The sequence below is a fragment of the Emys orbicularis genome, chromosome 12 (genome assembly GCF_028017835.1).
Source record: "Emys orbicularis isolate rEmyOrb1 chromosome 12, rEmyOrb1.hap1, whole genome shotgun sequence".
Taxonomy (NCBI): domain Eukaryota; kingdom Metazoa; phylum Chordata; order Testudines; family Emydidae; genus Emys; species Emys orbicularis.
Genome location: NC_088694.1, coordinates 44,685,340 through 44,757,428, shown reverse-complemented (window position 1 = coordinate 44,757,428; position 72,089 = coordinate 44,685,340). Strand labels below are relative to the sequence as shown.

Below are 72,089 nucleotides of genomic sequence, written 5' to 3'. Positions count from 1 at the left end.
AGAAAATATAGCAGCACCCTGTTTTTCTGATCTAATTGGGACTGGGCCAGATTGGATAATAAAAAATGTGGATAATACTGAGAATAGGAAAGTATGAGTCTGCAGCATAGGTGCTGGAACTAGGGGTGATGGGGTGCTGCTGCACCTCCTGGCTTGAAGTGGTTTCCATCCTATACAGGGTTTACAGTTTAATGGCTCTCAGCACCCCCACTATAAAAATTGTTCCAGCACCCCTGGGCTGCAGCGCCATCCAGCAGACACAGGAGATATTGCCCACTTCTGGACCTGTGTGCACTGGTTGTTCAGTTAATATGGAGAGCTGGATAATGGAGGGTTGGAAAAATGGGGTTCTACTGTGGGTCCATCAATGGTTATTAGCCAAGATGTTCAAGGGATGTAAACCCATGCTTGTGACGACCTTAACCTCTCACTGCCAGAAGCCAGGAGGGAAAGACAGGGGTGGATCTCTCCACAGTAGTCCTGTTCTGTACACTTTTCCTGAAGCTCTGGAACTGGCCTCTGTTGGAGACAGAATCCTAGGTTACATGGACCATTGGTGTGATCCTTTATGGCAGTTTTTATGTTCTTATGTCCAGCCAGTTCTGCTGTCCATAATTCAAGAAGGATGTTTGATAAACTCGAGAGGTTACAGAGAAGAGGCACAAGAATGATTAAAGACAGTCCTATCTTACCATCCCCTCCATAAATTTATCAAGCTCATTCTTGAAACAAGTTGTTTTTTTGCCCCCACTGCTCCCTGTGGAAGGCTCTCCCAGAACTTCACTCCTCTGATGGTTAGAAAACTTTGTGTAATTTCAAGCCTAGGCTGTTGATGGACTGTTTATATCCATTTGTTCCTGTGTCCACATTGGTGCTTAATTTAAATAACTCCTCTCCCTCCCTGATATTTATCCCTGTGATGTATTTATACAGAGCAATGATATCTCCCATCAGCCTTCATTTGGTTCAGCTAAACAAACCAAACTCTTTGAGTGTTCTCTCATAAAGTAGGTTTTCCATTCCTTGGATCACCCTAGTAGCCCTCCTCTGCAACTTACCTACACTCTCATGAGCTGGCTGTGTGTCACCCTCCCATCTGCCTCTATTTCAAGGATTGCCTGCAACAACCACGGACTTTTGTCAACAATTCTGTTTGTTCCTCCTCCCCACAATCCAGGATCCCCAATTTTTACCCCCAAGCCAGAGGTCCTGTGTAACCTTCTTTCTCCCCATGAGCCCCTCATTCTCCCCTGTCCCCATACCATTGTCTCTTATTGTCCTCCCATGCCGGAGGATCTATATCCATCTGCCTTACCTTCTTATGCCTCAGACCAAGAGCACTGTATTCCCTCTTTCTTCCCCCTCTCCGAATACCATGGTTACACATTCTTCCCCCCCCCCCCCATTTCAGGGGCTCTCTGTGGCCCCATTTCCTCCTTCCCTCATTCCAGGGTTCCCGATCCCCCCCCCCCCACACACACACACACGTGATGATTCAGCAAGTTAAAGAAGTATGGGCTGGATGAATGGACTATAAGGTGAATAGAAAGCTGGCTAGATTGTTGGGCTCAACGGGTAGTGATCAACGGCTCCATGTCTAGTTGGCAGCCGGTTTCAAGTGGAGTGCCCCAAGGGTCGGTCCTGGGGCTGGTTTTGTTCAATATCTTCATTAATAATCTGGAGGATGTCGTGGACTGCACTCTCAGCAAGTTTGCAGATGACACTAAACTGGGAGGAGTGGTAGATACGCTGAAGGGTAGGGATAGGATACAGAGGGACCTAGACAAATTAGAGGATTGGGCCAAAAGAAACCTGATGAGGTTCACCAAGGACAAGCGCAGAGTCCTGCACTTAGGATGGAATAATCCCATTCACTGTTACAGACTAGGGACCGAGTGGCTAGGCAGCAGTTCTGCAGAAAAGGACCTAGGGGTTACAGTGGACGAGAAGCTGAATATGAGTCAACAGTGTGCCCTTGTTGCCAAGAAGGCTAACAGCATTTTGGGCTGTATAAGTAGGGGCATTGCAAGCAGATCAAGGGACGTGATCGTTCCCCTCTATTTGACATTGGTGAGGCCTCACCTGGAGTAGTGTGTCCAGTTTTGGGCCCCACACTACAAGAAGGATGTGGAAAAATTGGAAAGAGTCCAGTGGAGGGCAACAAAAATGATTAGGGGACTGGAGCACATGAGTTATGAGAGGCTGAGGGAACTGGGATTGTTTAGTCTCCAGAAGAGAAGAATGAGAGGGGATTTGAGAGCTGCTTTCAACTACCTGAAAGGGGGTTCCAAAGAGGATGGATCTAGACTGTTCTCAGTGGTAGCAGATGACAGAACAAGGAGTAATGCTCTCAAGTTGCAGTGGGGGAGGTTTAGGTTAGATATCAGGAAAAACTTTTTCACTAGGAGGGTGGTGAAGCACTGGAATGGGTTACCTAGGGAGGTGGTGGGATCTCCTCCCTTAGAGGTTTTTAAGGTCAGGCTTGACAAAGCCCTGGCTGGGATGATTTAGTTGGGATTAGGTCCTGCTTTGAGCAAGGGGTTGGACTACATGACCTCCTGAGGTCCCTTCCAACGCTGATATTCTATGATTCTTGGAATACACAGGACTGAGGGAGACTTGTCTCTGCTTCTCTGGATATCAGTTCCCTGCCACCCTCACCAGTCATCCACCCAAACATTCTCTTTTCTTGGCAATGCTAGGCCTCACTTTGCTTTACAAGTTAGCAGTAGGTGCACCTAGCCCCTGAGCCCCTCCGAAGCATTTCCCTGTAGTGTCCAGAGCCTTATCCACTGAACACTCACAGAAATACCTGGCCTACTGTCCCCAAGGCAACAGTATACACACCAGCTTGTATGATGCAACTCAGGATCAGCACCTAACTCAATATCACAGCACTGAGACATATTTATAGTGAATCATAGAATCATAGAAGATTAGGGTTGGAAGAGACCTCAGAAGGTTATCTAGTCCAACCCCCTGCTCAAAGCAGGACCAACACCAACTAAATCATCCCAGGCAGTGCTTTCTCAAGCCGGGCCTTAAAAGCCTCTCTGGACCACTACCCTCCTAATGAAATAGTTTTCCCTAATATCCAACCTAGACCTCCCACACTGCAACTTGAGACAATTGCTCCTTTTTCTGAAATCTACCACCACTGAGAACAGCCAAGCTCCATCCTCTTTGGAACCCCCCTTCAGGTAGTTGAAGGCTGGTATCAAATCCCCCCTCACTCTTCTCTTCTGTAGTTAAATAAGCCCAGTTCCCTCAGCCTCTCCTCGTAAGTCATGTGCCCCAGCCCCCTAATCATTTTGTTGCCCTCTGCTGGACTCTCTCCAATTTGTCCACATCCTTTCTGTAGTGGGGGGCGCAAAACTGGATGCAATACTCCAGATGTGGCCTCACCAGTGCTGAATACAGGGGAATAATCACGTCCCTTGATCTGGCAGTGCTCCTACAGTAACTCCTCACTTAAAGTCGTCCCGGTTAATGTTGTTTTGTTGTTACATTGTTGATCAATTAAGGAACATGCTTGTTTAAACTTGTGCAATGCTCCCTTCTAACATCATTTGGCAGCCGCCTGCTTTGTCCACTGCTTGCAGGAAGAGCAGCCCATTGCAGCTAGCTGGTGGTGGCTTGTAACCAGGGTGGACTGGCAGCGCCCCTATCAGCTCCCCCTATCAGCTCCCCGCTCTCCTAAGTTCCCTGTGCTGCAGCCGCCCAGCAGGCTATCAAGGCAGTTCAGCTGTCCCTCCCCCCACTGCCATGTGCTGCTCCTGCCCTCTGCTTTGGAGCTGCTCCCAGAGACTCCTGCTTTCTGTGCAGGGGGGAAAAGGAGGGGCTAATGTCAGGGTGTCCCCCTCCCCCTGCTCCTGCACCCCGCTTACCCCTTCTCCATATAGAGCAGGGAGGGGACACGGATGGAGAGAGACAGAGAGAGCTTGGGGCAGCAGCTGCTGTCTCAATTTTCTGATCCACTTAAAAAGACAATGCACTTAAGAGTGGGTCATCTTACTTAAAGGGGCAGTGTGCATCTCTCTCTCTCTCCCACACACAAGGTGTGTGTCTGTCTCTGTCTGCTATGCTGTCTCCCCTCCCTCGTGTTTGTGCTGCCTTGTGTGAGAGGCTTTATTAACAATGTGTTAACCCTTGAGGGCTCAGCAAGTGCTAGTTCATCATTTAGCAGCAAGGCATTCCCTGGGAAATATCCCTCCCTCTTCCACCCTCTAACTTCACCACCTCAACCAAGCTTTACAATCATCATAGCTGTGAACAGTATTAAATTGTTTGTTTAAAACTTATACTGTGTGTATTTCTATATAATATATAGTTTTTTGTCTGGTGAAAAAAAATTTCCCTGGAACCTAACCCCTGCATTTACATTAATATTTATGGAGAAATTGGATTCACTTAACATCGTTTCTCTTAAAATCGCATTTTTCAGGAACATAACTACAACGTTAAGCGAGGAGTTACTGTACTAATGCAGCCCAATATGCCATTAGCCATCTTGTCAACAAGGGCACACTGCTGACTCATATCCAGCTTCTTGTGCACTGTAATCTCCAGGCCCTTTTCTGCAGAACTGCCACTTATCCAGTCAATCCACAACCTGTAGCAGTGCATGGGAAACAAGGAAAACAATGTTTTCCCATTGAAAACAAGGATAACTTTATTACCAAAGATTCAAGAGATAATAGGTCACTATAATGGGGAAAAAACTTACATATGAAACAAAATCATAACATTCATTCTGGGGACTAAACTTAATGGGCTAACCTTGCATCTAAAAAAGTTTATCCCACTCAAAGCACCCTTTGCAATGGTTCAACTAAGCTTGGTTGTGATCCCATTTTCATGAAAGTAAACACATTGCCCGCTTGCTTCCTAGGTGCAAGAAAAAGGGGGTTTCCCCTCCATCTTCTCCTCATATCCCTAAAGATCATTGTTTGTACTCATAGGCAGTGTCACCCCCTTTACTTGTTTTCCCTGTGGCCTCTTCCCTGTTGGCTTCACATCTCTCCGTTGACTTTGTAGATGTGCAGTCATTGCATTCTCTTACAATGCTTAATTTACACGCTGAGAGAGACAGGTGAATAAACATCTTTTGTCTGACAGAAAACCTGTTTGTCAATGCAGCCTTGATACAGACCTCAAAAATGTATTTTCAGTGTCTATATACACCACTCCTTACATGGTATCTGTACATACATTCCACAATGATATTAATGACCTGTGTGACCCTGACTTTCATTTAAAACCTCACTTGACATTCCTTGGTGACCCAGAATATACATACCAGAGTCAGGAGATTCTTGTAACCTCCTTGCCAGGTGGCAATGATGGGTTCTTGGGTCACAGCCTCCTACGCTGGGGCCGCTGTGTGCCCCCCATTCATCCCTCACCCCCATGCTAGAGACTCTGCTGTGAAATCAATGGGTGCTAAGCATCTAGATGCTTTTGGATACACCACTAGGTGCTTTAGTTCCTTTACAGATCTGGACTTTGGCACTTAAGTCCCAGATGTCGGCACTAGTGCGACCCACACACCCCATGCTCTGCTGCAACCAAACTCTGTAGGTGCCTCAACTTGCTTGGTGCCACCATTTCCCTCAGTGCCTATGTTTTAGGCCTCAGGACCCCACAGGCTCAGTGTGATTCTCAAACAAGGTGAAGATAGGTGGGAGGGAGAGCTGATGTTACCCTTTAGCCCAGGGGACTCACCAGGGATGCAGAAGACCCCAGTTCATTTCCCCATCTGCCTGGCAAAGTATTTGAACAGGGGTTTCCCACCTCCGTGCCCAACCCTCTGGGCTGTAGAAAGTCATTCACAGGCTCTCTCTGGGCCCATGGAAATTTAATCATTTGTACACAGTGGAACAGCTTCAACAGGAGAGTGAAAGGAACCCACCACAGGATACCCCCAAGAGCAGTGACTGGGGCCCTCACCAGAGTTTTGAGACACCCCTGTGCAGAGCTGTTCCCATCAGGAAGAGGGGGGCTTGAACCAGGATCCCCCATATCCTGGGTGAGTACGCTAGCTACTGGGCTAAAGGTCAGAGGAGAAATGTCTGCCTGCTCTCCTAAGGGGTATTCTGTGTGGAGTCAGGCAGGCTCTGAGCACAGCTACTGCATTGGACCCACAGATGAAACAGGCAGGGCAATCACTATCTTCAGCTGGCTGGAGGACCACCCTGCAGTTTAGGTATAAGAAGGACACCAGGGTGCCTCCCTGAGGCAACAGGGCACATGTCCGGAGGCAAAAACACAGGCATCTAGGTAACCTGAACAGCAAACAATTAGGTGCTGAGTGAGTTTAGGTTGCCTACAGGATTACATGGCAGCTTAGCAGGATTTTGTGGATCACAGTGGTGCCTAAATCTGGGCTTTAAAGACCTAAGTCCCTTTGTGGATGTGGGCTCAGGTGTTACTCCATGTGAGGTAGTCTGGCAGAATCTGGCCTTAGTCTTATAAGCTGACTCCCCCTTAAACGGTGTAATTCACCCATACATGGCCCCCTACACCAGCTCTGTCCTTCTTAAGCCCTTAACACAGAACTTAGCTGGAGCTTAGTTTGTGCAAATAGTCTTCCCCAGAGTCTTGCTACTGTGGGGCAAGTTGTTCTTAGAGAGCCAAGGCCCACATTCTGGGCACACACCAGAACCCCCCTTAATGGAGCCTTAGCCAAACTCTACCGACTTTCACACAATCGCTTTCCTTCTGGCCTCAGCCAGTCAGGAGCAGCCTGGACTCAAATCTGAAAAGAAATTCTCACCACACTTCCAACCCATCAGTGAGTGACACAGGCTGGCTCCCAAACAGTGGACAGCAAGGAAGTTAGTGCCATGCTGGGTGCACCCTATGAGTCACTATCCTGTCTCCAGCAGGGGCCAGCAGCTGAGGAAGGTGTAAGAGCACCTGCAATGGGACATTATGTAATGATCAGTCCCCCACATCTGCGAGTTGGTTTAAGCCTTGACACATGGTGGTTTTAAGAACTCAGTCTCGATCTAGATGATTTTCGTTACAAGGTAACAAGAACATTATTCACAGTAGCAACTGGAATGTACTGGGGCAAGACCCCACAGAAGGGTGATCCACAGGTTCAGGTTCTGGTTTATGACTTAGGAGACTTGAGCTCAAATCCCTGCTCTGCTGCAGACTTCCTATGTGACTTAGAGCAAGTCATTTAGTCTCTGTGTTCCTCAGTTCTCCATCTGTAATTTGGGATGATAGCACTGCCCTGCCTCACAGTGGTGTGCTGTGGATAACTATATTAACAATAGTGAGGTGCTCTGATTCTATGATGAGAGGGAGGGGACAGATAGTGTCTATGCTAGACAGAAAGAAGCCAAATCTAACAATCACTGTCCACTCCCCAGAACAGATTCACTGTCATAATATATACTATTCAATTGAAATAACGGGTCAGTTATTCATCTGGTATAACCAGTGCAGTGTGATTGACTTCACTGGGGCTGCAGTTATTTACATTATCTGAGCATCTATAGATGAATCAATAAACAAAATAGGTCAAAGCATATAGATCTTTCTAAATCTGCAATATATTATGCATTGTAAATTATTCATTCATTGCTGATCCAGCACACTGTTAGCGTGTTAAACAGGTGATACATATCCCAGAGGTAACCAGAACATATTTAGACTCCTCAGAAATAATTAACTCTTGGTCTTAGTGTCAGAGAATAAAAGGTATTTCTTTGCAACAGGGGAGGGGCAGTGATGTAAACTATATATTATGATTTTATATTAATTAGATCCACTCCCATGTAGTAACTGACTTTCAGGGTAAGGAATACCTGATGTTTTTACTTACAGTATTGGTGAGACAGGGAGAAAGAGAGGGAGGGAGTAAGTGAAAGTAAGATATTACAGAGAGAGAGAGAGAGAGAGAGAGAGAGGTTTGTATAAGAATAGATAGATAGATAGATAGATAGATAGATAGATAGATAGATAGATAGATAGATAGATAGATAGATAGATAGATAGAACAAATTTGTATAACACAAGCCCTAATTTACACAAGGTCAAAGACTAGCAAGCCTGAAATATAAACAAGGTGTCTTGTACAATCACACAGCAATGTAAATATTATTACACATGGGTAGCACAGCCAAGAAAGAACAAACTATGCTGCCTTTCCACTTACTTCATCAACCTTCTGATCATGTCCTAAGTTAGGTAGCCAGGCTGCATGTCTATCTGATTCACCGTGGCATAGACAAGGTAATCAAAACACAAAAGACTGGTTGATTTTATCACACTCTAGCCTTTGTTTCGACTAACCTCCATGTTTTGCAGTATGGAACTGTGATACCAAGTCTAGCAAAAGTGAAGAGACATCACAAAGAGAAGATTGACTCTTTTGGTGAGTAGACATTTTCAGAACCAAGTAATTTGGTAAATAAATTGTATGGGTTCCTCTGATGGTGTGTATCTGTGCTGTTTCCTTGAACTGAGGATCTGTATAATTGGTTCTTCCTTGTCTTGAACCACATGTCATGTGTCAGAATATATACTTGGGCATAACTCAGTACAAAGTGGGTGGAAAATGTTAATGTTCCAATGTGGTTGTGTCTTACATACATTTTATATAGGCTCGGATCACAAGATGCAAGACAGTGTAGAATCAGGCCCATTTGTTTGTAGAGAAGAAGCTAGAATGAGGCTGGTTTGTCTGAACCATGGCAGATCCTTGTTCTGTTTCAGACAATGGGAGTTCTGCTGTTGATGTCAATAGCACCATATAGATCTTGCTCCTAGAAAATCTGTATTCTAGGACAACTGAAAAGCAAGACAGAGTTACCAAATTGCCACCATCAGCATGAGTGATAATAGTTAGATCTGGCCAAAAAATGTCACTTGTTTTTCATAGGAAATTTTGCAAAACATTTTTTCTAAAGATTTGTTTGTTTTGTTTTCTGTTTTATTTATTTTTATTATTTGTAATGAAAAAAACCCACCCCCTGAAAAATGTTTGTTTTTAGAAATCTGAAAACTAAATAGTAACAAAAAAAGCAACATTTTAATGTTTTTTTTTATTTTGTATTTTAAAAGCTGGAAAAAAATATCAGTTTAGGGTTTTTGAAACTATTTATTTATTTTGAGGACTGTTGGATTTCTATTGAACAAAAGCAAAATTTTGAATCCAAAAAATTTCCCCCCCATTATATCAATACACCATCACTCTAAATGAATAGCCTGCTTGTCAGAGATGAGCAGCATCATGAGCTCCCATTGACATCTGTTTGAATCTGGGAGGGCTTAGCATCTCTGAAGTTCAGGCCAATTACTGTGATATCTAGCTATGGCTTCCAGTGGCTAAGTGTAGCCACCTGAGTTGAAATGTTCTTGCCAACATTTTAAAATTGCTAACAATGTAGCATAATGGATAGAAAACTGCATGGGGCTGCAGGAAACGTATGTTTTAGCCCTGGTACTGCTGGGTGGCTTTGGGAAAGATTTTAAAAGCATTTAGGTGCCCAAATACCTTCAAAAAATCCAGCCCTACATCTCTCTGTGTCCTAGCTTCCTCATTTGTAAAATGGGGGTGAGGATACTGACATCCTTTTCAAAGTGCTTTGAGATCTATTGATGACAAATGCTATATAAGTCAACCTGTGGAACTCTTTGCCAGAGGATGTTGTGAAGGCCAAGACTATAACAGGGTTAAAAAAAGAACTAGATAAATTCTTGGCGGATAGATTCACTATTAGCCAGAATGGGCAGGGATGGTGTCCCAAGCCTGTTTGCCAGAAGTTGGGAAAGGGCGACAGGGGATGGATTACGTGATGATTATCGGTTTTGTTAATTATTTCTGGGACACCAAGCATTAGCCACTGTCAGAAGACAGGTTTCAGAGTAGCAGCCGTGTTAGTCTGTATCCGCAAAAAGAACAGGAGTACTTGTGGCACCTTAGAGACTAACAAATTTATTTGAGCATAAGCTTTCGTGGGCTACATCCCACTTCTTGGGATGCATAGAATGGAACATATATTGAGGAGATATATATACACACACATACAGAGAGCATGAACAGGTGGGAGTTGTCTTACTAACTCTGAGAGGCCAATTAAGTAAGAGAAAAAAAACGTTTGAAGTGATAATCAAGATAGCCCAGTACAGACAGGTTGATAAGAAGTGTGAGAGTACTTACATGGGGAGATAGATTCAATGTTTGTAATGGCTCAGCCATTCCCAGTCTTTATTCAAACCTAAATTGATTGTGTCTAATTTGCATATCAATTCGAGTTCAGCAGTTTCTCGTTGGAGTCTGTTTTAGAAGCTTTTCGGTTGTACAATAGCCACCCGCAGGTCTGTCAGAAGACAGGATACTGGGCTAGATGGACCTTTGGTCTGACCCAATATGGCTGTTCTTATGTTCTTATAAGAACTAGGTATTAATGTTCTATTTGTGCAGTGTCATCCGTAGTGAGTTAAAGACTATTCAAAAGGCAATAACACTGTTCTGAACAGCTTACTGTCCATTGTTTCAAGATGAAAGACAGAATTATCAGTTGGGAATCATGGGGAAAACAATGGGTGTAACAGGAAGAAGACATTTTTGCTTTTGTCCATAATGTTTGTGTGTGTGTTGAGGCTTTCATGAGCAATCAGTTAAACAGAAATAGAGTGTTGAGGGGCACTGGTCACAGAAGAAAAGATTTTAGCCCACATCCTGAATCAGGTCTGGGAATGGCACCTGTGCAGAACCCCACTTACTTCACTGGGGTTCAGCATGGGGTCCATGCATGCAGCTCCAGTACCATGATCTGGGCTTTGAAGTGCTGTTCTATTTTGAGGTATGTTGTAAGAATGACACTATTGTTTCAATCCCCTCCTTCAGTAGAATCCAGAGTAATAGCTGTTGAGGTTACAGCCAAAAAATGGGATTGAGAGCCAATAAAACTAAGAGAGTTTGAGGCAGATTCTGTTCTTTCTTGAGCATCATCAACCAACTTGCCTAGTAAATTGTTTTAAGATCTTCATAAAAATCAGTGGTTTTGTATAGATTTGACTGAGGGCAGGAGTGCAAACAATGGGGTCAAATAGGTGTCAGAATTTGGCCTGCTGAACCTATATTGCTGATGGGCAGATTTGGGTGCCTCAGGCTGAAGACACCTTAATGAGGTCTGTTTTTGTACAGCGAGTGCTCAGCAATTTCAGAAAATAAACCCCCTTTAAGGGTTGCCAAGTCAACAATCCAAAAAATGAGAAAATCAAATGCACCACCCACTTTGGCAAATCTTGGCCTGTAACATTATACTAGACGGAGAGAACACATCCTGATTTCCACATTCCATATTTAACATCGGAGCTGGAAACTAGTGAAAAACATCTTTGATTTGCAAACCTGTCACAAATGAGTCATAATTCACCACTGATGTGATCCATTTTTTTACTGAGATAATACTACTGAAGTCATTGTACTTATGCTGGCATAAAGATGGAGCAATGCATGGGTGAATCACACCTATCTATGGAAATCATTGACAGACAACAGACAGACATTTGTTATGCTATTCTTATGAAGTTATCTGACCAAATACAACCACCCTGATCAGAAGGTTATTTGCAAATTGTCTTTTAATATTTCCTTAATTTTATCAGTTTCAACACAGTTAGTTATGGTGTCAAGGCTGCTTCCCCACTCTGAACTTTAGGGTACAGATGTGGGGGCCTGCATGAAAACTTCTAAGCTTAACTACCAGCTTAGATCTGGTCCGCTGCCACCACTCTCAATGCTAATTCCCTTCCCTGGGTAGCCTTGAGAGACTCTTCACCAATTCCCTGGTGAATACCGATCCAAACCCCTTGGATCTTAAAACAAGGAGAAATTAACTATCCCCCCTCCTCCCTTCCACCAACTCCTAGTGGATCAAGATCCAACCCCCTTGGATCTAAAAACAAGGAAAATCAATCAGGTTCTTAAAAAGAAGGCTTTTAATTAAAGAAAAAGGTAAAAATAATCTCTGTAAAATCAGGATGGAAAATAACTTTACAGGGTAATCAAACTTAAAGAGCCCAGAGGACCCCCCTCTAGCCTTAGGTTCAAAGTTACAGCAAACAGAGGTAAACACCCTAGTAAAAGGTACATTTACAAGTTGAGAAAACAAAGGTAAACTAACACGCCTTGCCTGGCTGTTTACTTACAAGTTTGAAATATGAGAGACTTGTTCAGAAAGATGTGGAGAGCCTGGATTGATGTCTGGTCCCTCTCAGTCCCAAGAGCGAACAACCCCCAAAACAAAGAGCACAAACAAAAGCCTTCCCCCCCCCCCCAAGATTTGAAAGTATCTTGTCCCCTTATTGGTCCTTTGGGTCAGGTTTCAGCCAGGTTACCTGAGCTTCTTAACCCTTTACAGGTAAAAGGATTTTGGAGTCTCTGGCCAGGAGGGAGTTTATAGTACTGTACACAGGAGAGCTGTTACCCTTCCCTTTATAGTTATGTCATATGGAATGGATGATATAAGATCTGGTTTAGAAAATGGGTTGTGCAGGAGGTGTCCACAAGAGGATCTTGGTTTTATGGGTCACCGTATGATAAATACCTCGGAGAAGGTGTTGATGCCTTTGTAATTAAAGAAAATACTAATGTAAACCCTAATGTAATAGGACAAACCCTATTTTCAATTCACTTGGAGTGTGGAATTAGAATTTGGACATCTAAAGCCACTTGGTGCCTTTGAAAATCTCACTTGGATTTTCTTTCTCTCATGGAATTTTCAAATACTGTTATTAATTATATTATATTATATTATATTATATTATATTATATTATATTATATTATATTATATTATATTATATTAATTATATTATATTATATTTATTATATTATTTATTTTTTCTCTTTTTACAGGTCACTATATGTGAATGGAAATCCAAACCAATGTGACTGAGTTTATTCTCATGGGATTTTCTCATGACCCACACCTCCAAATTTTCCTCTTCTTGGTATTTTTAGTTATTTACCTAATCACTCTAGTGGGGAACATGGCGATTATGCTGGTAATAAGGGTAGATCCTCACCTCCACACTCCCATGTACTTCTTTCTGTCTCATTTGTCCTTTGTCGATATCTGCTATTCCTCAGTGGTTGTCCCTAAGATGTTGGTGAATTTCCTAACAAAGCACAAAACCATTTATATCAACGGTTGCCTTGCCCAGATGTTCTTCATTCTGCTCTTAGCTGTTACTGAAATTTTCATACTCTCAGCAATGGCTTATGACCGATACGCTGCCATATGTCACCCATTGCATTATGCAGTGACCATGAACAAACGAGTCTGCAGCCAGTTGGTGGGCTGTTCATGGACAATGGGGCTCTTGTATTCAATGGTCAACACTGTCCTTGTGTTAAAGTTACACTTTTGTGGGCCCAATGAAATCAGGCATTTCAGCTGTGAGCTCCCTCCGCTATTACAACTATCTTGTACTGGGACCTTCACCAACAAAATAGCTCTTCTTTCTTCTGCTGTGATATTTGGTTTCAGCTCCTTCCTCCTCACCCTCGTCTCCTACATGTTCATCATCTCCACCATCCTGAGGATACGCTCTGCGGAGGGCCGTCATAAAGCCTTCTCCACCTGCAGCTCCCACCTTATCGTGGTGGGTTTATTGTACATGACGGCTATTTTCCAGTACATGAAACCCAGCTCAGTCACTTCACTTGTTTTAGATGAGCTGTTCTCTATCCAGTACAGCATCTTGACCCCCATGTTAAACCCCATCATCTACAGCCTGAAAAACAAAGAAGTGAAAACAGCCCTGAGGAAAATAGTGGAAAAAAATACAGTTTGTCTTATTTAATGTTTGGCTCAAAATACCATCACCACCATCTTCCTTGTTTACCTCCTCAACCTATTTGATGGCATCTGCTGCTCCTTTCTTAGGTTTCCAGTTGTTTAGAACAGTGTCTGTATGATTGTACAGCACCCAACACAATGAGTTCCTGAACACTGGTAAGAAAACTCAGTAGGGTTGGTCAAAACATTTCACTCAATGTTTTTTTCAGTACATAATGGTCAATACTGGCTCTTTTTTCAAATAGACAACATTGATATCTATTGAATATTTTTCTTTTTTTACATCATCAGTAGTTTTAGCCTCTCCATTTAGTAACAGGCCTGTACCATTGTTATGATTTCTTTTTTCCAGATTGTCTTGAAAATGTCCTTCTTATTTTCCTTAGCCCTGCCATTGATGGATTTTTCCCTGATGTCTTTAGCTTCCATTATCAATGTTTTACACTTCATAACTTCTAATATGTATTCATCACTATCTACTTCACCTTTTTTCCATTCGTTAGACTTTTGTTTCTATTTTAACTGCTACTTTAACTTCCCCCCTTCACCAGGATGGGCTCTTAACCAACATTTTCTTTTCTCAAAAATGTGGAATGGTGGCTTTTGGGCCACCTAGTAAACCTTTTTTAAAACAAATTCTAGTTCTAAATAAGGTTTTTTCTGTCTGAATTTTTCATCCCAATAAATTTTGCTCTGTTTAATTAGCCCTTTTAAAGCAGCAGAGGTGTGTGTGTAAATATAAATATATTATTGGTTGGGACCATCCTCTGTTTGCCTATAAGAAATGTAGTCAGGTAATTTTCAGTGGTCTGTAGGTAAGCACCAACTTCAGGCCATTTATGCAGGAAGCATGCACATTTTTGTTTCTTTGGTCATTAAGTCTATGAAATCCCGAGATGAGATTTCAGGGATGGTAATGGGGAGGGGAAAGAGTTTTTGTGAGAATCAACAGCCTCCTTTTATTTTTATGTATGCAAGTTTTCTCTGAAGTAGCTAAGAGACAATAAGATTGGAACTCCACCGCATCACTTGCAGAAAGTCACTTTTCACAGGAGAACTAAACATTGAGGAATCATTATTAGAGGCTTCTTGAGTTACGTATGGTATGATGACTGGAACTGGAGAAAAGAACAGAATTATCTGTAGTTAAGCAACAAAGTAAAAGAATCAGTGAGAGGCAAAAATGCATCCTTTAAATGAGGAAAATAGAAAGCAGCATAAACTCTGGCAAATGAAGTGTAAAAATATAATTAGGAAGGCCAAAAAAGAATTTGAAGAAGTAGCCAAAGACTCAAAAAGTAATAGCAAGTTTTTTTAAAGTACATCAGAAGCAGGAAGCCTGCTAAATAACCAGTGGGCCCACTGGACGTTCGAGATTCTAAAGGAGCACTGAAGGATGATAAGGCCATTGCAGAAAAACCAAATTAATTCTTTGCATTGGTCTTCACAGCAGAGGATGTGAGGCATATTCCCAAACCAGAGCCATTCTTTTTAGGCGACATATCTGAGGAACTGTTCCAAATAGAGGTGTCATTAGAGGAGGTTTTGGAACAAATTGATAAACTAAAGAGTAATAATTTTCCAGGACCAGATGGTATTCAACAAAGAGTTCTAAAGGAACTCCAATGTGAAATTGAGAACTACGAACTGTCATCTGTAACCTATCATTTAAATAAGCTTCTGTACCAAATGACTGGAGGATAGCTAATGTGACACCAATTTTTAAAAACGTCTCCAGAGGTGATCCCGGCAATTACAGGCTGGTAAGCCTGACTTCAGTACTGGGCAAACTGGTTGAAACTATAGTAAAGAACAAAATTGTCAGACACATAGGTTGAACACTATTTGTTAGGGAAAAGTCAACATGGTTTTTGTAAAGGGAAATCATATCTTACCAAACTAGTAGAATTCTTTGAGGTGGTCATCAAGTATGTGGACCAAGGGGATCCAGTGGATATAGAGTACTTAGATTTTCAGAAAGCCTTTGACAAGGTCCCTCACTAAAGGCTCTTAAGGAAAGTAAGCTGTCACAGGATAAGAAGGAAGGTTCTCTCATCAGTTGGTAACTGGTTAAAAGATAGGAAACAAAAGATAAGAATAAATGGTCAGTTTTCAGGATGGAGAGAGGTAACTAGTGGTGTCCCCCAGGGGTCTGTAGTGGGACCAGTCCTATTCAACATATTCATAAATGATCTGGAAAAAGGGGTAAACAGTGGGGTGGAAAACATTTGCAGATGATACAAAACTGTTCAATATAGTTAAGTCCAAAGCAGACTGAGAAGAGTTACAAAGGGACCTCACAAAATGTAGTGACTGGGCAACAAAATGGCAGATGAAATTCAATATTGATAAATGCAAAGTAATGCACATTGGAAAAAAAATAATCGCTACTATATATACAAATTGATTAGATTTAAATTAGCTGTTACCACTCAAGAAAGAGATATTGGAGTCGTGGATAAGTTCTCTGAAAACATCCAATCAATGTGCAGAGGCAATCAAAAAAATCTAACAGAATGCTGGGAATTATTAGGAAAGGGAAAGGTAATACGACAAAATATATCATATTGCCTCTGTATAAATCCATGGTACGCCCACATCTTGAATAATGTGTGCAGATCTGGTTGCCCCATCTCAAAACAGATATATTGGAATTGGAAAAGGTTCAAAAAAGAACGACATAAGTTCATGGAGGATAGGTCCATCAATGACTATTAGCCTGGATGGGCAGAGATGGTGTCCCTAGTCTCTGTTTCCCAGAAGCTGGGAATGGGCAACAGGGGATGGATCACTTGATGATAGGTTTAAAACAAATAAAAGGAAATTCTTCTTCACACAGTGTACAGTCAACTTGTGGAACTCCTTAGCTGAGGAGGTTGTGAAGGCTAGGACTATAACAGTGTTTAAAAGAGAACTGGATAAATTCATGGAGGTTAAGTCCATTAATGGCTATTAGCCAGGATGGGTAAGGAATGGTGTCCCTAGCCTCTGTTTGTCAGAGGGTGGAGATGGATGGCAGGAGAGAGATCACTGGCAGGAGAGAGATCATTACCTGTTAGGTTCACTCCCTCTGGGGCACCTGGCATTGGCCACTGTCGGTAGACAGGATACTGGGCTAGATGGACCTTTGGTCTGACTCAGTACGGCCGTTCTTATGTTCTTATGATGATAACCTGTTCTGTTTATTCCCTCTGGGGCACCTAGCATTCACCACTGTTAGAAGACAGGATACTGGGCTAGATGGACCTTTTGTCTGACCCAGTATGGCTGTTCTTATGTCCTTATATTCTTATGAATAAATGGTCATTTTTCACAGTGAAGAGAGGTAAATTGTGGAGTCTTCCAAGAATCTGCACTGGGATCATTGCTTTTCAACATATTCATGAATGATCTGGAAAAAAGGGGTAAACAGTGAGGTGGCCAAGTTTGCAGATGATACAAAATTATTCAAGATAGGTAAGCCCAAAGCAAACTGAGAAGAGTTTCAAAGGGATCTCACAAAACTGGATGGCTGGGCAACAAAATGACAGATGATTCATAGATTCATAGATATTAGGACTGGAAGGGACCTCGAGAGGTCATCGAGTCCAGTCCCCTGCCCTCATGGCAGGACCAAATACTGTCTTCTAGACCATCCCTGATAGACATTTATCTAACCTACTCTTAAATATCTCCAGAGATGGAGATTCCACAACCTCCCTAGGCAATTTATTCCAGTGTTTAATCACCCTGACAGTTAGGAACTTTTTCCTAATGTCCAACCTAAACCTCCCTTGCTGCAGTTTAAGCCCATTGCTTCTTGTTCTATCCTTAGAAGCTAAGGTGAACAAGTTTTCTCCCTCCTCCTTATGACACCCTTTTAGATACCTGAAAACTGCTATCATGTCCCCTCTCAGTCTTCTCTTTTCCAAACTAAACAAACCCAATTCTTTCAGCCTTCCTTCATAGGTCATGTTCTCAAGACCTTTAATCATTCTTGTTGCTCTTCTCTGGACCCTCTCCAATTTCTCCACATCTTTCTTGAAAGGCGGTGCCCAGAACTGGACACAATACTCCAGTTGAGGCCAAACCAGCGCAGAGTAGAGCGGAAGAATGACTTCTCGTGTCTTGCTCACAACACACTTGTTAATGCATCCCAGAATCATGTTTGCTTTTTTTGCAACAGCATCACACTGTTGACTCATATTTAGCTTGTGGTCCACTATAACCCCTAGATCCCTTTCTGCCCTACTCCTTCCTAGACAGTCTCTTCCAATTCTGTATGTGTGAAACTGATTTTTTCTTCCTAAGTGGAGCACTTTGAATTTGTCTTTGTTAAACTTCATCCTGTTCATCTCAGATCATTTCTCCAATATGTCCAGATCATTTTGAATTATGACCCTGTCCTCCAAAGCTGTTGCAATCCCTCCCAGTTTGGTATCATCTGCAAACTTAATAAGCATACTTTCTATGCCAATATCTAAGTCGTTGATGAAGATATTGAACAGAGACGGTCCCAAAACAGACCCTTGTGGAACCCCACTTGTTATACCTTTCCAGCAGGATTGGGAACCATTAATGAAATTCAGTGTTGGTAAGTGTAAAGTAATGCACATTGGAAAACATAATCCCAACTATAAATACAAAATGATAGGGTCTAAATTACCTCTTACCACTCAAGAAAGAGATCTTGGAATCATTGTGGATAGTTCTCTGAGAACATCCACTCAGTGTGCAGTGGCAGTCAAAAAAGTTAACACAATGTTGGGACCATTGAGAAAGGGATAGAAATAAGACAGAAAATATCATAATTCTACTATATAAATGCATGGTATGCCCATACCTTGAATAGTGCATGCAGTTCTGGTCACCTTATCTCAGAAAATTTATATTAGAACTTGGAAAAGTACAGAGAAGGGCAACAAAAATTCTTAGGGTATGGAACACATTCCATATGAGGAGAGACTAAAAGACTAGGACTGTTCAGTTTAGGAAAGATACGACTAAGGAGGCATATGATAGAAGTCTATAAAATCATGATTGGTGTGGAGAAAGTGAATAAGGAAATGTTATTTACCCCTTCACATAACAGAAGAACCAGGGGTCAGCCAATGAATTTTAATAGGCAGCAGGTTCAAAATAAGCACAAGGAGTATATCATCACACAATGCACAGTGAACCTGTGGGACCCATTGCCAGGGGATGTCGTGAAGGCCAAAAGTAGGGAGGGAGAGCTCAGTGATTTGAGCATTGGACTGCTAAACCCAGAGTTGTGAATTCAATCCTTTAGGGGGCCATTTAGGGATCTGGAGCAAAAATCTGTCTGGGGATTGGTCCTGCTTTAAGCAGGGGGTTAGACTAGATGACCTCCTGAGGTCCCTTCCAACCCTGATATTCTATGATTCTATGATAAACTGGTTCAAAAAGAAATTAGATAAGTTCATGGAGTATAGGTCCATCGATGGCTATTAGTCAAGATGGTCAGGCATTCAACCCCATACTCTGGGTGCCTCTAAACCTCTGACTGCCAGAAGCTTGGACTGGATGACAGGGGATGGATCATTGAATAATTGTCGTACTCTGTTTATTCCCTCTGAAGCATTTGGCACCGGCCACTGTTGGAAGATAGGACACTGGACTGTATGGACAAATGGTCTGACCCACTATGGCCATTGCTATGTTCTGGGAATGTTTTAAAGCATTGCTTTGGATTTTATTCATCTGCCCATCATGCCATATATACAGCTATCAGATGCATTTGAAAGAATTGCTGATTGGTGTGGTAATTACACTGTTGCATTAAAGAGTTCTGTATTGTTGAAAGCAGTGAAGTGCAAAACATGTTTTGATAGTCCTGGTCAGGAAATCCTGCTAGGTCATGGAGCAATTTAAACACTCACACACACATGCAATTTAATAATAAATGGAGATATACCTGTCTCATAGAACTGAAAGTCACCAAGTCCAGCCCCCTGCCTTCACTAGCAGGACCAAGTACTGATTTTGCCCCAGATCCTTAAGTGGTCCCCCTCAAGGACTGAACTTACAACCCTGAGTTTAGGAGGCCAATGCTCAAACCACTGAGCTATCCCTCCCCCTGAACTTGCAGTCATATATGGCGCAGATCCATTAATTGCATAATCCAATAGCATCTTTTGTATTTCTCCAAGTCTAAACAAAGGATGTAATGTGTGACAAAACCCCAAAATGTGGGGGGATATCAATTATGCAGGAAACCTAAAATGATACATCATTCCTTCCTTCAATGTGGGAAAACTTAAAATGGTCTTGTGGTAATGCATTAGGTTTGCTTTCAGAAGAGATCAATTCCCTGCTCCATCACTGTGGGTTGCTTGGGGCAAGTAAATTCATATTTTATCCGCCTCCATTTCTTGTCTGTAACAAGGCTGCATACTGTCTTACCAGAATGACATAGACAAACTAGAGGGGGTTCCAAGAAGGGCCCTGAATCATCATCTGTGTTCAGGGAGGTCCTGCTGAAGCAGGAGACATTGAAATTCTGGCCAATTTTGTGGAGGGCACAACGGAGATGCATTGTATACGTAGGCAGGGGAGTATGAGATTGTCAGGTGCTCCTTTATTACCCTGCATGAGCTACCCATAGAATGGACTCCAGTGAAGATGGGATTACAGCGTCCATGGAGATAATGCAGCAGTCCAACAAGATGGATGGCAGAGTATGGGAATGGGTGGAACCTATATTACACTCCCCCCCCGACCCCCACACACACAGCCACCAAAATGCTGAACAGCAGAGATAATCTGGTTTGGGGAGTTAAGTAATCTGGGACAGCCACAGAGTTTGTGCTAATTAGTCCCTTCAGGAAGCATGAAGGGAACTAGATGCCAGAATGGGACACTCTAGGTCGCAGTAAGTCCCTGATCTGCTTCTGGAACAGCACAGGTCACATCTGGCTTTTGAAAGGAGACTAAGAGTATTAGAATGATAGAAATGTAGGGTTGGAAGGAATACACAGGCCATCCCTTTGTCCAGCCTGTTCTTAGAATCCTCCAGTGACAGGAATCCCACAACCTCTCTTGGAAGCCTCTTCCAGAGCTTAACTACCCTGAGAGTTAGAAAGTTTGTCCTAACTTCTAACCTAAATCTCCTTTGCTGCAGATTAAGCCTGCTTCTTCTTGCCCTGCCTTCAATGGATATGAAGAACACTTGTTCACCATCTTCTTCAATAACAGCCCTCAACATATTTAAAGACTGTTTTCACCTCTTCCCCCTCCCCGCCGTCTTTCTTTTCTCAAGACTAAACATGACCAGATTTTTAAACCTTTCCTCATGAGACACGTTTTCTAAAACTTTTATTTTTTTTCATATTTTGTTGCTTTCCTCTGAATTCTCCAATTTATCCACATCTTTTCTGAAATGTGGTGCCCAGAACTGGACACAGTACTCCAGCTGGGGTCTCACCAGTGCTGAGTGGAGTAGAACAATTACCTCCCATGTCTAACATATGCCTCTCATATTAATAAACCCCAGAATAATATTAGCCTTTTTTTGTAAATGCATCACATTGCTGACTCATATTCGATCTGTGATCCACTATAACCCCAAGGTTCTTTTCAGCAGTACCATCACCTGGCTAGTTTTCCCAATTTTGTGGTTGTGCATTTGAATTTTCCTTTCTAAGTGTTGTACTTTGCACTTGCTATTATTGAATTTCATCTTGTTGATTTCAGATCAATTGTCCAATTTGTCAAGGTCATTTTGAATTCTTATCCTGTCCTCCAAAGTGCTTGCAACTCCACCCAGGCTGGTTTCATCGGCAAATTTTATAAGCATACTCTCCACTCCATTATCCAAGTCATTAATGAAAAAATGAATATTACCAGACACAGGACAGACCTCCATGGGACTCCACTAGATACATCCCCCTAGTTTGACAGTGGATCACTGATAGTTACTCTTTGAGTAAGGTATTTCAAGTAGGTTGGCACCTAGCTTATAGTAATTTAACCTAGACCACATTTCCCTAGATTGCTTACCAGAATGTCACATGGGACTGTGTAGGAACTAAAATCAAGATCTATCACATCTACAGCTTCTCTCTCATCTACTGGGCCAGTAACCCTGTCCATGAAGGAAATTAGGCAGATTAGGAATGATTTGTTCTTGACAAATCTATATTGAAACTTTAAATTTTTGAATCTCAGCATCTACTGTCATTAAATAATTATTTTCTGGTCTCTGGTCCCCTCCTATTGTCTGACACCCCCATAATTTCCCAGAACTGTGAAAACTTAAATTGATAAAAATAAAAAAAATGCTTAAAAGTCATAACTTTGTGCAACTTTGAAAATTTAAATGGCTGCAAATATAAAAAATAAATTATCCATCAAAATTATAGAAGAAAATAAAAAAATGCATTATGCCAAATGTCCTTTTAACTCTGTTATCCTCTACATGCTTACAAATTGAGTGTTTAATAATTTCTTTCAGTACCTTTCCAAGTATCAAAGTTAGGATGACTGGTCTATAATTCCCCAGACCCTCTTTGTTCCCAGTTTTAAAGATAGGTACTCTGTTAGTCCTTCTCCAGTCCTCTGGGTTCTCATGTGTACTCAACGAGCTTCTCAAAGATAATCACTGACGTTTCTGAGATTGCTTCAGCAATATTTAGGTATCTTAGGGTGAATTTCATCAGGTCCTCCAACTTGAATACATCTAACTGATTCTAATACTCTTTAACCTGCTCTTTCCTCATTTTGTCTTGTCTTCCTTCCCCTTGTTGTTAATATTAATTGTGTTAAGTATCTGGTCACAGTTTATCTTCTTAGCGAAGGCTGAAGCAAAATAGGCATTAAATATCTTTGCCTTCTTGATGTCATCCATTATAAGCTCTCCTTCCCCACTAAAATAGAGGACCTATCCTTTCCTTCATCTTTCTCTTGCTCATAATGTATTTATAGAACCTCTTTGTTATGACATTTATATTCCTTGCTAAGGTGTAACACATTTTGTGCCATAACATTTCTGATTTTGTCCCTACCTTCTTATGCTATTCTTTTGTACTCATCCTTAGCAACTTGTCCATGTTTCCACTTTTTGTACAATTCCTTTTTGATTTTTTAGAGCTCCTGGTGGAACCATCTTGGCATCACACTACTCTTCCAATCTTTCCTTTGCAGTGGGATAGTTTGTTGCTGCACCTTTAATATTGTCTCTTTGAGAAACTAGAAGATCTCCTGAACTTCTTTTTCCATTAGATATTTTTCACTAAGGACCTTACCTATCAGTTATCTGAGTTTGCTAAAATTTGCTTTTTTTGAAGTCTATGGTCCTTGTTTTGCTTCTCTCACTCCTTCCTTTCCTTAGAATCATGAAATCTATCATTTCATGATCACTGTCACCTAAATTCCCTTCAGTGTTTGCTTCACACCCAATTCCTCCCTATTATTCAGAATTACGTCTAAAATGACTGTCTCCCTGGTTACTTCCTCCACCTTCTGAACCAAAAATGTGTCTGCTAAATATTCCAAGAATTTATTGAATGTTTTGTGTTTTGCTTTATTACACACTCATCTTGGAAATCACAACTGATTGCCACAACTGAACAGATTTGCAACAGCCTCAGATTTACTCAAATCAACTTTGGGTAAGGGACCCAATTCTGTGAGAACAGGGCTACCTTCTTGCAAAGCACTACTTGCCTCTACCAACTGAACTCAGCAGACTTCAGCTAGGTGACATTTATCTCTAATATGCTGGGTTGTTTCCATCTGTACTAAGAGAAAACTCTTCCACCATTCAAAGGACAGCACCTCCCTACTAAAAATTCCCTGTCTGAAAAATTGAATTTCAATCCCACAGGAAATGCCAAGATTTTGAAATTTCATTTAATCCTGAAAAGGCAAAATCTTGATTTTTTTTCACACAATGAACTGTTACAAACTGTTCTGTTTCAACCTTAGAAAATTGTTTCTTTTCAATGAATAGTCCGAGTAACAAAGTGAAAGTGAAACATTTTGATCCTATTTTCTTGTAGAAAATTTGAACAAAATTGATGTTCCCACAAAAAAAAAAGTTTTGATTTTGTTGAATTAGCACTTTTCAGGGGAAAAAACTATTCCATCTCTACATTTTCAACTAGCTCTATTCACAAAAGAAGTGCACTAAAACAGTAAAGAGAAAGCAGAGAGTTCAAACTGATCTAATTTTATATGAAATCAAATGAGCACCAGAGGGCAGCAAAGGATAAAGAATCACACAGAGGGCAAGGTTTTTAAAGTATTTTAGGTGTCTACTGGACTTTCAAAAGCACCTAACAGTCATTGATTTGAGTGTGTATTAGGTGCCCTAGATGCTTTTGAAAATCTCACTAGGTGACTGAATACCTTTCAGAATCTGTTCTGAAGTGTTCAAAATTCAGTCAGAAAAAGATCCTACTTCCTCTGACATATCGATAGCCATATAGATTCAGTTGATTTTGAAAAAGGACACTTTCCAAAAACTTGTCACTCAAATACATGATAGAAAGATTTATAAGGTGCTAATAATATAATAAGAATAAGTAGCTAATTGGAGAGAGAGAGAGATTATATGGGGAGGGGGGAGAGAGAGTGAGAGATATTTCCTCTTCTACCACAGATTTCCTGTTTGACCTTGGACAAGTTTCATAGACCAAATTTTTCACAGGATTTTAAAAAAGTTAGATGCTCCAATCCACTTTTGCACCTAACTCCCTTAGGCTCCTTTGAAAATCACGTCCTTATACTCTGTGTTTCAGTTCTCGATCTGTAAATTGGGAGTGATAATAATAAGTATTCTAGTAATAATGAGTACATGAGGAGTAAATACCAGATATTAAAATGGCTCTTTAATCTTTTAAATTGCAGCCATTGGTAGAAGACCATATTTTCAAAAATGCCCTGTGCGGAGAACAGCTGGAGTGCTGGGCAGCCTGTGGAGCTTAGGGGCATGGGAAGTCTGTGAGCCATGCAGTGGGTAGTGCTGAGAGAAGGGGCTCTCAGGGACAGTGGGAGCTGTGGAAGTCCACAAGCTGGAGAATGAGGAGCTCTGGGAGCCAGGCAGCCCTGGGAGTGAGATGTTTGGGAGCCCTGACTTCCCAGCAGCCCACAGGTGGAAAGGGCCCCAGGGACATTGGGAGGCTGGATGGCTGATCGAACAGGCAGAGTGAGTCCAAGACAAATTAGAGGATTGGGACAAAGAAATTTGATGAGGTTCAACAAGGACAAGTGCAGAGTCCTGCACTTAGGATGGAAGAATCCCATGTACCGCTACAGACTAGGGATTGAATGGCTAGCAGGGCCATCCTTACCCATACGCAAAGCACGCAGCTGCATAGGGCACCAGGAAATTTTGGGCACCAAATTTCCTCGTGCCCTGCGCAGCTGCGTGCTGCTCCAGCCCCTGATCCGGCTCTTCTCCAGGGCCCCCATCCCTTCCCTGCCCCAGTCCCGCCTCTCCCCGCCCAGCCCCACTCCCACTCTCCTGAGCTCTGCAGCAGGGCTGGGGCTTTGAACTCACTGGTGGCAGGAGTGCAGCAACCCGGCCCCAGCCGTGCATCTGGTGAGTGCTGGGGGGTGGTTCCACCCTGCCCCCCAAGCCAGCCCTGCCCCCCCCAGCGGAGGCCTGGGGCTCGCTCCTCCCCCACAGAGCCCTGGGGCCCTCCCCCCTCACAGGCCTGGGGCCAGCCCCCCCGCTCCCTCCCCCCAGCAGAATAGCTAGGGATGGCCATGATGGCTAGGCAGCAGTTCTGCAGAAAAGGACTTAGGGGTTACAGTGGATGAAAAGCTGGATATGAGTTAACAGTGTGCCCTTGTTGCCAAGAAGGCTAACGACATTTTGGGCCGTACAAGTAGGGTCATTGCCAGCAGGTCAAGGGATGTGATCATTCCCCTCTATTTGACATTGGTGAGGCCTCATCTGCACTACTGTGTCCAGTTTTGGGCCCCACACTACAAGAATGATGTGGAAAAATTGGAAAGAGTCCAACAGAGGGCAACAAAAATGATTATGGGGCTGGAGCACATGACTTATGAGGAGAGGCTGAGGGAACTGGGATTGTTTAGTGTCCAGAAGAGAAGAATGAGGGGCGATTTGAGAGCTGCTTTCAACTACCTGAAAGGGGGTTCCAAAGAGGATGGATCAAGACTGTTCTCAGTGGTACTAGATGACAGAACAAGGAGTAATGCTCTCAAGTTGCAGTGTGGAAGATTTAGGTTGGATATTAGGAAAAACTTTTTCACTAGGAGGGTGGTGAAGCACTGGAATTGGTTACCTAGGGAGGTGGTGGAATCTCCTTCCTTAGACATTTTTAAGGTCAGGCTTGACAAATCCTTGGCTGGGATGATTTAGTTGGGGATTGGTCCTGCTTTGAGCAGGGGGTTGGACTAGATGACCTCCTGAGGTCCCTTCCAACCCTGGTATTCTATGATTCTATGATTTTAAGATGAGTCCATGAAGCTGGGCATTCCAGGGAGCCTGATGGCCCAGACAGACTGCCAGCCAGGGAATGGGCACCCCTGAGATTTGGGGCTTCTTAGGAGCACGGAGATATGGGATTCCTGAGTGCATTGCACCTGGGAATCAGGGAGCCATCCAGTCAGGCTGCTAGGGAGCCTAGGAGACTGGTAAGCATCCCAGCCAGGGAATGAGGCGTACTGGGACCTGCAAAGCCTGGGGACCATCACAACCTCCTGACGGACTTTAATCAGCAAGGAAACAGTTAACTATGGCAACATCTACATCACTCTGTTATGTCAGGGTGCGGCTAAGCTGTGGATCACACTCCTCTTCCATAGTTAATGCCAAAAACCCAGAATCAACTCTCCTTACAGATCTGGGAGAATAATCCAGGAGCCCTGATTCCCTTTTATCCCTTGAACTAATCGCTAGACCCCACTTCTCGCTCTGAGTCAGGAATTGATTCCAAGAGTCTTGACCCCCCTCCTGCCTCCCAATATAACCACTAGACCTATTCCTCATTCCTATTCCAGAGAGAGAAATTGACCCTGATGCTCAGTTATCTGCTCTAAACATATGATCTCTTTAGGTGGTGAACATCAGTGCAAGCCAGAGGCCACCAGAAGAAGAGTCGATATATTGACAAATCAGAAAGATTTTATTATCCCTTAGCATTACGTCATGGAGAATTTTTTTTTTAACATACAACCCTCCAGCATACAAGATTGTTAAGCATAAAAGGGGGAAAGCTGCTTTGTAAAATTCCATGAGTCACCAATAAATCCTGGCCATGAACCAACTATTATTATTATTATTATTATTATTATTATTATTATTATTATTATTATACCAGAACTCCTGGAGAGAATCACAGGCAAAAAAACATTGGCTGTAAATGCTGAGACCATTCCCTTCAGGGTCCTAACTTGTCTATGGCCAATATTCGAAGTCTCAAAGGACAGTGAAGAAAGTCAGGATTAGAGAAGACAGTAGTGCAGTTCTGTGCATAGGGAGAGAATTCCTCCACTGATCCATCAAGAAGCTCTGGCTAATGAGGAAGTGCTGAGTGTTCCGGCACACTGTCCCACCAACCTTCCTCAACCCTGCCTCAGGGAGCCTGCATCTGGGTGTCCCAAGCTAGTTCAATCTCCATGATCCTTCAGGGTGAAACACACTCAAGGCCGAGGCACCACACAAGGCCTTTTCAAGTTTAGGCTGGGATTTTTAAAGCAGCCTAAGGGAGATGGGTGTTACACTAGTATGAATTTCAAATGTAGCCCTTGGCCTCTATGATGCATTTGCTGAAGGGCTGTAAATTCGCTCCAAGGCTGTTGGTGAATCTGCCTTAGATATGGACACTCAGGGGCGGCCCGTCCATACAGGCAAATTAGGAGGTCACCAAGGGTGCCAAGTTAAATGGGGAGCCAAATTCGAGGAAAAAATCAAATTAAAAAAAAAAAACAAGAAAAAATGAAAAGAAATACAAATAAAATAATGAAGATATCATTTCAATTCCCATGCGCGTACGGAGGGAATATGAAATATAATTCATTTCTCTACATTTCTGAGAATTTATTAATATGCCAAATATTTTATTTACTGCAAAAATAAATAATATTTTAGTGATTTTTTTTTCAATTTGCGACGTAGGGTCAAGATGACCCACTCCACAATTTTGATAAGCAATAACTCAGCCACAATGAAACACATCCGCCAGTGACAAAAACTGCAATATTAGTGACACCTAACTCAAATACACATCAAGGTCACATAACCAGAAATTCATGTAGAGCAGAGATATCGTGAGTTGATACATGTCAAACAGTCATTTTAACACGTCACAGGTAGATGGTTAAGAATCAAGTGAATACTGTGGAAAATTGTGTTTCTTGGTGCTAAAGAATAAATAATAACATCTTTCAGCATTATAAATCCAAAATGTGAGTATCTTTAAGCATTATTAAACCTTAGCGTTATTATCGGGCTATATAATTATGAACTTTTCTTTATTATAACTGGTTCACATGTAATAAATAAGGTCCATAAAAGAAAAGTAACAGCTTTAATGCTTAATAGACTATGAAAGTGATGATGTCACACTCCAAGCAGGTAACCGTGAGGAAGGGGATTACTTTCCAAGCAACCAATGTCAGGTTACAACATCGAAAAGGTCATTTTGTTTCCATGTAAACGTTGTAACTAACTGTTTTAATAGGTAAGTGAGTGAATGTTACTAATCATTGAACCTTTAACAGTGAAAAGATGTGTTGGGATGGCTGCAATGTGGTTTAAATTGCCACCCATGTGGTGTGTCAGCCATCCTTAATGCTATAATGCTTGCAATTGGTAGCACAGTACATAACAATATTCAAATGCCCCATGGCAGAAAGAGGAAAAATAAAACCCTCAGGAGGTGAGTATTGTAAACAAAAGGCTGAGAAGGAAAAGGACCAAGCAAAACAGCAGGGATCCTTCCTGAAATATCTTCTCTTTAATCCAAATAAAGATGGATGCAGTTCACAGCATCCAGATGAAGGAATTTTACTCAGAGAGGAGGTTAGCTCACATCCACATGGAAGCATGTTTGGAACATCAAGATGAAGGTATATTACTTTGAGATGAGGGTAGCTCACATCCACAAAAAAGCAGTTTGGAAACCCAAGATGATGGAAACTTACTTCTAGATGAAGGCAGCTTACAGCATCAGACTGATATGGAAGTGGAGAAAATTTATTCACCTTCAGAGACACATGCAGAAATTGAAGTAAATGAAATAGAAGGAAGAAAGATGAGGAAGTTACAAACAAGTTAGAGTATGGGGACCCAGCTTCATGGCCCAGATGTGATGATAGGGTGCTGTAAATTCGTATGAAAAATGGACCCGAACAAGTTCATGAATTTCCCTTCCCTAAAGATGGAAATAAAAGAAAATTCTCTGCTCAGCATTACAAAGGGAAACTCATTAATGGGGAAGAAATTCATCAAAACTGGTTACAATATTCAGTGTCGAAGGACTCAGTGTTTTGCTTTTGCTACAAGTTGTTTAGAAATCATGCAATTGGTACATCACTGACTGAAAATGGTTCGAAGGACTGGAAAAACATATCTTCAATTTTCTCTTCACATGAAAAGTACAGAACATTTGGAATGTTTTCAAAATTGGAAAGAACTTGAATTACAGTTGAAAAAAAGAAAAACTATCAATGAAGAAAATTTACATGTGATCAAGGGAAAAGAAGAATATTGGCAACAAATATTAGAGCCTCTGATTGCTTCAGTGAGAATTCTCGGTGGGCAAAATTTAGCATTCCACGGCTGTGGTAGAAATGAAAAATTATACACTCCAGGTAATGGAAACTTTTTAATATTTGTTGAATACCTAGCTTTGTTTGATCCAGTCATGAAGGAGCATCTATGTAAATGTTATCAACTGATCATGAAACACAGGTACATTACTTAGGAAAAAATATGCAGAATGAACTGATTCAAATCCTAGCAAATGCCATTAAAAAGAAATTTGTAGAAGCTGACCATTCTGTAAAATACTTTTCAATAATACTCAACGGTACACCAGATATGAGTCATGTTGAACAAATGACGATCATTCGTTTGGTGGATATGGAAAAGTCTGCAGATGAAGATAATGTTGAAGTGCTCATAAAGGCACATTTTTGGGGTTTCATACCACGGAAGGAAACAACTGGAGCATTTATGACTGAAACTATTTTACAAGAGCTTGAAACAATATCATTATCTGTTGAAAACGTACGTGGCCAAGGCTATGATAATGGGAGTAATATGAAGGGTAAAGACAATGGTGTGCAAAGGAGAATGATGGAAATCAATCCTAGGGCCTTTTTCGTTCCTTGCAGTTCCTCTGCTGCTGCTGCTAGATGCTGTTTGGAAGCACGCAGTTTCTTTGACATGGTGCAAGGTGTTTATGTGTTTTTCTCAGGCTCAACACGCCGTTGGGAGATTCTGACTCACCATGTGACTTCTCTAACTATAAAACCCACTTAGACAGACAAGATGGGAGAGTCACATTGATGCTTTGAAGCCTCTTCGCTATGAACTTGGAAACATTTATGATGCCATAATTGAAATTTCTGATGATACTACCTTTACTGGATCATCTGGCAATATGGCACATTCAGATGCAGAAGCTCTTGCAAATGGCCTTTCCAAGTTCAAATTTGTGACTTCACTCATTTAATGGTATAATATCCTTTTCAAGATTAACCTCACTAGTAAGCAGCTTCAGGAAAATGACTTGAACATACATTTTGCTATTCAAAAACTGCAGCAAACTAAAAATATTCTGGAGGAATTCAGAAGTGATGAAGGGTTTGAAAGAACACTGGTAGATTCTCTCGAGCTTGCTGAAGAAAGAGACTTTCTGACAGAATTTGAACCAGAGCCAGTTCGCATTCGGCAAAAGAAACAGCAGTTTTCGTATGAAGGACGAGACACACCCATTCAGAACCCAAAACAAAGGTTCAAAGTGAATTTCTGCTTCGCAGTTCTTGATACTGCTATTCACTCGGTTGACAAAAGATTTCAACAGATGCAGCAGCTAGAGTAAGTATTTGGTTTTCTATATGATATCCACAGCTTGCAAAAGAAAACAGCAAAACAGATAAGAAAATTTTGTATAAAACTGGAGTCAGCATTGACTCATGAAAATTCAAAAGACATTGATGTTACAGATTTGTGTAGTGAGCTTCAGGCTTTTTCAAGATGACTTAAGAAACATTCCACTCCTGAAGAAGTACGGAAGTTTGTTTGTGAAAATAAACTCACAGACAGTTTTCCAAACACTTTTATAGCTCTATGTATTCTTTCAACTTTGCCAGTTTCCTTAGCTAGTGGGGAAGGTAGCTTCTCAAAGTTAAAATTGATAAAAACATACCCGCATTCAACAATGGTGCAAGAGAGTTGTTGGACTTGCCACAATGTCAATAGAGCATGAAATAGCTGGAAAACTGGATCTAAAAGAACTAGTGACTGAATTTTCAAAACTTAAAGCAAGAAAAGTCATTTTTTAAGAGCACAGAGTGTTTTTTATTCAGAGTGTTTTGTAAATACAGGTTAAAGTTCATTGAAGAGTTTTCTTATTGCTTTCTATATTGGATGCGGCGGTAATGGCAGTTAAAGCAGGATAGCATAATGGATGGTTTGGGATTTGTAATAATAAAAATAATTAACATTTTTAATGCATTTTTATTTGAAATTGGACTGAAATATCATCTAGCTGTCATGTACAAATCTATTCTGAAAATTGTGTGTCTCTATTTTATCTGATCTCAAAAACATCGGTTGGACAGAGGGACAGACAAACCAAATAATTAAGCCTCTGGTTTAAAAAAAAATTAAAAACCATTAAAAGGAAAAAAAGGGGTAAAATGTTTCCCAGTTTACCAAAAACCTGAGCCTAGATCTGCCCTTGGGGTTTGGGGGGGGGGGGGGGGCTCTGATTGCATGGTTCGCTTAGGGTCTAGGACCGCCCCTGTGGACACTTGTCCACTGACAGCTGGACTGAGACCCACTAAACTCATTACATATAAGACACAGAAGCAGCCATGTAAGTGTAACGAACTGTAGTCACTCCTACCATGGGATAGATCTGAATTGGAGACCTAGAAATTCCTGGTGTGAAGAGCTGACATCCCTGAAGAATGCTGTCCTTGGCTTTCAAGAGGTCAGCTACAACCTGAAAATGTCTGTGAATTTTCCTTACACGCACACCTTGCCAGTGTGCCTGAACTCTGTCCTCTAGGGATGAGAGGGGTCCTGGGCATTCTAAGATTTATTCTGAGAGTGCCAGAATGGTGGGGCAATTAGTGCCCAGAGAGATGGTGCAATTGTGGTGAAGTGGGGACCATGTCCCATCACAGAGTAGCATGACATGACTCCCAGCTCCAGCATGATCTAATCTCTTGTCATCACTGGCAGCTATTTCTAAAACCTTCTTTGCCTAGAGACCAATTGTATTGGTTGTGGAAATTTCAAGATGCAATTATTACATCCTTATTCCATGTCCTACGGGATCTTATTATTGAGAAGCTGAGATAAATTGTCCAGTCTCCGAGGGATCAGGACTTTATTGAAACATACACATCTTAATAATGATGATGTCTTCTGTCAGTGTTTGCACAATGCACAGTAAACCCATATTCTTGATTTTAATCAACAAGTGCAAGTGAGACTGTAATCTGGGTCAGCCCATCTCTGAAGTTTAAAGACAGGTTCTGTATTGCTGAGTCAATTTTATTGTTCAGTGTGCTTAAAACAGAAATGTAATTGCTAATTGTCTGGGGTGCTCAGAGTCAGAGAGAACCCTGCAGATTTTATCCCAGTGGTCACTGAACAGTAAAAAAGGACCTGCCTCTGAGGGTCACTAGCAGACAAGCTTCTCTTCCAGAGGTAAGTGGCTTTCAGAAACAGTTTGGACTTGCCAGAGCTGGGAAGGTTTACGAGACAGATTGTGGTGTTTTCCTTCTTTATTGTTGCAACCACATGTGCATCATCCCGAGCTGTTCTCAGCTAAATGATCTCCAGAATTGAAAGGAAAAATGAGCAAAATTTATCTCTCTGTCTTTCTATCTCTCTTTCCTTCTCATCTAATCATACCCTCTAACTTACTCTTATCTATCTAATCTGCAGAATGGTCCCTCATCTCTCTTTCTCTCTGTCTTCTCAAAGGTACTGTGCATCATGTATCTCTAGCAAGCTAAGTAACCTTAAGGAATGACTCTCATCACTCTATTGACTCTGTCTATTAAGGCTGTCATTTTCAAAGACACCTATAGTGCTTGAATCTATAGGCTTATCTCTCATCTAACCCAGACTTCAGAAAAAGAACAGGAGTACTTGTGGCACCTTAGAGACTAACAAAGTTATTAGAGCATAAGCTTTCGTGGGCTACAGCCCACTTCTTCGGATGCATATATGCATATATGATGTTATATGCATCCGAAGAAGTGGGCTGTAGCCCACGAAAGCTTATACTCTAATAACTTTGTTAGTCTCTAAGGTGCCACAAGTACTCCTGTTCTTTTTGCGGATACAGACTAACACGGCTGCTACTCTGAAACCAGACTTCAGAGTTTAGGAGATAATAAATTGGCCCAGTTGTGTTCTGGTAATTTAAGAGGGAAGCCAATCTAAATTAGCTCGTAGTGAAATGTAATAGTAGACAAGACAAACTATGCCTCTAAACTGTTTGTTGTTTTAAAATCCGTTTCTCACCATTGTTTTGTACTTCAACAGTGTAATATCTCATTGTCATTAATGGAATAAAACTGAAGGAGGTAGGGAAGCTGTGACAAATATTTGGTTGCTCTGTAATAATTATTAATATTGTATCTGGATCAGCCAGTCTCAGACTACAAGAGCACAGCTACAGGGCTGCAGCTACACTGTTGTAGTGCCTGATATTGTCTACAGTAACAGAAGGGGGTTTTCTTTTGTTGCAATAAAACCACCCCCTTGAGAGATAGTAGCTAGGATGACAGAAGTATTCCTCCATTGGCCTAGCAGTGTCTATACTGGGGTTGAGGATGGCTTAACTAGTCTCCCAGGGGTGTGAATTGTTCACACCCCTTAGCAATATAGTTAAGTTTTATGTGTACCTAAATTGACCTACATTTTAGGTGTAGACAAGACCTTAGGGAACAACCTGGTAGCAGATCCAGCCTGTCCATCTAGGGACAGAGAGAGGAGACCCTGGCTAACAATTGCTTAGAAGCTTACACTTAAGTTTCATTAGGAGACAATGCCAGAGCGAAGTTATAGCTCACACTTGTGGGGAGCACCCAGTCCAGTTTGAACAGAGTGAGTCTGTCTGAGAACCAGTTTCAGAGTTGCACAGACACACAGGAGGATCTGGGCTAGCTAGGATAAGGTAAGGAAAAACCCTGCTCTATCTTTCCTTGTAGAGATGCAAAGGAATAGATGAGACTAAATCTGTGTGCAGGCTGTTTGCTGTTTTAAAATCATTTTTTTCCCTCTAACGCTTTGTTCCAATTGCTAAATAAATAAATAAAAAATAAAAATAAAAAAACCTTGTTTTAAGGAGGATGTAGATCACTGTCACTGGTCACAGCTTCCCAAAGAGAGGAGACACAGGTGGCCAAAACCAAACCCTGCAGGGTGATAAGGGGTTGGTACATGGAGCCGTGTGTCCGGGTTCTTGTCTAAGAATGGAAGGATGACAAGATTCCACCCAGAGCCGAGTATGGTGAAGATGCCAAACACTTGAATTGGGAGCACTCAGAGAGATGAGAGAGGGGAGAGGGATGTGACTGATCCTGTAACAGTGATTCTATCTACTTATGCCATCCTAGCACCTGAGGTGTTGGAATCCATCTCATCAGGACAGAGATATGGAGGGAAACTTAAGTACAGTGACTGAGTTTATCTTTTTGGGCTTCTCAGACCTCCAGCATCTGCAGCTCCTTCTCTTTATCCTGGTCTTACTCATCTACCTCATCATCCTGATAGGAAATAGCCTCATCATTGCTGTCACGGTGGCTGACCTGGCGCTCCAAAGCCCCATGTATTTCTTCCTCAGGAACTTGTCAGTCCTGGAGGTCTGCTACACCTCGGTCATCATCCCCAAGACCTTGTCCAACCTCCTGTCAGAGCATCAGACCATCTCCTTCCTTGGCTGTGCAGCCCAGATGTATTTCTTCCTCCTCTTCGGCAACTCAGAGTGCTGCCTGCTGGCTGTAATGTCCTACGACCGATATGTCGCCATATGCAACCCCATGCATTACTCGCTCGTCATGAGCAGAAAAGTCACCGTTAGCTTGGCATCTGTGGTGTGGATTGCAGGCAATGTGGTGGCATTTGAGCAAACGGTCACTATATTCATGTTATCCTTCCATGGGCCAAATAAAATCGAGCACTTTTTTTGTGATGTTATTCCAGTGCTTAAGCTGGCGAGTACAGACACGTCCCTGAATGATGTTATCAACGCCGTGCTCACTGTAGTGTTCATAATATTCCCCTTTGTCCTGATCATCACCTCCTACGTCTGCATCCTCTCCACCATCCTGAAGATGCGCTCAGCTGAGGGGAGACACAAAGCTTTCTCCACCTGCTCCTCGCACCTCATCACAGTAACCTTGTTCTTTGGCAGCTGCTTTATCACCTACATGAGGCCCAGTTCCAGTGGTTCTGTGGACACCAACCGAGCAATCTCCCTGCTCTACACGGTCATTACTCCAATGTTCAACCCAATCATATACAGTCTGAGGAACAAAGAAGTCAAGGAGGCTCTGAGGAAACTCTTGGGCAGGAGTAGGACTTCTTAGTTATCACAAAATAAAAAGTTATTTTTGTGATCCTTGGGCCATGTGACAGTGTTTCAACTTGGGCCTATAAAAATGGAGGTGTGATAAAGTGGGGAAATGTCTGTATTATTTTGTAGAAATATTATATATGGTTTAGTTTCCCTGTTCAATTCTACACTACTGCCTGACTGAATTGTAGAGTCAAATTAAAGGGGCTGTAAAGGGGAGTTTGAAGGATGCCAAGAAGGGTAAAGCAATGACACCTCTAAGTTAGCCTCTTAGGTACCTGTTAGGAGTGTTAGTGATGATTCAGGCCTGTTTGTTCTCCTGAGACAGAATTTTGGGGTTTGTTTGCCAGTCTAATTTTTGATATTTTTATATTCTTACTAATATGTGTGAACAAAATACTAAGACTCTCTGTGTTGCTTTTCCCACCCAGATGGGTTTGTTAGTATAATGAGAAAAGATAAGGGATAGAGTTAAATGTGTTACTGGGTATGGTGGGAGTGTAATATATGAACATACACTGGAAGGCTGTCTAACTCTTCTCTCAAGCTAAGGTCAAGCAACAGCTAGGAGGGGCAAAGGGGATGGGGGGGGGAGGCGTAAGCAACACTAAAAACCAAAGAAATGCCTGTCCCTGACTGAAGCACAACCTCACTCCTTTCCCCTCCCATGGGATACAAAAGAGGTGGTATGAAGGCCCCGGACTCACGACCCTCCAAAACGTAACATAACCATAAGTTATAAGGCGTGGGACCAGGGGCATGCACTGCTGGTATATTTGGGCCTTCTAAGAATGAAGAGGAGGGGGAACAGGGACATGGGTAAAGACTCTGCGGTGTCAGAGCTATGAATATCCTTGCTTGAAACTAACCCTAATAAACATTTCAATGCCTGCACTTCGGACTTCTGGTCTTCTAACTTTCTGTCTGTGTGACAGGAACTGGAGAGGGGGGAGTTGAAGGGAAAGCCCCCACTGTCACAGGGTCCACACAGGTTTCCACTCTCTCGTGCCTGTGCCCTGTGTTGGGTGGTTAAAATAAATAGTCCCCACGCTTTTTTCGGTGCTTCACCCTTGTGTCTTTATTTACAGTCAGACCCTCCCCAGGGCTCCTCCTGGCCCATGAGGCTCTTTTCCCCTGGTGAGGAGACAGAGATGTAACCCTCCTGTCACCTCCCAGGCTAGCCTCCTGACTGAACTTTTCTTTGGGCTTTTATTGCCCTCCCCCTCCTCAGCCCAGCTGTCGCTACTTAACTCAACTCATAGCAGTGAGCCAGCCCTCCTTAGAGCCTGCAGCTGGGCTCTCTGCAGACAGCCTGGGCCCCCGCCCCTGGCCTCCCTACCAGAAAGCAGGGCTTAGAAAGCATTTTAGCAGGGCATTCCAGGGGTTTACCCTTGCCCTGCCACACATCTCCCCCCTTCAAGAAGCCACCAGGCTCCACCTGTCCCTGCCCCTCTTCAGCCGGACAAATCCGCCCCTCAGCAGGAGCTCCTCTGATTTTTCAGAGCGAATTTTAAAATAATTTTTATTTTATGTTGGTCAAAAGTCAATGAAAAAAAAGTCAGCTTTTGAAAGTGTTTGGTTTTCAATAAATATTTTGGAGGGTTAGTAAACATTTTCATTTCCCATGAAAAATCTGTTTTCAATTTTAAAAAGCCACAACCATTTCTGATTTAAAAAACAATTAGTTTTTTGTTTTCAACATTCAGTTTTGGAAAAACAGTTATGTGGCAGAGAGAAGAGTATCAAGAATGATGAGGTTTTTATTTCTTATGTTGTTGTGGCTATTAAAAATGAAGGTTTCATCCAAAAGCACCATTTTCAAACAGATAAATAATGTGCCACGACATCATATAATTTCTGATAAAGCACATATTCCTGTGATTTGCTGAGAGCTTCCCTAGATCTTAACATATTTGAGTATCTTTGTATTGTAGACAGGCTAGGATTTTCAAGGGCATCTACAGGAGTTATGTACCTAACTCCCATTGAATTTCAATGGCATTTGAGCACTTAATTCCCTTAGGCTACTTGAAAATCTGAGCATTAGAAGTTGTCACTTTTGTCACCTCTGTAGCCCCTCCTCCCCTAGGTGTGGCTGGTGCTGCCTCACTGTTGCTTGCTGATGGGTGTGGCTTTTTCCCTCTCTTGTCTTCAGATGGATTGGGTCCTGAATTATTTTTGTGGTGCCTGGGGCTTCCACAGCACTGTGCCCCCTGCTGGCAAGGCGTATAAAAGCCCTACATGAGAAACACTAAAGTACTGCAACACAAACACCACCAAAGAAATGTCACAGCCCCCAAAATACCAATATATCAAAGAGGGACTTTATTGGAAGCAAGAGAATAGGATCTGTGGAAGGAATGGGTTAGGGTTAACTAATAAGCACTAAACTTAAAAAAGTCAACCAATTCCCCGTTCATTGTATAGGAAGCTTGGGCACGGAACTCAGACTTTGTGAATCCCAGTGAGTTTCTGGATATCTAAAAGTTGTGTGTCGTGCCACAACTAAGTTTCTTTGTGAATCTAGCCCCAGGTTTTTTGACTTTCAGTCCCCTGCTCTTAACAGCTCCAGAGGTGATCCCAGCAATTACAGGCCAGTAAGCCTAACTTCAGTACAGGGAAAATTGGTTGAAACTATAGTAAAGAACAGAATTATCAGACATATAGATGAACACAATTTGTTGGGGGAAGAGTCAACATGGTTTTTGTAAAAGGAAATCATGCCTCACCAATCTGCTAGAATTCTTTGAGGCAGGGCCGACCTTAGGGAAAATGGCACCTGGGCAACTTGCATTTTGGTGCCACTGGCCCCTGTGGGCGTGGCACCCCCTATTGCCCCAGACACCCATGTGCTCCCCAGGCTCCCCACCCTCCCTTATGCCCTAACCTCTGCACTGTGCCCCCTTCATCTCTAATGCTGACTCCCCCCCTGCACCCCTAATCCCTAGACCCCCTTCACTAAAAACCCCTGCCCCCTCCTACATCCCAACACCTGCACCCTCCTGTGCCCCAACCCCTGCACTGTGCCCCCTTTGCTCCTAACCCCTGCATCCCCCTCCTGCATCCACGGGGGGAAATTGAGCTGGATGCACAAAGCAGCTGGCATTGCTGCTCGCTCCCCCGCTGGACTGCTGCTCCTCTGCACCCTGCAGACCTAGGGGGCTGTGAGGAGGGGAGCAAGGAGCAATGTCAGGGCTTCCTGAATCCAGGTCACTTTCCCTGTGGGCTGTGTAAGGGGAGGGCAGGAGAGCAGCAGCTCCTGATGCCTCAGCACAGCTGTCGTGCCAAAGAAGGGGCTCGGATACACTCAATGAAGCCACACCAGGCGTATAAGTATAACCGGTTTTATTGCCAAAGTTACGCAAAGTATAATAAGCTTCCCAGCCTTCATGCGTTATTAAATATGTGCTTTCCAGCAACCAAGCAGGCAAGCAAGAATCAATGCTTACATCCCTTTTGCTACGGACAGTCCCGGAGCCTCCAACCTTGTTCCTGAGGGTTCGTAGGAGGCGCTGCTCCAGCATGGGGAATTCCTGGGCACCTACAAGGCCAAGGACCGCAGGTTAGACTGTTCATCTAAAGAAATTCTCATACCCATTTTTATTATCATCTCTTTCTCAGGGGGCGTATACATCCACAAGCAGGCTCTGGCAGGAAACACTACTGCTTTCTATTCCTACACTTAACACTCTCAGGCCCTCCTTATCTCTTCACTTGTTTATCCACTCGGAGTTGCTGCAAGCCAGCCCGGCCGGTCAAAGCCAGTTCACTACTAGCTCCACCCGAGACATCCTGTAATAACAGGCCAAGGTAACTTGTGGTCAGCCCCAACAACAGCCCAGGTGGGGAAGTGACCTGGATGCAGTGAGCCCTGCTGTGTGTATTGGGGGGACTGTGTGAAGGAGCGTGTGTGTGTGTGTGTGTTGAGGGGAGTGTGTGTGTGCCTGAGTGAGTGAGTGCACTGTCTCTTTAAGAAAGCACTCAGGGTCAGGAGCCTGAAGTAGGCTTGTTCAGACACAAGCAGCTGCCAGCAGCTCCGGACCCAGAAGGCAGCAGCACACACAGATCCCCCGCGTCCTGTCACCCCAGCTCAGTGGAAATTGGGTACATGGGTTTGGGGGAGGAGGTCACGCCACCATCACCCCCTTGCCCCCCACAGAGCAGACAGGAGGACGCTCCCAGTCCAGAGTGGTCAGGGGCGACTCCAGGGATGAACTGACGGGGATGGGGGGGTTAGGGGACAGGAACAGCAGCGGCTGCACACGTGGAGCAGGGCGGAAGAGGGGCACCCGTGCTCTGGAGGAGTCACCTGGCTCTGAGGGCTGGTCGTCCAACTGCCTCTTGCAGCTCGGTCTCTCCCCCACCCTCAGGCTGCTGCTCCCATACCTACCTGCCATGCTGCCTCCATCAGCCCAGCTGGCTCTCAGCAGCTGGTCAGGTGGGAATCCAAACCCTGCGCACAGCGCCCCCTTGGGCAGGCTGCCCTGGGTGGGGGGCCATACAGCCCACCCCAAAGGCCGGCCCTGCTTTGAGGTGGTCAACAAGCATGTGGACAAGGGTGATCCAGTGGATATAGTGTACTTAGATTTTCAGAAAGCCTTTGACAAAATCTTTCACCAATAGCTCATAAGCAAAATAAGCTGTCATGGGGTAAGAGGGAAGGTCCTCTCATCAGTAACTGGTTAAAAGAGAGGAAACAAAGGGTAGGAACAATGGTCAGTTTTGAGATTGGAGAAAGGTAAATAATGGTGTCCCCCAGGAGTCTGTACTGGGACCAGTAATATTCAACATATTCATAAAATTCAACTTGTAAATGTACCTTTTACTATGGTGTTTACCTCTGTTTGCTGTAACTTTGAACCTAAGGCTAGAGGGGGGTCCTCTGAGCTCTTTAAGTTTGATTACCCTGTAAAGTTATTTTCCATCCTGATTTTACAGAGATGATTTTTACCTTTTTCTTTAATTAAAAGCCTTCTTTTTAAGAACCTGATTGATTTTTTCCTTGTTTTTAGATCCTAGTGGGTAGGATCTTGATCCACCAGGAGTTGGTGGGAGGAAGGAGGGGGGATGGTTAATTTCTCCTTGTTTTAAGATCCAAGGAGTTTGGATCTGTATTCACCAGGGAATTGGTGAAGAGTCTCTTCAGGCTACCCAGGGCAGGGAATTAGCTTTGGGAGTGGTGGCAGCGGACCAGATCTAAGCTGGTAGTTAAGCATAGAAGTTTTCATGCAGGCCCCCACATTTGTACCCTAAAGTTCAGAGTGGGGAAGCAGCCTTGACAAGGTTAAAGGTGGTGAATGACATTCTGGTTATGGTGAGAAGCCTTTCTAAGGAAGTACCTTATAGTGTGACCTATTTAGCCTAATCTCCTTTGGAAATTGATTCTACAATCAGATATACTGAACTGAGGAAGCTTGACCCAGATCTTAGGCTAGTATAGCTCTGAATACCTCCATCAGCTGAAGAGATGAACCATAATCTTCATGAGCTTCTCTCTGGGATATCTGACCTGCCTTGGCTCAGAGGACCACAAATGCCTTCTTTGTTCATAGACTGAGATGCAGTCTCTAAATGTAGCTGCAACTGACCCATTGATAATTCTTCACTGTAGAGTAGCCAGTCTTCAATATTTTATTCATCTGTGGAACACACCTAATAAGGGAGACAGGCTTTGCCATAAAATTGCATGAGATGTTCTGAAAATTGTGAGTGTAATCAAAAAAGGGGAATTTTTATCAGAGTTGGGAGTATTTCTTCAGAACTCTAGGGCTAAGAATATGGCACACTGTAGTAAGGATATCTTTTTGTGCAGGCAATGTGGAATAATGGGAAGAGCAGTGAATGGGTAGTTAGGTGACCTGGAATCAGTTCTACAGACCAGAAGTACTTTGAGGTCTTTAGAAGAAATGTGCTATGCGAGTGAGAAGCATTGTTATTATTATCACTAGGGTCAAAATATTAACTCCTTTCCCCTATCTTAATTTAAATTATGGACAAAATAAATTGTAGTTGGAATTACAATTGTATACACTGGCTTTTATTTTCCCCCAAATTATGTTGTGTAATGTTCATTAAATAAAACCTGTGCTCCAGAGGAAGTGGGGTGTGTGACACCCTTATTTGCCACTGTCATATAATTAGGATATATTTTGTACAAAGTATGCCTTGTGATGAATCATTCTAAAAGTCTTGATCTGCTAGACATTAATATCTCATTGGATTGTATGTGCTATCGTCATATGTGAAGATATGAAGTTTGGCTATGTATGTGTTACTGAAACATGTGAGGTTGAAAACACCCACAAGCAGCCTTTCAGGTACAACAGTAAAAAGGCCAAACAATGTTAATGGCTTATTGAGGAAATGCACACAAGCACAAGGATTACCCCAGGAAATGTGTGTAGTAGAAAGAAAGAGCCTGAAGCATGGGCCTGGTGCAAGGCATAAGGCTTGAACCAAAGTCAGTGCAAGTTATGTTATGAGCAACAGTAAGGCCCTGTTAAAAGCAGATGCTTACCTGCAAGCCAGTGTCTGGTACACAAACTCGGCACCAGTACTGCTAGCATTGCTAAAACACTGAATATGCAAACACATTCCAGCAAGCCAACAGAAGAACCCCCCCAATGTAGCACATAATAAAATGGTTTGACAAAAGTAATGAATAGTGATATTTTGTCTGAAACATCAAGAGGAAAGTACAAGGGGAGGTAACAAACATGGCATGAAACGCATACTGTGATACGTAAGAAGTTTATCCTAGATTGTTTTCTTCAGTCTATAGATGTTGGAATACCTCTCCTTAACCCTTTGTCCAGCCTACGGCGCTGTGGAAAGTCCTTCCACTGACTGAGCTGAGTCCATTGTCACGGGCATACATGTCTTAGTATCCTCGTAGAGTCCGCCGGGTGCTATTACCGTGCTTTGTCAACAATAAACCTGGCCAGGTGCCTTCGCTACTTACCCAAGTCTTGTGGTCATTGGGCAGTTTGATTGAGGTCTGCCGTGCCAGCTATTTGTGTAGAGGTGGGACAGCACACAAAAAACACACACAGAGCCAAACATCTGATGACATTGGTGACCCCGATGTGCTCCCACTCTCGGTAATAGCACCTGGAAGACTGTATGAGGTGCAAACCAGTGTGAGTTTGACTAAGGTGTCTGGGAAAAATCTCAGCTTGGTTGCCAACAGTGTGCATGGTCCTCATTGAGGGAGAGGCGGACTGGGTGTTAAAACCATATACTGACCAGATTTTGACCAGGGCAGATGGTACTGCTCTGGGGTCCTAGGCTGGGAGGCTGGTGGTTAGAAAGCCTGTATGTAACTGCAGCTGGGTGTGCCCCTACCTGTGTCAACGCTGGTGAAAGTACAAGCTTGGAGGGCTTTGCAGCTTGTCACAGCAGCACAGTGTGAGAGGGAGCCCAGGCTGGTGGGTCAGAGGGCTCAGTGGAACCCCAGTTCCAGGTGGCACCATGGGGGGGGACCCAGTACAGGGTGATGCATACTTTGTTTGTTTATATGTGCCTGTATGTAAGGAAACTCAAACCATGTTGGACCATGTTGAAATGAGACACTGAGAACTTCATTCCCCAATGATAGAGAGTGTTTCTAGGGGGTCCCACAGGGATCGGTTCTTGGCCCTTGTCATAACTATAAAGGGAAGGGTGGCAGCTCTCCTGTGTACAGTGCTGTGGAATCCCTCCTGGCCAGAGACTCCAAATCCTTTTACCTGTAAAGGGTTAAGAAGCTCGGGTAACCTGGCTGACACCTGACCCAAAGGACCAATAAGGGGACAAGATACTTTCAAATCTTGGGGGGGGGGGAAAGGCTTTTGTGTGTGCTCTTTGTTTTAAGGGGTTGTTCGCTCTTGGGACTGAGAGGGACCAGACATCAATCCAGGTTCTCCCCATCTTTCTAAACAAGTCTCTCATATTTCAAACTTGTAAGTAAAAAAGCCAGGCAAGGCGTCTTAGTTTCACTTTGTTTTCTCAACTTGTAAATGTACCTTTTACTAGAGTGTTTATCTCTGTTTGCTGTACTTTGAACCTAAGACAGAGGGGGGTCCTCTGAGCTCTTTAAGTTTGATTACCCTGTAAAGTTATTTTCCATCCTGATTTTACAGAGATGATTTTTACCTTTTTCTTTAATTAAAAGCCTCTTTTTAAGAACCTGATTGATTCCTCCTTGTTTTAAGATCCAAGGGGGTTTGGATCTGTATTCACCAGGAGTTGGTGAAAGGAAGGAGGGGGGAAGGGTCAATTTCTCCTTGTTTTAAGATCCAAGGAGTTTGGATCTGTATTCACCAGGGAATTGGTGAGAGGTTTCTAAAAGCTTCCCAGGGAAGGGAATGGTGGCAGCGGACCAGAACTAAGCTGGTAGTTAAGCTTAGAAGTCCTCATGCAGGCCCCCACACTTGTACCCTAAAGTTCAAAGTGGGGATACAGCCTTGACAGCCCTACAGTCTTTAACATCTTTATCAATAATCTTGTGAATAAAACAAAAAAAAAAAAATTATCACTGAACAAGTTTGCAGATGACAGAAATGTTGAGGGAGTGGTAAATAATGAAGAGGACAGGTCACTGATACAGAATGATCTGGATAACTTGGTAAACTGGGGACAAGCAAACAATATGGCTAAATATTAACATATGCATCTAGGAACAAAGAATGTCAGCAATACTTACAAGATGAGAGACTCTATCCTGGGAAGCAGTGACAGTGAAAAAGATTTGGGGATCATGGTGGATAATCCTCTGAACATAAACTAATGGGATTCTGAGATGCACAAACAGGGGAATATCGAGTAGGAATAGAGAAACTATTTTACCTCTGTATTTGGCACTGATGCAACCACTGCTATGTCAATTTCTGGTGCTCACAGTTTAAGAAGGATGTTGATAAATTGGAGAGGTTTCAGAGAAGAGCCACAACAATTAAATGGTAAGAAAACCTGCCTTATAGTGATAGACTCAAGGAACTCAATCTGTTTCGCTTAAGAAAAAGAAGGTTAAGGGGTGACTTGAATACAGTCTATAAGCATGTACACAGGAAAAATATTTAATAACGGGCTATTCAATCTAGTAGGGAAAAGTATAGCTTGATTCAATGGCCAGAAGTTGAAGCTAGACAAATTCAGACTGTAAATAAGGGATAATTTTTAACAATGAGAGTAATTAACCATTGGAACAATTTTCTAAGTCCTGTGGTGGATTCTCCACTACTGACAATTTTAAAATCAAGATTGGATGCTTTTTTCTAAAAAAAATATGTTCTAGAAATGATTCTGGGGAAGTTCTCTGGCCTGTGCTATAAAGGAGGTCAAACTAAAAGATCAGAATGATTGTTTATGGCCTTAGAATCTTGGAATCTATAATGGACATAATACAAAAAGAGAGAGTGATCGAGAGACCCTCAGTCTGTCCACTTTCCACAATGGTAACTTCATTTAAAATCTTTCAGAGCAGTAACATTTACATTATATTTCACCATTATTATTATTATTATTATTATTATTATTATTATTATTATTATTTCATATTCTTCTTACTCCTTCTCCAATTCTAAACACAGTGAAGGATGGATGCCAGAAACCAGAGTGCTGTTGCCGAATTCATCCTCTTAGGGTTCAATAGCCTACGAAGATGGCAGGCCTTTTTTTTCTTTACCTTCTTCCTCCTTGCTTATGCCTTGACCATAACGGCCAATGCCACCATCATTGCCACGGTGTGGAAGGACAGCCGCCTTCACACACCCATGTACTTCTTCCTGAGCAACTTCTCTTTCATAGAGATCTGGTACACCACGGTCACCGTGCCCAAGATGCTGTCCAGCTTCATGGTGGAGAGGACCACCATATCTGTGTCGGGCTGCATCATCCAATTCTACGTCTTCTTCTGCTTGGGAACCACAGAGTGCATGTTCCTGAGTGTGATGGCTTATGATCGCTACATTGCCATCTGCTACCCGCTGCGCTACAGCACCCTGATGAACAAAAAGGTCTGCACACGGCTGGCTGTTGGCTCTTGGGTGAGTGGTTTCATTGGCCATTTGCCCCTCACCATCTCTACCACTCAGTTCTTCTTCTGCGGCCCCAACAAGATCAACCACTTCTACTGCGACCTGGCACCAGTGCTGAACCTCTCATGCACAGACACCTCAGTCAGCGAGATGATATTCTTCACCTTCGCCTGGGTCATCATCCTCTGCTCCTTCCTGCTCACTATGATGTCCTATTGCTACATCATCTCCACCATCTGCAGGATGCCCTCCACCACTGGCAGACAACGGGCCTTTTCCACCTGCACCTCCCATATCACCGTGGTCACCATTTTCTACAGCACTGTCACCTTCATGTATGTCCGGCCCACGGTGCACTACACCTTCCAGGCAGACAAGGTGGTCTCCGTCTTCTACTGTGTAGTCACCCCGCTCCTCAACCCTGTCATCTACAACCTGAGGAACAAGGAAATGAAGGAAGCGCTGAGGAGGGTGCTGTGCAGCAGAAGAATGATGAATTGGAAGAAGGTTGGACTCATTAACTGGGATAGTTAGGAGAAAAGGAGGGGGATTCTGGATGGCTTCAATGTGAGCCTCTCCTATCCACCAAGGTCAATGGTTTAAATGATGATGGAAGCTATTGGTCAGCAATTGATACTAGGGTTCTATTCCCATTTCTGCATTGCAGTTAGAGAAAGAAATAAGTGTGTGTGGGGGGGGAGGTCAGGACTTCTGCGTTCTATTCACAGCTCTTGGAGAATTGTGGGGTTTAATGGTTTAGACCGGAGGGCGGGGGGCAGGGAGTCAGGACTCTGGGTTTTATCCCTGGCTCTTTCAGAGGAGTGTGGTCTAGTGGTCTAGTGGCTTAAAGCAGGTGAGGGATGGGAGTTAGGACTCCTGGGCTGTACACCTAGCTATGGGAGAGGAGTGTGTCATATTAGCAGAGACTCAGATTCAGGATTCATGGAGTCTATTACTTGCTCTGCTCCTGACCCCCTGTGTGACATGAAGCAAGGTAACAGGCCTCACTCACCATTGTGAAGCACACTTTTTTGAAAGAAAATAAGTCTATTAAGTGGTTTGTTGGCTGAGCAAAGTGAGGCCCTAAATTCAACCTGATGGTATTTCTCTGTTTGTTTCTCTGCGATATGGTAATGCTTGAATGCCCAGTCCACATTTTCATGGATTGTTCTAGGCACCAGTGGGCAGAACCCTATTAATTTTGGGGAAACCAGAAGAGGGAACGGGGGACACAGAGTGACCCTGCCATCTGGTTAACAGGGCCAGATTTTCACAGGTATTTAAATGCCTACAGATGCAGATAGGTGCCTAGTGGGATTTTCAAACAGGCCTAAGCAGGTGAGGTTCCTAACTCCCATGTAGATCACACAAACTCCCTCTCTGTACTCCATACCCAAGCATACAAACAAACACAAATACATCCACACACATCTCACGTACCTAAACACCCACACAACTCTGTGTCAGATATCCCAACATCCCTAACACTCCACAGATATCCAACACACACCTCCAGCCAACACCCCCACACACATCCAAACCTGAATATGAACAAACACATACCTCACAGTGACATTCCCACACATTAACATTGCAATGCTTCCACCCACCCCAACTCTCCCCTCACAGCCCATCACCCCGACATAACTTGAGCCAACACATACCTGTACCTCATATGCACACACATATAGTCACCTCATATATATAATCATGCCATCCCCTATCAAAACCACCCCACACCCCATATATAACCACATCCCTTGCAGCTACACCCACACATTGGACACCCACATCTTCAGATGCTATACACCAGTCCAACAAAGACCCTAACTTCACACACAAAGACGTCCCACTTCTCTTTGAAATTCACACCCCCACTAAGAAGTTCATCTTCCAATATACTCCACCCCCACATATATCTCACCGCTTTCTCTTTCTCTCTCACACACACACACACTCACTCTTCAGCAATACTCCATCTTACACCTCTCAACACACTGAACCTTCTCTACAGAAATCCATTGTACATACCCCACATCTCATTCCCCATAACACCTCCAAACAAACTTTGCACACACCCCCTCACTGACAAATGAACACCTATCCCACAAAACTAACTCCCTTGCCCACACTCTTAAGCCCTACACACAAATATGTTCACACACATCACATATTTTTATCCCACAAATGATAGTTTAATTTATTTTGTTAAATTTTGATGATAGCTAACAATAGAGGGGGAAAGAGGGGTGTGTGAGTGTGTGTGTGTGTGTGTGTGTTGGACAGCCAGAGAAATAACCAAATGATTGCTGAGTATTGTGATTTGTATTAAGTCTGAATTCTTCCAAGCCTATTTTTCCAAGATTACACATGGGAATAATTGACCTATATATTAACTGATCTTTCTCTTTAGACATATTTTCCAGATCTTCTATAAAATACAAACACATTGGTCCGCCAATGCTCCCTCTCCACACGTCCACACATATACCCACGGAAAAATCTCAGGAACAAGTACAGATACAAATATATATCTATATGTGAAGACACATATAATTATATAACACACAGGTCCACTGACAGAAATTCTGGTCCCCAGGGCTTGGGCCAGGGCCAGGGCCGTCCCTGGGGGGGTGGGGCCTGGGGCGGAAGTGATAAATCTGTCACTTCTGGGACCGCCCGTCACTCCTAGGCACATGCAACCGACCAGACCCCGTGCTTTCGGGGCCCCGCAGGCCAGCGTGATTGGCCAGTGTGGTCGCATGTGCCTAGGAGCCCTGCGGCCCACCCAGGTGATTTAAAAGGGCCTGGGGCTCCCGGCCGCTGCTACCATGGAAGCTGCGGCAGCTGGGGGCCCCCCGGCCCTTTTAAATCACCCGGGCCCCTGGGCATTTGCCCTCTTTGCCCTCACAGTCGCCGGGCCTGATTACACACTAAAACTCACATGCACATGAATGTGTGAAATACACGGACATCTACCTTATATAAAAAAGAAAGAAAAAACAAATGCACAAATACAGAATGGGGGATAGCTTGCTTGGCAGCAGCACTACTGAGAAAGATCTGGGAGCTGTAGCGGATCACAACCTCAACATGAGTGAGCAATGTGATGCTGTTGAAAAAAAAAATTGTTTAGGTTGCATTAACAGAAGCATAGCATGCAAGTCATGGGAAGTGATAGTACCACTCTATTCGGGGCTGGTTAGGCCTCAGCTGGAGTACCATGTCCAGTTTTGGTCACCAATGTATAGAAAGGATGTAGAGAAACTGGAAAGGATCCAGAGGCAAGCGACTAAAATGATCAAAGGAATGGAATACAAGCCATGTGAGCAAAGGCTGATGGAATTGGGTATGTTTAGTTTGCAAAAGAGGATCTTATGGGGGGACATGATAGCGGTCTTCAAATACTTGAAAGGCTGCTATAAAAGAGATGGAGAAAAGTTGGTCTCTCTTGTCAGATAGGGGAGGACAAGAGGCATTGGGTTCAAACTACTGCAGAGCAGATTTAGATTTAAATCTCAGGAAAAACTTCCTAACTGTAAGAACAATAGGGAAAGGGGGTTAGACTTGATGACCCTTGTGGTCCTTTCTAACTCTATGATTCGATGATTCTACATGCAAAAGTATCACACACATAAACTCGCACAAATACAAGTGTATCATATAAAGCACATACAAAAATACATCTATCCATTGCTGGCTCCAGCTTTGTTGCCGCCCCAAGCGGCAGAAGAAAAAAAAAGAAGAAGAACCCGATCGAGCTGCCGCCAAGGAGCAAGACAGCGAGTGAGGGACCCGCCATCAAATTGCCACCAATCCGGAGCAGGCGATTGAGCTGCCCCCGAAGTGCCGCCACCGCCGGATCCGGACGTGCCGCCCCGACAACGGACAGAGTGCTGCCCCTTTCCATTGGCCGCCCCAGGACCTACTTCCTTTGCTGGTGCCTGGAGCCGGCCCTGCATCTATCAGTTACACAAACAAATCAGCCACATACAATATTCTAGCACCTGTTCACACAAACATGAAGGCAAACAAGCCACTATCATACATACACTCACATATACAATCGCTGCTGATAAAATTTGCTCATGATGGAAAGACTGGCAGAGTGATAGTAATGATGAGGACAGGGCAGTCATACAGAGTGTTCTGGTTCACATGGTAAGATGGGCCCATTCAAACAAAATACATTTTAATGCAGCCTAATTCAAGGTCATCGATCTGGGAGCAAAGAATACAGGTCGTACATACACTATATCCTGGAAAGCAGTTACTTTGAAAAGGATTTAAAGGTCATAGTAGGCAAAGAATTGAACATGAGCTCATGGTGCAATGCTGTGGCAGAAGACATATGTATGCCTTGGGTGTATAAACAGAGGAGTAGTGAGTGGAAGCTGGGAGGTGATTTTATCACAGTATATGGTATTGGCTATCAGAACACAGCAACCAGTTCTGGTGTCCAGGTTTTAGACAGGATGTTGAAAAATTGGAGGGTGTGAAGAAAAGAGCTACACACAATTGTTTGAGGGCTAGAGACAATGCATTACAGTTTGTGACTTAAAGAGCTCAATGTTTACACTGTTGGATCTAATTATTTGCAAAATATTTTTCTCTTTTTTCTTCTCACATACAAAGGCCCATGCTAATTAGTGTAACTTTGGAGACACAAGTATCAGAGGGGTAGCCGTGTTAGTCTGGATCTGTAAAAAACAACAAAGAGTCCTGTGGCACCTTATAGACTAACAGACGTATTGGAGCATAAGCTTTCGTGGGTGACTACATGTGTCTGATGAAGTGGGTATTCACCCACGAAAGGTTATGCTCCAATACATCTATTAGTTTATAACGTGCCGCAGGACTCTTTGTTGCTTTTTGGAGACACAGTTTCCTCAACCAATTCCTACTAATGAGCGACACCCAAATCTTGTTTAAAAAACTCATGGACTGGGTTAAAAAAATGGTGCTGAAAGCAAGTGAGTGGAGAGAAAAGAACAAGCTAATAATGCATCTAGTTAGTCACTGAAGGAAATTCAGCATCCTTCTCTCATTAAAAGTGTGATTCCTCTTAACTAACCTCCTGGTAATAAAGTCATGTGGAGAAATGTCTGTGCTGATTCATGATACAGAGTTCACTGCTTGGGCCAGAAAAAAATCCCATTAAAGCCCATTGGCCAAATCCTTCATCCTTACTTTGGTTTTACTCAATCCTTACTCAGGGAAAGCTCACAATGAAATCAGTGGGCCAAAACCACAGGCCTTGATTTTTTTTACTCAGGTAAACCCACTTCAAAATAAACGTGACACATACTGATGTCCTGATCAGTTCTTACTCAGATAAAACTATCACTGGAATCAATAGGCAAAGGCTGGAATTTTTAACTGCACCTAAGGGAGATAGGCACTTAAATACAATTGACTTTTAAACAGATTTGGGCACCTAAATCAGGCAGGACCCTTTCAAACTCCCAGCCTAAATCCTGTGGCCGTTTCTTAGCTTTTGCTCAGTTCTTACTCTGGCAAAACTTACAGTGCCTACAAAAAAGAGATTTCCCTGAGTAAACATATCGTGATTTGGCCCCTTGTAGTCAATGGAGTTATTTCTGCAAGTAATTCTTGGCCAATCAGGCTCTGAAGGTATATTTTAGCCTGTGTGCTGCTTTATGCTTGTCTCAGTTTGGAGAAGGAAAACAGAATTGTTGGCTTCACGTTGCTTTGTAAATTCTCCTGCCCTTATTGTGGTTACTGAGAGAGCTCAGGCCTAAGCCTGCCCAAAGCTAAAGGCCTGCTCCCTCAACCGAGGGGAAGGAGCTATTGAACCTGGGCCACAAGTGAATAGTATGGAAAACTAATGAAAAAAACAGTGATGGGAATGAAGATTAAAGGTTAAAAAATCAGGAATCCAGAGGGGGACACCTAGCAGAGAACCCCCAATAGCACCCACTGCTCCTCAAAGGTGTCTTAAGGAGTCAGGGGACACCACCCAGAGGAACTCAGGTGTGATGGGATGAGGGACAGGGAATAGGCCCCACTGTCCTAGATTACCCCCTCCCCTCATCCAGCTTCTTCCTCCTGGTGTGATGGATGGCTATCTGGGAGGAAGCTGACAAGAAGGTCTCCCAACTTTTTCGGGCTATGGATAGGATGTGTATAAATGAGGAGGTGCAGGAAAAAATGCATAGATGACTCATGCCTACTAATACTGGGGAGGCACAATCTAAAGGGGAGGAAACTTGACCGCCCCACAGGTCTCCTCTGCCCATGGACCCACTGCCCTCCACCCAGCCCAGGGCTGCCATGCTCTCCTTACCCCACCAGAGTTGCCTGTGGGAGGGGAGGCTCTGTCCTTCTCCCACTGTGCCTCCCCAGCCAGGTTCTCACATGTAGCCACCATGCTGCACAGAGCAGCGACTTGGAGCAGCCAGTGTGAGAAGTGGCTGGTCCCACTCTTTCTGTTCCCTGCCCAGACCTGGCTGCCAGGGACTGGGGCTGAGCATGTATGGGGATGGGGGCAGCCAGAGAAGGACAGATTTCTATCAGGGAATTTGGACCTGCATGCCCCCCCATGCATCGCCTATGGCTGGAAGAGGGGCTGCAGCCTCACCCACTCTATGTAGATGTGCACCATAGTCTCCCTTTCCACCAAAACAGGACACATGTCAGAGGAGTTCAGAGATCTGCACCAGATACATGCCCACAGCTATCTACCTGTCTAGTAATGCAAAGGTTATGCAAGGTGTGACCAAAAACAATGGAAGACCCATTTACATAGAAATCAGCAGGGGGAGGGGAAGTCCACAGGACGAGATGGATAGTATGAGGTCATCCTGAATCTGGGGACAAACCAGTAAATCTGGAAAGATATAAGGAGAGAGGAGAAGCCATGTTGGCATCCATCATTAGACAGTCACAAAGGGCCAGAGCTATTGCAGGTTGACAAAGATGTGTCCTTCAGCCAAGGAGGTGTTGAAGTCTCTGGGAATTAAATATAGATGAGAAATCTGTGTAGGCAAAGATACTTCACCTAGGAACACGAGGGAAGTCAACACCTTGTACTTCTCTGCGAGGTCCTGGCTGAGGGAAAGTGAGCCATGGCTGGGAAGAATGTCAAGGAAAACAGCTTCTTGAACAAAGCTTGTACCTTGCTAGATTAAGTTTTAGGCTTTTAGGTGTGTGTTTTCACTTTTATTTGCTTTGAACCATCTCTACTTTTAATAGGTTTTACTGGGCATCACTTAACCTATGTCCCTTTGTTAATAAATTTGTTTTATTTTTACAATAAACTGTCTCAGTGCTGTGTTTGCAGGAAAGTGTGTATTTACCCCAGCTCAGTTAATAACCTGTAGTGTGTTTTTTCTCTTTAAAGGAGAAAACAAACTTTATTATTTCTCTGAATGTTGCAGGAGAGGGCTGGATACTTCAGAGCACATAGTTTTGGGAAAAGTCAGGACTGGGAGTGTATTGGGGTCACCTTGTGAGTAGCCACCAAGGCTGCTGGAGACCAGGGAGTGTGACTAGGGTGTTGCTAGCAGGCTGCTGGAGTCACAGTTGCTGATCCAGGGATGCACAGACACACAGGGTGTGACCTGCATACTTGTCTGCTGCCTGCTGCTCTGTGCACTGCTTTCCCTGGGTTGATCTTCTGTTGTTCCCAAGAGCCACTGTAGCTGGCTGATTCAGCAGACCTCAACGTTAATCATAAAGAAAGACCACAGGCTCAATTTGGTGGTGAAAGGTCAACCGGGTTAATTGTCAACAAAGCACAATATCAGTAAACCTGCATACCAAGCTATAGGTTCACTAGCACATGTTTGCCCATCACATAGTGTTGTCCCCTAGGCCAATACAAAGTTGCCCTTCCTATAACTCTATTTTCGCTAAGGAAAGGATGCAGGTTGGGGACCATGAGGTTTTTTTGCATACACAAGGGATGCAGGATGGAAACTGTGTTCTATCACCTCTGTGCACACTTTGTGTCTGATATAGTGAGGCCATGTACCCTGCAGTTAAGGAATATTGATAAGTCATTGTCAATTCATTTATAACTCTCCTTTTATACATTGAGACAAACAAGTTATGTATTACACTCCAGATGTTATTAGTTACCAGACTTGTATCTTGTACCTGATAGTTTGAACAAAACATCCTCTTCCATTATCCTGTCATTCCTCCTTATCTTACAGGGGGTTTGTGTGTTCCTGTACCATCCTCCTAGGAATGTGTTTATGTTAGTGGTTAATATTCTAGCGAGGCGTTCTTCGGTTCACCACCTACTTTGGTTCATATATTAGCCATGCCTTGACCTCCAGCAAGTTCTACACTGGCTGTTGGTGCCCAGAGAAGAGAATCACAACAACAGAGCAATTAAGGCACCCAGGTTTACAGGGCAGGTGGTGACACAGCTCCTCACTAGTCTGGATTGCACTCCAGGATGTGACAGACTGGTCTGCACAGAGGTCACAGAGGGCAGGGTGTGAAGGGGACAGCCTATCATGCCCAAATACAAACATAATGTTGAGGTGCACTTATTCTATAGGCTAATGTATTCATAGAATCATAGAATATCAGGGTTGGAAGGGACCTCAGGAGGTCATCTAGTCCAACCCCCTGCTCAAAGCAGGACCAATTCCCAACTAAATCATCCCAGCCAAGGCTTTGTCAAGCCTGACCTTAAAAACCTCTAAGGAAGGAGATTCCACCACCTCCCTAGGTAACCCATTCCAGTGCTTCACCACCCTCTTAGTGAAAAAGTTTTTTCCTAATATCCAACCTAAATCTCCCCCACTGCAGCTTGAGACCCTTACTCCTTGTTCTGTCATCAGGTATCACTGAGAACAGTCTAGATCCATCCTCTTTGGAGCCCCCTTTCAGGTAGCTGAAAGTAGCTATCAAATCCCTCCTCATTCTTCTCTTCTGCAGACTAAACAATCCCAGTTCCCTCAGCCTCTCCTCATAAGTCATGTGCTCCAGCCCCATAATCATTTTTGTTGCCCTCCGCTGGACTCTTTCTAATTTTTCCACATCCTTCTTGTAGTGTGGGGCCCAAAACTGGACACAGTACTCCAGGTGAGGCCTCACCAATGTCGAATAGAGGGGAATGATCACGTCCCTCTTATACAATGCCCCTACTTATACAGCCCAAAATGCCGTTAGCCTTCTTGGCAACAAGGGCACACTGTTGACTCATATCCAGCTTCTCGTCCACTGTAACCCCTAAGTCCTTTTCTGCAGAACTGCTGCCTAGCCACTCGGTCCCTAGTCTGTAACAGTGAATGGTATTCTTCCGTCCTAAGTGCAGGACTCTGCACTTGTCCTTGTTGAACCTCATCAGATTTCTTTTGGCCCAATCCTCTAATTTGTTTAGGTCCCTCTGTATCCTATCCCTACCCTCCAGCATATCTACCACTCCTCCCAGTTTAGTGTCATCTGCAAACTTGCTGAGAGAGCAATCCACGCCATCCTCCAAATCATTAATGAAGATATTGAACAAAACTGGCCCCAAGACCGACCCTTGGGGCACTCTGTTTGAAACCGGCTGCCAACGAGACGTGGAGCCGTTGATCACTACCCGTTGAGCCCTACGATCTAGCCAGCTTTCTATCCACCTTATAGTCCATCAATGCCATTTCAGCTCATTATCATACTCATCACTTCTTGCTTAAGTGGATTTGTGGCTATTACGTCCATTTTTCCTGCGGTAACCATTTATTGTTAAGTTCCAACTTCTACCACTGAGCAAGCTCCCCTTCATTTCCAAAATCTAAAGGTAACCGTTGGGCCATCAATCTATTCCAAAGGTTATGGCCTACTTAACCATGCTTATGTTAACTTGCTTAAGCTAATGTCTTACAGTATACAGGCCCTGTAGGGCTCTTGCATTACAGTTAAATATAATAAAGACAGCTGAATATAATAAAGGCAAGGAAGCAGGCTAGCTATATGGGATACCTAGTGGTCAAGAAGGGCCTGGTTTTTTACATAAAACTCTTATTGCTGGTAAGGTTTCCATAATTACCCAGGGCTTTGAGATGATTTCTATACCCCATGCTGAAGCCAGTGCTTCATTTCTGTTGGTAATCAGGCAGCTAGATTAATGCTAACTTGGGTATTTCTAGGTAAATTTCAACCACACCCCATGATTGCAGTGTAGCTGTAACCCAAGAGACTTAAATGATTTGTGCATCTAAGGGCTTGTCTTCACTACCAGGGTAGGTAGACCTAAGTTACACTACTCCAGGTACGTGAATAACGTAAGTGAGTCGACGTAGCTTAGGTTGACTTACCCCGGTGTTTTCACTGAGCTGTGTCAACAGAAGATGCTCTCCGGTCGACTTCCCTTACTCTTCTCAGGGAGCTGGAAAACCAGAGTCTTCACTAGACCCGCTAAATCGACATCCACTGCATCGATTGCAGCAACGTCGATCTCCCAGTAGTGAAGACAAACCCTGTGTCTCTTAGTTTTCTTTAAATTCTCAGCCAGCCTCCCTCAACTTGGGAATGTGATAAGCACTAAAGCAGTGGTTTTAAAACTGTGGGTCACAACCCAGTACTGGGTCATGGAATGTCAGGCACTGGGTCGTGGCAGTTCTGGTCAGCACCGCTGACCAGGCCGTTAAAAGTCCCATTGGCAGTGCTGCCCAGCTAAGGCAGGCTAGTCCCTATCTGTTCTGACACCGCACTGTGCCCCGGAAATGGCCAGCAGCAGGTTTGATTCCTAGGCAGGGCTGGGGGCGCACGGGCTCTGTGCGCTGCCCCCGCCCAGAGAACTGGCTCCGCACTCCCCCTGGCCAGGACCTGGTCAATGGGAGCTGGGGGACGCGATGCCTGTGGATGAGAGCCGCACGGAGCCGCTTGCACGCCTCCACCTAGGAGCTGGACCTGCTGCTGGACACTTCTGGGGTGAAGCACAGTCTGTGGTGCTAGGACAGGCAGGAAGCCTGCCTTAGCACCCCCACTGTGCTGCTGACCAGGAGCTGCCCGAGGTAAGTCTGTGTTCCAACCCTGCGCCCCAATCCCCTGCCCCAGCCCTGAGCCCCCACCCAAACTTGGAGTCCCTTCCTGCACCCCAAACTCCTCATCCCTGACCCCAACCCAGAGTCAGCACCCCCAACCCAGAGCCCTGACCCCCTCCTGCACCCGAACCCCCTGCCCCAGCCCAGAGCCCCCTCCCACATCCTGAACCCCTCATTCCTGGCCCCACCCCACAGCCCTCACACCTGCACCTTAAGCTAGGGCATCAACAATTTTCTTTAACTGGGTCACCAGAAAAAAGGTTTGAAAACCACTGCACTGCACTGGTTAGGGACACAAGTACAATTAAAAGTCAGGGAAGCTGGTGCTCGTAACACCCATAATGACAAGGCCTCATCAGAACTCTACATGTTAGATTTCTTTTCTATTCAAAGTACTAATCAGGGTCCCATTACTGTTATTCCTGTCCTGCCTGATAAGATTAAGTATAAGAATATTCGGAGATGTTTGTTCCAAGTTCCTTGCTGACACAATAAGTTCCCATGTGCCTGTTGATCTTCAGTGTTGAAGTTTGGGGGCACTGATCATATATTGGCTGCTGATTCCAGAATCAGACATACTTTGAAACCTTTCAGTAAGACTTCACCAAAATGTCAGCAGTAGAGCACTTGGAGAAAATACGTTAACGTAAGGGATCCAGAAATACAATCTCCTCCTGCTGTAGTCATTAGACCGAATTGCCCATTTAAAATTGGCATGCAAACCATATATCCTAATTACTTCTCTTGTGCTTTAAACCCTTGATCATATTTCTATCTCACTGCCAGGAATCCTGGTATTTCTTTTGGAGGCCAGCCAAATGTCCAGTTCTTGCACTGTGTCCCAAATATCAAACCCAGATGACTCTGCACAAAAGGCAATTTTCACAGGCTTTTGTATTTGAGTAATTAACATAAACACATAAATTGAAACACTCCATGAACGTATTAATGACTCCTCCAGTGGAAGTATCCCCAATTCTTCACAGAGGGAATTTTCTTGATCATGCACAGTTAAGCTCAAGGGGATTTGAGAGTCATTTCTCCTAGCACCAATCTCAAGTGGCGGTCAGTAATTACATAAAGAGAAGATTTCTGCAGCTGTCCCCTATTTGGAACCAGATCATCTTCTCCTGCTGGTCAGGAGAGCAAAGAACAGCTCTGAGATTTGATTTCCCAAGGTCATCCCTGGTCATTTAAAAGCAGCCAGTTCTGAGATCACAGCCACAGCCATCTGTGAGAGGTACTGATTCTTGATGTACAAAATGTGCAATGTGATACTAGGGATAGACATTGTTATTGCTGGGGGGATGTAGATAATCCAATTCTCTGAGAGGTGATCAAAAAATTCTTCACCTTTCATGAGGTGCCTCTACAGTGGGGGCTAGGTTGATGTAACTATGCTTTACAGTCACAATGTTTTTTCACAGCCCTGAGGGATGTAGCTACATCAACCTGTGTTTTACATGTAGATCAGGCTTCACATTTTGCTTCTCCCATGGCAGGAGCCTATGTTGCTCAGATCTGAAAGATATATCTCTGAGGCAACATGGAGGTGGGAAGTGAAAACCAGAAGGAGTCCAGAGAGGTGCCTAGATCTGTGGATAAAAACAGAGTGAGATTCCCAGCATGGGCTTTTTTCTTTCTATTAGAAAAGGTTACATGTTGGAGCTTTCTAATAGTTTTATACTGGAATTTCAAAGGAGACCCATTCCAGAATTTCAATGGCCATTGTGCACCTAGCTTCCTTCAGGTCAATTGAAAATCCAAGCCTAAGAATGCCTGAAACGTTCCAAAGCCACACTTCTACCAGTGATCAATGTGTAGCCCATGCTAACGTTTGCTGCCTCTCTGATTCCCTTTACTAACTGGAACATGTATAGAGGTTTGTGGGTATCACACAATGTTTTAGCTAAAGACTCCAGTCCCTTAACTCATCCAGTAAAAGTTCATGCTTGTAGATCATGAGTTCATCCTGCTCAAACATCCACACCATAAGAGCTGCACCAGAATAGTGAGTATTCGACATCTAGAGGTGGTGGGCAATTGTGATGCAGATATATACAAGCAGGCATATCACCCCATATCCAGCCATCTTCTCAATATTTCATTGCAGGGGGTTGTGTGTGATCTGTGCCAAAAGCTAAAAACTACCTGATTGTCATGGTGTGATGTTTACATGAGAAATAATTTTAGAGTTATGTAATATGTAGCATTTTTGGTTCCAAACTATTACAGCAAAGTTTCATCACATGAGACCAGGTGGGTCTCAGGGCTCATTCAATCAACAATGGACATCCATGGATCAGCCCTATGCTTACTCTCAGGACCAGGTGCTGGTTTGAGGATTTACAAAGACAAAACAAGAAAATTGTCCAAATAATGGGCCCCAGGGGTAAGAGACAATCGTCTGTAATTGTATAAAAGATGAAGAAATAGCACAAGTTGTTGTCCATTACAGAGGGGGTTCTCATGAAAGGTGTATCCCATCTTTTTGAACTGGTCTGGTGCTACAAGGACTAACCATTGGTAAGAAATACATTATCAGACTGGAAAATAACTTGTCAATAAGTGTAGGCTATGGATTGCATTTTGGTTCTCCCTCCCCCCCCCATTACTTGTAACCTTATGTTTTCCAACCTTTATACTTGCTTTCATTTTGAATCTCTATTTCAAGTTCTGTTAAATAAACTTCAGTGTGGTTTTACTATAGATGCTATCATGGGAGCACAGGCTTGGTGGTCTAGAACTGCTCTCAATGATGTTCAGACAGGACCCTCTTGTAATGTGAAAATCCCTCAGGGCACACTCTCACTAGAGCAAAATTCCTTGGCTTCAGTGCCTCTTGGGTCTGACCTTGGAGCGTTCAGCACCCCTGTTTCACGCTATGAGCTTCCCAAAATGAGTCCACCTGAATAGGACACCTGGGGAAGCCTTACACCCCCCCTCAAAGGGGCCATGCACCCCAACTTTCACAGTCAGCAGTGACTCTCAGCCGGCGCTGTAAAACTGAAGGATTTATTAGTCATATGGAATGCAGCATAGAACAGATCTTTGTTAACACAGAAAGCAGGAAGATTCAGCAAAGTCCATCATGGGGAGATCCAGAGCCCTGGTTCTCCCAGCTCCCCTGAATCCCAAACCAGGAGACTGACCAGCTTCCAGAAGCCCCCTGTCAGTCATGCCCAGTTGCCCCTCCTCCATCCTTTGTGCTGTTTCCTGGGCAAACCAGTCACCTGACCTCCACCTCTCTCTTTGTTCTCCAACTCCTATGTCTGGCTCTTGCAGGGTGGGCCCAGGCCATCAGTTGCCAGAATACAGAGTTTCCGGCCATTGTCTGGATCCAGGGAGATAGACGGCAGTCACACCTACCCTGTAAGGGTCTCTGCAACCATCACACAACCTTGCCTTACCACCTAGATACTTGTGCAATGAACAGAGGAAACTGAGGCACACACAGTATTCATAAAAACATTAAGAAAATTCCCACTTCATCACAGACACATCTAAGTGCTTTGTGGCAAGAAGAGCGTGGAACTGTGATGAAACCATTGAGCTGGGGTGCACGACTTCCGCAGAGGCAGGGAATCGGTGTGCAATGCAGGTGTCCAGAAGAGAGGGGACTGGGCACTCAAGTGTGACAAAGTGGGCTGTATAAATTGCTAGTTTCCATTGGGACAGAGTGGCACCTGTGGAACTCAAAGTGGAGAGCTTGTGTTGTCTAAAGCTGGTGTTTGGGGAGGGTTTACCCTGCTGGGTACAGACAAGCCTCTCTCATGCTGTAAGCAGGTAGTAGTGATTCAGTCTGGACACCGTGAATAACCCTGAATAGTGACACAGCTATGCTCTCCCTCCCCAGTTTTCATTGTCCCAAGCCACCACTGCTCACACTTGCAGTGACACGTCACTGTCTTCTACACACGAGATTATTAGCAGTGGTTGACATTCATCTGCACACAAAAAAATCAGTCTCATAAAAGGGGATTTGTTGGAATCGACATTTTTTTATTGGAAAAATCATTTTTTCTGGATGGACGTTCTGAATTTTTCTTTAGAAAATGTCAAAATAAAATAAACTTTTAATTTCATTTGGATTCAGTATTTTTGCTTCTTCCATTTCAAATGTGAGAGAGTGCTGTATTTTTTTCACACTTTTTTACATTCTCAACCGCCAATCCTACAGTTGAAAAAATGGGGTAAAATCATAGAATCATAGGACTAGAAGGGACCTCGAGAGGTCATCTAGTCCAGTCCCCTGCACTCATGACAGGACTAAGTATTATCTAGATATCAGCGATTCCTCAGTTAATGCCCCAAAACTGCTGTCAGGTCTCCTCTCTCAATGCAATATCATCTCATTCAGTGCGTGCCTCCTCCAGATGTTTTTCCACTTAATCGGTGCTGCAATGATGTTTTGTCTTGTGATTATGGTAGTGGATAGGTATGTGGCCATCTATAAACCACTGCAATACTTGACTATCATGAACCGGAGTGTGTGTGGGGGGCTGATGACAGGGGCATGGCTAGGTGGATTTGTTCACTCTATTGTGCAGATTGAACTGATACTCCAGTTACCATTCTGTGGTCCTAATGTCCTAGACAATTTCTATTGTGATGTCCCTCAAGTCATCAAACTGGCCTGCACCAACACTTACTTGATCGAAATACTGATGGTCTCCAATGGCGGGCTGCTCCTCATAATAGTCTTCATCATTCTACTCACTTCATACACTGTCATCTTAGTCAAGATAAAGACACATGTCATGGAAGGAAATCATAAGGCTTTGGCTTTGGAGCCCAGATCACTGTTGTGAGCTTAATTTTCATTCCAGGCATCGTCATCTATGCTCAGCCCTTCAAGAAACTCCCCATGGGCAAGATGGTCTCAGTCCTGTACACTCTAGTCACCCCCATGCTAAATCCAATGATCTACACGCTGAGAAACACCGAGATGAAAAAGGCCATTAGGAGACTGCTGAATAGAATGCTGATGCCAGCAAAAAAAATAGAGACATGATTTATTTTTGAAGGGTCATTGCTATTAGAAACCAGATCTCAATATGTCATACAGGGGATATATATACGTCATGTGAAAAGAGATCAAATGCTGCTCAATCATGAAAAATTGTGTTCAGAAATAAGTCACATCCAAGGGCCTGAATCATCAATGAGGTCTCTGGGGCCAGCTGGTATAAATCAGTAGAAATCCATTGGAAACAATAGGCCAGGAGCTCAGTTATTATAGAATGTTCCAAATTAGTAATATGGATATTATATTATATGTTATTCTTTTCTCCTTATACACAGTTGTTGAATATTAGTGTTTCTCATCTGATTAGTAAGCAGTGTGATTTATTAAAATTCATTCTTTACTTTCACAGATAATTAGAGTTAATTCTTTTATACAACATTTCTAGTTCTATTTTTGTCCATAAAGTTTAAACTAAAATTCTCTTTGGTTGCTTTTTCCACTAATCCTGACATAAAAATACATTTATAAACAGAACTGGCCAATCTTTTTTTCATAGAAACTTATTTAACAGTAGCTTTTTACCAAAATTTGGAAATAATATTAAAAACATTATTTTTGTATATTTTCCAAAATTTCTGAGAAAAAAGTGGGGAAAAATATTTTCTTACATTGATTTAGGGGTTTTTTTCTGCTTTTTCCACTCCTCTTCCTAGTTTTTACCTTAAAAATGGGTAAAAAATAATAAAAGAGAAAAAGGTGGGAAAGGTAGGAAAAAACAGGGGGAAATCCTCAAATCAATCATTTCACATATTTTATTTTAAAGGAATAATCAGTTATTTGCAAATGAAAATGTTTTTGAAACTTTGTGAGATATTTTTTCTTTACTTAGCAGCTCAATATTTATAACTTTTAATTGGTTTAAAAAATTGTTCCACTATGGAAATGAAATAAGTAAAAATGGCATCTTCTTACTGAATGCATATGTAATCCGGGTGTACTAAAGTCAGATTTTTATGGCCAAAAGAATTTTCAACTCCTTTTATTCCTGCTAGACCTGCTGAGCAAACACAATTCCATGGGAATGGCTAGATGCTGTTGCTGGCTAGTGCACATGGGCCACTTCAGCTCTTCAGATGCCTTAAGGGATGTTATCTGGTAGCTTGCTGAAATCTCCACTGGTTTCCAGGACGCGCCAGGAGGCATTTCCCATAGAACCCTGTTGGTAAAATCAACGAACACTCTTAATTCTTTGAAGACATCAATTCCCAAGATGCCTTCTCCTCCCAGATCCATTAAGCCAAATTGCCCTTTATTTCTTCTCTTCAAAAAAGAAGCTTACAAGAAGTAGAAGATTTGACAAATGCCCACGGAGGAGTATAAAAATATTGCTCAGGCACGCAGAAGTGAAATCAGGAAGGCCAAATCACAATTGGAGTTGCAGCTAGCAAGGGATGTTAAGAGTAACAAGAAGAGTTTCTACAGATATGTTAGCAATAAGAAGAAGGTCAAGGAAAGTGTGGGCCCCTTACTGAATGCGGGAGGCAACCTAGTGACAGAGGATGTGGAAAAAGCTAACGCACACAATGCTTTTTTTGCCTCTGTCTTCACGAACAGGGTCAGCTCCCAGACTACTGCACTGGGCAGCACAGTATGGGGAGGAGGTGACCAGCCCTCTATGGAGAAAGAAGTGGTTCAGGACTATTTAGAAAAGCTGGATGAGCACAAGAGTCTGGATGCGCTGCATCCAAGGGTGCTAAAGGAGTTGGCGGATGTGATTTCAGAGCCATTGGCCATTACCTTTGAAAACTCATGGCGATCGGGGGAGGTCCGGATGACTGGAAAAAGGCTAATGTAGTGCCCATATTTAAAAAAGGGAAGAAGGAGGATCCAGGGAACTACAAGCCAGTCAGCCTCTCCTCAGTCCCTGGAAAAATCATGGAGCAGGTCCTCAAGGAATCAATTTTGAAGCACTTAGAGGAGAGGAAAGTGATAAGGAAGAGTCAGCATGGATTCACCAAGGGCATTCATGCCTGACTAACCTAATTGCCATCTATGATAAGATAACTGGTTCTGTGGATGAGGGAAAAGCAGTGGACGTGTTATTCCTTGACTTTAGCAAAGCTTTTGATACAGTCTGCCACAGTATTCTTGCCAGCAAGTTAAAGAAGTATGGGCTGGATGAATGGACTATAAGGTGGACAGAAAGCTGGCTAGATCATCGGGCTCAATGGGTAGTGATCAATGGCTCCAAGTCTAATTGGCAGCCGGTATCAAGGGGAGTGCCCCAAGGATCGGTCCTGGGGCCAGTTTTGTTCAATATCTTCATTAATGATCTGGAGGTTGGCGTGGATTGCACCCTCAGCAAGTTTGCAGATCACACTAAGCTGGGAAAAGTGGTAGATATGCTGGAGGGTAGGGATAGGATACAGAGGGACCTAGACAAATTAGCGGATTGGGCCAAAAGAAATCTGATGAGGTTCAACAAGGACAAGTGCAGAGTCCTGCCCTTAGGATGGAAGAATCCCATGCACCGCTACAGACTAGGGACCGAGCAGCTAGGCAGCAGTTCTGCAGAAAAGGACCTAGGGGTTACAGTGGACGAGAAGCTGGATAAGAGTCAACAGTATGCCCTTGTTGCCAAGAAGGCTAACAGCATTTTGGGCTGTATAAGTACAGCAGATCGAGGGACGTGATCATTCCCCTCTATTCGGTATTGGTGAGGCATCATCTGGTGTACTGTGTCCAGTTTTAGGCCCCACACTACAAGAAGGATGTGGAAAAATTGGAAAGAGTCCAGCAGAGGGCAACAAAAATGATTAGGGGAATGGAGCACGTGATTTATCAGGAGCGGCTGAGGGAACTACCTGAAAGGGGGTTCCAAGGAGGATGGATCTAGACTGTTCTCAGTGGTACCAGATGACAGAACAAGGAGTAATGGTCTCAAGCTGCAGTGGGGGAGGTTTAGGTTGGAAATTAGGAAAAACTTTTTCACTAGGAGGTTGGTAAAGCACTGGAATGGGTTACCTAGGGAGGTGGTGGAATCTCCTTCCTTGCAGGTTTTTAAGGTCAGGCTTGACAAAGCCCTGGCTGGGATGATTTAGTTGGGGATTCGTCCTGCTTTGAGCAGGGGGTTGGACTAGATGACCTCCTGAGGTCCCTTCCAACCTGATATTCTATGATTCTACTCTATGATTCTATGATTCCCTACCTAATACAGAATGTCCCTGCAAAAGGGAACAATGCTCTCTGCCTCATTGAACCCCTGTAATGTCGTAACACCAGCTGGAGGACCAAATCGGTTCTTATTGTGGGTACTCATCAGGAAGTAAATGACACCTGTTTCTAATAACAAATTTGGTCTGAAAGTCCCTCCTTCAAACTCCAAATAAACCATGAACCTCCCCCATACATCCATGTCTAAATGTGCCATTATTGAGGGAGATGGGGGTGCCCAGGCTTCCTACAGGGATGCAACTGGCAGTGGTGGTAGTCAAGTATCAGAGGGGTAGCCATGTTAGTCTGGATCTGTAAAAAGCAGCAAAGAGTCCTGTGGCACCTTATAGACTAACAGATGTGTTGGAGCATAAGCTTTCGTGTGTGAATACCCACTTCGCCCAACGCATGTAATGGAAATTTCCAGAGGCAGGTATAAATATGCAGACAAGAATCAGTCTGGAGATAACAGGGTTAGTTCAATCAGGGAGGGTGAGGTCCTCTTCTTGCAATTGAGGTATGAACACCAAGGGAGGAGAAACTGCTTTTGTAGTTGGCTAGCCATTCACAGTCTTTGTTTAATCCTGAGTTGATGGTGTCAAATTTGCAAATGAACTGAAGCTCAGCAGTTTCTCTTTGAAGTCTGGTCCTGAAGTTTTTTGTGTTATGCCAGAGGTAAGACTAGATGATCATAGTGATCTCTTCTGCCCTTAAAACCTAGGAATTAAAATGTGTAACACTTACATCCTATATATAATTTTACAGCTTCTCAGTATGTTTGTACAGTGCTTGGAACAATGAGGTCCTGATCCATGATTTGAGCCTGTAAACATGACAGCACATCCAATTATCAATAACAACAATGAGATGCTGAGATCTCAGGAAACCTGGATCACAGTGATGTTACACCCATGCCCAGGCTGTGAATTGGGTAGATCATACAAGATATTTTTATCCTCTTTTGATTATTAAGGCTGCTATTTTCAAAGGTGATTAAGGGAGTTAGGCACCCAACATTGAATGGAGTTGGTTGCCTAATTCTATTAAGCTCCTTGGAAAAAAATGAAGCCTAAATGTCTATTTAGAAAGGATAAAATCAGGCTAACTAACACATTTTAGTTAAGACCTTTTCAAATCTTAGTGTAGACATGGCAAGGGGTACTTTAGCACATCAGAGGAGGTTGAGATCAGCGGCACCCTCAGCAATATTAAAGGTGATTAACTTTCCAAATGCGTGGAATGTGTGATGGCCATTGAAACAAGGGTGTATGAAGGCTTCTTTAAGGGTTATTGGGAGAGCACATGAAGGATGCTGTTGGGCTGCAATGTTGCTGTTGGAGGTGGAAGTGAAAGCCTTATGGAGTGCAGGTGTATGTTATCAACAGCTGTGCGGGCGATTGGAAACTGGCAAGGAATGCAGAAGAGTTTTCCTTAAAATTCTTATTTCCATGTTTGGGTGAGTGATGCATGCCCGGATGCAACTTTGGCTGTCATTAAGCAAAGATTTTGTGTGTGTTAATTAAATGGAGATGAATAGTGTTGAGAAGGGAAACTGGTCACTTCCACTTGTTCCTATTCATAGTAAAAAAATAGTGTAACAGTCACAAAATCAGACAGATGTATGATTGTTCAACAGTGTGTATCATCAACATTATTATTGACTTGCACTATTGTTTATAAGTTCCCTTGTGCTCAGCATTGTACAAACACAGAGAAATGATCATCCCTGACCAAAAAGCTTACAACCTACATTATTCTACCAAATCATGCTTTTGGAGAATTTTTGTTTTAAACTTCGACCTGTTTGTATTTTCTTTCCCCCCCATTAATTTTGAAACATGCCTGTTCTGATGTACTTTACATTTAATTTTTCATCTCTGCCAGATGCTACTTGCTATAAAACTTCTGCCTGCTTCTATATTTTGGAAAACCTCTATCTTTCAGATCTTTATTTCTCCTTTTTACATTAAAAAAACAACAACAGCAATCCTCCATGTGCAGCTATTTTTAAAACAATCCATTATATTTAATCCCTATTCATTTTTCTTTTAAACTGCCCCTATTTTACCCTATTACAAAAAACAGAACAAATGTTTATATCTTTTTTTCTGTCAAAAACAATGCTTCATTCAATAAACTGTTCATTCACTAGTAGAACATTGCTCTTTTATATCTGCTTTTCGTTCATAAATCTCAACGCGTTTTACAAAGGAGGTTCGTATCACCATCCCTACTTGACCTATGGTGAAACTGAGGCACATAACAATCAAGGGCCAGATTTTTTAAATTTTAAAATCAATGGGAGTCATGTGGCTAAATACCTTTAAAAATCTGACCTTTGATTGCTTTGTGCCTTAGGGTCCATCTACACTGAAGCCACAGCTGTGATTTGCAGCTTGTGTAGATATGTTTGTGCCTGTACAAACAAGTATATATCCAGGGGGTCTGGCAGCTTGTGCAGCCAGTGTTGAAGTCGGTGCAGCGATGGCCTCACTTCTATTTTTAGCGAGCGAAATAAGTCCAGCTAGCATGGGTACAAGCACCCAAGCTGCCATTCAGACCCCCAGCTCCAGTGTAAATATACACTTATTGCCCTCACATCACTTGCCCAAGGTCATACAGCAACTGGGAATAGAACCCAGCTCTAGTGACTGCCATGCCAGCTCCCTTTGACCTTGCTGCCTGCCTTTCAATGGCTTTCTAAGCCTCTCAGGTCTTCCTCACAGAGTGACAGCTACTTACCAAGCTTTCAATGGAACACTCCCAGAATTAAGCCTGTGCATGCATTTTTCCAGGATTGGGAACTAAACTCAATGTCCTTTGAAATCCTCCTGAAGTTTAGAAGATGCAGCCACAGATCCAGTTTAGAGGCAGCTTCATCACCACAGATGTTATGGAAAGCTGGTTGAATTTATATTTTGCACCAAAAAGTTTTGAACTGAAAAAAAATAATCTTTTTTTTAAATGAACATTCAGCAAAATAAATAAGTAAATACAAAGAAAAAAAATGCTATGAATGGAAATTTCCCACAATATATTTTTTTAAAATTATTTTCACTGAATTTTTTATCAAAGGTATTTCTGTTTAGTTCTGGAAAGATTTCATTTGCTGAAAAGCTCATTTGCAGTAATGAACAATTCTGATTAAAAAAGAGCAGTACAATTTCAGTTAATCATGAACAATGTTATTCAGAGTCCTGCAAAATGGAAAATATTCAATACGTTGATTTTTTTCCACACCTTTTTCCTATAGTTAGACCTTTTTTAATGTTGTGGTTTTAAAATACTCACGTGGTGAAAGGAAAACAGTGAACATTCAAGGGGTAGCTTCAAAAATGTCCATTTCTCTCTGTTCTATGTGATGCAGACCAAAGAGACATTAATTAAGAAGACAGCTGAAACACTTTCCCCGTAGACATGTTCTCATGGACAATTTCTAAGCTTGAAAGATTTTCAATTATCCTTATTGTTAAGAAGTTCTTCTAGTCTATTCAAGTTCTTATACCACCCTAATCATCATACTATTGGAGCACTTAATCCTTGGCTCTCCAAATGTATGGGTGAGTTCTCTTCATGGGTCTGAATCTAACTTTTCTATGGAATTAACAGTGATAAATTCAGGTTCCCAGCCTATTTGAATTCAGTTCTACACACTGAGAGCAGATCTGTCACTTCTCTCAAAACTCATTAATGCTGGGAGAAGGTGACTATTTCTATTAATTGGAGGGTCCCATGAGTAGCTGATAGTCAAAATGATTCACCATCCATTGAGAATAAATTGTAACATGTTCTTCTGATACTATTGTTACACAATGTGATGTTATTAACATGAACAGTGACCATGACCATATAGATTGTTGTTGCAACCAAAGTCCTATAGTTCATAAAATATCAGGGTTGGAAGGGACCTCAGGAGGTCATCTTGTCCAACCCCCTGCTCAAAACAGGACCAATCCCCAGACAGATTTTTGCCCCAGATCCCTAAATGGCCCCCTCAGGGATTGAGCTCACAACCCTGGGTTTAGCATGTGAATGCTCAAACCACTGAGCTATCCCTCCCCCCAAATGTTGTACCAAATCTTGTTCAAAGGAGGTCAACTAAGGTGTCTATGAAAAGGTTATGATTTGCTGGTTATGCTTATGCTATCTGTATGCATGTATCATTTTTGTATTTAATGTTATAAGTATTGGTTTTATACCTGTTTCAAATGTTGGCTCCTGGGGTAACGCCCACAAAGTAATCAGTCAGATATGCCATGTAAGATATCTGCAAAAATGTTATAATTAGCCAGATATGATAATCTTGTTTATATGTTAGTATCGCCTTTGTGTTATGAGTTATAGATATGTATGTATGTCTGTAATTCAAACTTGTGCTATGCTTCTGGGTGACACCCCAGACAGTTTGGCATCAGCACTGCCTAGCCTGATTGATGGCCCATTAAGGACCATCAGCTATACAACTGACCCATTGAGGGAAGGCAGATACACCTTACGACTCAGCAAGGCATTCAGGGACATGCCTATGGAGAGAAATCTAAGGCTTCAAAGCCATGTGCTGAGCAGCTTGTGTTTGAAAAAAAGGAAGCACAGGCTGCATGGCAAGAGACTATAAATGGCAGTTGCATCTTATCCATTCTATCTTCAATCCTACTTCTTACCTCTGGAGGAACTTTGCTACAAACTGAAGCTCTGAACAATGGACTGAATGACCCATCCAAATCTGTGGATGTACTCCAGAGACTTGATTTGACCCTGCCGTTTAGTCCATCACTGCTACAAGCCTGAACCAAGAACTTTGCCATTGCTGTATGTAATTGATTACTTTAACCAATTTTAGCTCTCATATATATTTCTTTCTTTTTATGAATAAACCTTTAGATTTTAGATTCTAAAGGACTGGAAACAGCGTGATTTGTGGGTAAGATCTGACTTGTATATTGACCTGGGTCTGGGGCTTGGTCCTTCGGGAGAAACTTTTTTCTTTTACTGGGGTATTGGTTTTCATAATCATTCATCCCCATAAGGAGTGGTGCTGGTGGTGATACTGGGAAACTGGAGTGTCTGAGGGAATTGTATTACTTCTGATTCACCAGTGGGGTAAAACCGAAGTCCTCTCTGTTTGGCTGGTTTGGTGTGCCTCAGTAGTAAAGGAACCCCAGCCTTGGGCTGTGACTGCCCTGCTCCAAGCAATTTGTCCTGAATTGATACTCTCAGTAGTGTCCTGCCAAAGGCCGCTTTGTTACACACCATGATCAGGGAAAGAAGAGGCAGAAGATCATGAATGCCAGCGATGGACATCCTCATCTTCCTCCTTCTCATCAGCATCAGCTGGGATTTCCAAAGCAGCCAAATGGAATTAGGTGCCCAATTCCCATTGAAACAGCGGGATTTATGTGCTATGTCCTTTAGGCTCCTTTGAAAACCCCATCATAAGTCTTCCCCTTAGTAATAAAAGTTTAATGACTTTGACCCCACCTAAAACCAACCAATGCCACTGGTACTGGTATGTACCATGGATGGAATTTTCCTAAGAGACAAAGGCAGGTAGGTGCCTATATCCCACCATTGAAATGGAATGGTCTTTCTGCTGGTATGGAAGTAGGTTTTTTTTTTTAACTGAGATTTTCAGAACCAGAAAAAGTTGCTGGATACCCAGTTCCCATTGATGACATGTTGGTATCCAATTCCATTAGGCAATAATTAAAATCTCAGCTAATGAATCCTGAAGCTTCATCTCTCGGCTCAGAGCTAGTGATTGAAAATTGGACAAGGGAGAGGAAACTGCCAAGATTTGCCCAGAGCAGGGCTTCTTTCTTTCTGTATGTCAGCCATGTAGGCACTCTTTTGTCATCATCATCATCATCATCATCATCATCATCATCACAGCCTATCATATGCAGAACTTTGCACCACAATCTCAAGTAGCTAGATTTTTCCATATTTACTAATACTGATGGGTAACTCACTCTGCAAATAAATAAACAAGCAAGCAAACACCACAATGGGCCTACTCATGGAGTGAGTCACTATACATATTCACAATACACTTATAACCCATGCAAACTTGCTGTGTTTCTCTCTTCCTCTCTAGTGGTTAGACCATGGATATGGCTTTGTGAGTCTACTGCAGACTTAAAACTAAAGAGTATGGTTTATGCTGTGAGATCCAGAACTCCTGGGTTCAGTCCCTGCTGCAAATAACACATTGAGGGGTTAGGCAACAATGGAAAGGACAACCCAAAGGCATATGTGTTCAGTGATCATAAAACCATAAATATAGGGCTGGAAGGGACCCTTGACAAGTCATCAAGCCTGGCCAAGCAAGTCTAGATCATCCCTGGCAGGAGTTTGTCCAACCTGTCCTTAAAAACATCCAGTGATGGAAATTCTAGCATCTTGTATCATTTATTGTTCTGGGAGAGGGTAGGAAATGTGACCTTTTGCAGGTGGAGACTAGTTGGAAAAGGGAAATGGCAAATTTTAAGTTTCTATCTCAGCAAAAGCTGATGGAATTGAATGGGAGAAAGAAAAGACACTTCTCTAGGCTGAGATCTATCCCCCTGCCTGAATATCAAAGGCCTGATGCAAACAATGGAGGTGTGTAAGATTCTCAAGAAAAGATTGCGAGAACCTTTTATAATGGAAAGTGTTAGGTTAACTAAATATAATGGGCTAGAAGGGGCCCTGAAAAGGTCATCTAGTCCATACTTCAGTAAGGGAGGATTAAATATACCTTGACCACCCCTATAGGTGTTTGTCCAAATTGTTTTTTAAACCTTCCAAAAACGGGAATTTCACATCCTCCTGAGGTGACCTGTTCCACTGCTTTACTATCCTGAGAGTTAGAAAGTTTTTCCTAACATCTAACCTGAATCTCCTTTGCTGCAATCTAAACCAATTACTTTTTGTCCTGTCCTTGGTGGAAATGGAGAGCAATTGAGCACCATCCTCTTTATAACAACCCCTAGCATATCTGAAGGCTGTTATCAGGTCCTTCCTCAGCCTTCCATTCTCTAGACTAAATATGCCCAGTTCTTTCAACCTTTTCTCATAGGTCAGGTTTTCTAAACCGCTGGTCATTTTTTGTTGCTCTCCTCCGGACTCTGTCCAATGTATTCACATATTTCTTAAAGTGCAGTGCCCAAAACTGCACACAGTACTCCAGCTGAAGCTTCACCAGTGCCAAGTGGAATGGAAAAATGTTCTCCCTCAACTTACATTCAACATTCCTATTGATATATCCCTGAACAACATCTGACCCTTTTGCAACAGCTTCACACTGTTGACTTATATTCAGTTTGGGATCCAC

General features: G+C 43.1%; 2 protein-coding genes and 2 pseudogenes across 2 annotated transcripts; all 4 read left to right on the top strand.

Moving 5' to 3' along the window:
- Positions 1–12,889: 12,889 nt before the first annotated feature.
- LOC135886287 (olfactory receptor 5V1-like) lies at positions 12,890–13,831 on the top strand (annotated as a pseudogene).
- Positions 13,832–34,638: 20,807 nt separating this feature from the next.
- LOC135887095 (olfactory receptor 10A4-like) lies at positions 34,639–35,583 on the top strand. Its single transcript, XM_065414882.1, has one exon. It carries the CDS (start codon positions 34,651–34,653, stop codon positions 35,581–35,583), a length of 933 nt encoding a protein of 310 aa, XP_065270954.1. The 5' UTR covers positions 34,639–34,650.
- A 9,562-nt stretch (positions 35,584–45,145) lies between these two features.
- On the top strand, positions 45,146–46,120 carry LOC135886835 (olfactory receptor 6B1-like). The gene has a single exon (XM_065414625.1). The coding sequence runs from the start codon at positions 45,146–45,148 to the stop codon at positions 46,118–46,120; it is 975 nt and encodes a 324-aa protein (XP_065270697.1).
- A 14,881-nt stretch (positions 46,121–61,001) lies between these two features.
- On the top strand, positions 61,002–61,609 carry LOC135886285 (olfactory receptor 4D5-like; annotated as a pseudogene).
- The last annotated feature ends 10,480 nt before the right edge of the window (positions 61,610–72,089 follow it).

Coding starts and splice junctions, on each gene's coding strand:
- LOC135887095 (XM_065414882.1), top strand. CDS start 34,651: ATGGAGGGAAACTTAAGTACAGTGACTGAGTTTATCTTTTTGGGCTTC.
- LOC135886835 (XM_065414625.1), top strand. CDS start 45,146: ATGGATGCCAGAAACCAGAGTGCTGTTGCCGAATTCATCCTCTTAGGG.